Below are 72,089 nucleotides of genomic sequence, written 5' to 3' on the forward strand. Positions count from 1 at the left end.
CTTTTACAACATTTGATCAAATCAAATTACAACCAAAATCTAATCTACACATTCCCATGGTTCAAACAAATTTGAAACGCCTTTCACATAGCTCAATTATATTAGGCTTAGGTTCATAATCACCCTTTAATTAATTAACACTTTAACTAATTAATGAATGCAACATTTTCATTTGGTTTTTGTATCCATAAAATTGATTTAAATGGAGCTAAACAAAATGAAAATCCAATTCTCATTTAAAGAGACAAAACAATTTTGTTCTCATCCTATTTGGGCCATCATGCAATTAACCTCAACTTTTGGGCCATATTGCAATAACAAAAACTTTTGGGGTCACTTTGTATAATACACAAAAGTCACAACTTCATGTAAATACAACAAGAACCCAAACTTTTAATAATGCAAAAACTTCATTAAAGGAACAAAACAATTTGCCCTTTAGCGTTTTTGGACCTAAACGTAAAAACGTAAACTTTTGGGCCAAAGTGCAAATACACAAAAGTATCAAAACTTTATGTAATTGCATAAAAGCCCCAAAAGTACTCCCTTTGAGGGAGTGGCCTGTTTTAGGGAGAGATAAGGTTGGTGTGTGTGTTGATTTGTGAGTTTTGTCAAAAACATGCAAGTGTATGTAAGATAAGATATGTTTTTGAAATAATTCAAACACAATTATTTCAATCATCATTTATACAAATATTTAACACTTTAAATACATAATAAATCATTTAAAAACATATCACATAAACTTTATGAAATAATTCAAAACTTTGAATCAATACACCAAACCTTTTTGTTCTTGGCAAGAACATCAAGAACAATGAAGAACATCCATGAAAAACCCAAATTTTTCCATGAACTTTTTCCACCCAAAAACATTCCAAAAACATTCTTACTTAAGGGAAATAACATCTAACCAAACTAGGGTACTTAGGGGTTCCAAAGAACACATTAAAACACTTTTAACAAGTCAAACAAGAACCCAAAAATTCACCCTTTGATTTTGGCCGAATTTTCCCAAAAGCATGGCACCAAATTTTAGCTCCAATATTCATGCTCATATGAACAACATCTACAACATTTGAGATAGCAAATTTTCCAACAAAATTTACTTTCAAAGAAGCAAGAATAAAGCTTGTAACAATTACAACTTTTAGATCACAAACTTATGAACTACAAAACACAAAAGGATTCACCAACTACTAGACCTAGGCTCTGATACCACTTGAAGGAATTATTTTGTAAAACATGTTCATTTGAGCAACATCATATAGCATGCAATTAACAATTAAAGGCGGAATCATGCTTACATGCACTCAAAAACAAAACATTTACCCATGAAATTCAAAGCCTAGTAGATTGGTGAACCAATAATCAACTCAAAAATAAGTGAGTTGAAATTAATACCTTTGTAGATTCCTCTTTGCATAAGCAAAGGCTAATCACCCAAAGAGATAGGGGCCTTCATTCCTTGCTTCTTAGATCCATGGATTTGTATGGAAGAATAGGTTCTCCAAGTTCCCAAAATTGAGAACCTCTAAGTCTCTACACCAAGGAGAGATTGGATGATGAATGAGTGACCTTGGAGGATTAGATGACTAGCTAATCACCTCCAAGGTGTTGGCCTCTTTAGAGAGAAAATGGAGAGACAATTCTCACCAATTTTCCCCAAAAATAAACCCTTATTTCACTTAATGAATATTTGGCTATAAAATCATTTATATAGTCACTTCTTTAAGTGACCTAAACAACCAAAACCCTAATTCATTTCATCATGGCTGGCCATTTAGGGATTTTTGGGCTTTTGGGCTTTAATGAATCTTTATTCATTAAATTGTCATACAACTTAAGTTAATGGGCTTGACGTTCGAAGCCCATTGGGCCTTAAGGTCCAAAACTATCCCGTAGTCTTTAACGAACTTATTCGTTTGATTAATTAACATATTAATTAATCCTTGCCATAAATAATTAAACCATTCAATTAATCTTACTCATTTCATTTATTTCGTCCATCTCTACCTTACACGGTGTACGATCCATTAGGTTCCTTTTAGCGAGGTAGTGGGCGATTAAAACCATTTTACATCGATTGTGAATTGAAACTATTTTCAATTCTCCCTTTAGTGATTACACACGTTTAGGGCTTCCACAAACCATGAGTGACACCTAGCCGTATGTCATGGTTACCCAAGCTAATCAGAAGAGGTGGAGAACCTATTCAGTCTGGGATTACAAATACAATACGGTCTTTCTCTAATCTAATACTCTTGACCACATTGTTTGGTTTGATAGTTTATTTTCTCATGTCTACTATCCAATGTGTGTCTTGTGCTTATATGATTACCTTGAATGTGATTAGGAACGCATTCCCAAATCTCATTCATACTCTGGCCAGAGATTCAAATCATATCAGAGAGTATTCTCCTTCAAACGGTTTGAAGGTTAGAGATCCCTTGTTGCGCATTCACTTGTCTCCATAGCTAAGCGGCTTGACCCCAACGATGCCGTGGACACCCTCCTGGTGGGATGACTTTGACATAATCAAAGATCAAGGTCTTAACCACAAGACAACTATGATGCCTCAGGTCAAAGGACTACTTTGCATTATCCCAACCATGAGTTCTCATGTGACATGGAATATGAGAACTCTTCGTTGATCGCGTTCAGTGAACTCATTCTCTATTGAGCACCTACCGTACTTGTCTTGATGTCACACACACCAATGACTAGAGACTAATCACTCTCCCTGAGAGAAGACATAGTACGTACCGATCTTGACGGACTGTCAATGCCCAATTGGCAATCCTATGATCAGGAACGTTTAGGATGTGTCTACGAAAGAATGGTCTCAAGAATCTAACTTCATTAGATTACATTCTCCCAATCACATATTCCTTGGACTTTATCGTTTAAGCATATAACATTTATATGAGACGGCTCAAACGATAATGTATGCCCTTTATATGTTAAACTGGATTAGTTTAACATGTGAAATGTCCGTAAAGTATCATCACATGATTGGCTTTAGGGCACATTTCCAACAGTCCTCAGGATAGGTCTCACCTATATGCGAAATAACTGAATAAATGTTATATAAATCACATACAAAAAACTAGGAAATAACTTCTCATACATTGCTAAAATGGAGTATTTGAATATACCACCATGACCTACTCAACCTCAAGAACATCCCCATCTTTTTAGAAAAAATATTTATGACCCCACGCACCGGCCAAGGCACGGCCAGACGCGCAGCTCACGAGCAGGCATGTGCCTAGCACAGGGGACGAAATACTTAACGCCGTTAGGGAATATTCCGTTAAACACTAGAATATGCCCTTAATTATACCTGATGGTGTTAGAATATTCTGTCAACTTTGACGGAATATTCTCCTCCTTCTTCCATGGGTCACCGGAGTCCGGCGTTGGTGCGGCTGCGATTGCCGAAAATTGGAAAATCTTAGAACTTCAATATCTTATTCATTTCTCAACCAAAATTCATGATATTTGTACCAAAATGAAGCTTACAATGAGAAGAACAAAACCTTACCAATTTTAAGCCCTGAAATCCACAGGATTTCGCCAGAGAAACCTCAACATTCTGGCCAAACTTGAAACTTGCCAAACTCAACTTCCTGACATCCAAAACACTTCGTTTTTCTTCTCCGAGCTTCGTGAAGGTATTTTAAGGCTTCCTATAACCTTAAAACTCCTTGAAAACTTCACAATCATGAGTGCATGAATAGTACTCAAGATCGGTGTTCTTGGGTTCTCAGGTTTTTGAGGTTTTCACGTCCAAATAATAGTATCAATGGGTTCATGGGCTCGCAATGAACTTAAAAATGGTCTCCATAGGTTCAATCTGAGGATGGAAGTGAAGGTTCAAGGTTTGTCCATACAATTGTATGGAAATGGTAGAAAATGCGAGAGGGAGGAGAGAGAGAGTCAATGGGATAGGGTGAGGGTATGTGTGTGTGGTCCAGATTGGTCCCTAACCAAAGACAAATAACTTAAAAATATCAAATTGGGTCCAATTAGTTAGGAAATGAACTTAATTGGTCCAAAACCTTAGCTTAATTCACAAACACAACCCAACACTCAGGGGCATTTTAGACTTTTCACACCATCGATAAAAATAATTAGGGACAGGCTGTCACAACCTACCCCCCTTAAAAATTTAATCCTCGAAATTCAAAAAATAATTACAAACCATTAATACTTAAAAAACAACCTTGGATACATATCTCTCATCTGGTCCTCTGTCTCCTAAGTGGCTTCTTCCACCGAGTGATTCCTCCACAAAACTTTCACTAAGCGCATGGTCTTATTTCTCAGAACCTTATCCTTCCAATCCAAAATAGTCACTGGCTCCTCATCATAAGTTAAATCCGGATTAATGTTCAAATGTTGAGGAGGTATCACATGAGAAGGATCTGAGATGTAATGACGAAGCATAAAGACATGAAAAACATCGTGCACTTTTGATAACTCTGGAGGCAACTCAAGCTTGTAAGCAACCTCACCGACTCGTTCTGTGATCATATATGGTACACCTTTCCATGGTGATAGCTTCAGAAATACCTAATCACCTACATTATACACCCTATCAGTGGCATGTCTGTCTGCTAGACTCTTCTATCGATCCTGGGCCGCTTTCAAGTTAGACTTAATCACCTAAACATTCTGCGTAGTCTCATCCACGATCTTAGGGCCCACCAAAATTCTTTCACCAACCTCCAACCAACATAACGGTGTACGACAAGATTTACCATAAAGTGCCTTAAATTGTGACATACCAATACTTGAATGAAAACTGTTGTTATAGGCAAATTCCATTAAACCCAACCGTTTATGCCAAGCGTCACAAAACTGCAACACTGAAGATCTCAGCATGTCTTCCAACGTCTGAATAGTCCTCTCTGATTGTCCATCTGTCTGAGGATAATATGTTGTTCTATAAAGTAATCTCGAACCAAGAGCTTGCTAGAATGCTATCCAGAACTTACAGGTGAATCTAGGATCCCGATCTGAGATAATACTAACTGGAATCCCATGGTACTTCACAATCTTTTATATAAATAATTCAGCTAATCAGCTTAAAGGATATTTCTCCCTCGTGGGAATAAAATGTGCTAACTTAGTAAGTTGATCAACTATCACCCAAATGCCATCATAACCATTTTGTGTACGAGGAAGCTTGTACACAAAATCCATAGTAATATTTTCCCATTTCCACTGTGGAACAGGAAGTGACTGCATCAATCCAAAAAGCTTCTTTCTTTTTGCTTTGACTTGCTGGAAAATGACGCACCTACTCACATATTCAGCAATTTCTCTTTTCATACCCGGCCAATAATAAAATGGTCGAATGGTATGATACATTTTTGTACCTCCTGGATGCATTGCATAAGCTGAAATATGTGCTTCATCAAGAATTTCTTTCTTTAATTCCATATTATTTGGCACATACATCCTACTCTCCTGCATAAGCATGTCATCAGTTTCTCGAATTCTAAAATCTTTCTTCTTCCCCCGATTCCTTGCTTGAATTATTTCCTGGGTCTCTTCATCATCCATCTAGGCTTCAAGTACACGATCAATTAAAATTGGCCTGACTTGAAAATTTGCAAGTAAGGCTTCCTCTTGATCTTCCACTCCTAACTCCACTCCAATGGACCTTAAATCCGCAAGAAGAGGAATATGACAATCATAAATGGCATTAAGTCTAACTAAAGTTTCCTACTAAGTGCATCAGCCACTACATTCGCACGACCAGGGTGATACTCAATAGTGCAATCATAATCACTAAGCAACTCAATCCACCTTCATTGCCAAGGATTAAGATCCCTCTGAGTAAAAAGATACTGAAGACTCTTATGATCTGTGAAGATCTTACATTTCTCACCATAAAGATAATGTCTCTAAATCTTCAAAGCAAAGATGATAGCTGCTAACTCCAGATCATGAGTAGGGTAATTCATCTCATAAGGCTTCAATTGTCGTGAAGCATAAGCAATCACCCTACCATGTTGCATCAACACGTAACCCAGGCCATTCAAAGAAGCATCACTATAAACCTCAAAATTACCACTATCATCTGGGAGTGCCAGAACAGGTGCATGAGTGAGATAATACTTTAACTGCTGAAAACTTTGCTCACAATTATCATCCCACTCAAACTTAACTTCTTTTCTAGTCAACCTCGTTAATGGCAAAGCAATGACTGAAAAATCCTTAACAAACCATCTATAATAGCTTGCCAGGCCAAGAAAACTCCGTACCTCAGTGACGGTTCGTGGTTGTTCCCAATTCTCCACAGCTGCCACTTTCTGATAATCCACTTAAATACCTTGAGCAGAAATGACAAGTCCCAAAAATGCCACTTGATTCAACCAAAATTGGCATTTGCTAAACTTAGCATACAAATGATGTTCCCTTAATTTCTTCAACACCAAAGTAAGATGTCGAACATGTTCTACTTTAGACTTAGAGTATACTAAAATGTCATCAATAAAAACAATAACAAACCTGTCTATATATGGCTGGAATACTCGATTCATCAAATCCATAAAAGTTGTTGGTGCATTTGTTAATCCGAACGGAATCACAAGAAACTCATAATGACCATAACAAGTCTTGAAAGCAGTTTTAAGGACATCCTCACTGCTGATCTTCAATTGGTAATAACCAGACCTCAAATCAATCTTAGAAAATACACAGGCACCTCGAAGTTGATCAAACAAATCATCTATACGCGACAATGGATAACAATTTCTAATTGTTACCCGATTCAATTGCCTGTAATCAATACATAGCCTCAAAGTCCTGTCTTTCTTCCTTACAAACAAAACTGGAGCTCCCTAAGTTGAAGTACTAGGCTGAATAAAACCTTTATCGATTAATTCCTGCAACTGGACTTTCAATTCCCTCAATTCAGCAGGAGCCATTCTATATGGAGTCAAAGATATAGGATCTGGACCTGGAAGCAAATCATTAGTGAACTCCACATCTCTATCTGGCGGCAATCCAGGTAAATCATCAGGGAATACATCAAGAAAATGCTTGACTACTCGAACATCCTCCACACTACTAGAAGCAACATCATTCAGCACTACATGAGCTAAATATCCCTGGCGACCTTTCGATAACAACCTTTTCGCTCTTACAGCAGAAATAACACCATGCCTCACCCCACTACGTTCACCCACAAAAGTAACTTCAGGTAATCCAGGACAATGGAAAGCAACTGTTTTCCCGTAGCAATCTATCTTGGCACGATTATAATGCAACCAATATGTGCCTAAGATTATGTCAAAATCAACAATATCTAACGGGATAAGATTAGCTGGCATAACCACATCCTCTACCATCACTGGACATCCTGGATATACACAATCAACATAACATATCTCCCCTTTAGGCATAGCAAACTCTAAATCATACCATAGAGGTGTAGGATGAGGTTGCGTCACTTGAGCAAATGTATGAGAAATGATAGAATGCGTAGCACTACAATCAATTAAAACTCTAGCAAAGTGACCAAGAATGTTTAACATACCCATGATCAAGTTCGGATGATTCTGAGCATCTTGCAGAGATATATTGTTAATACATCCATGGGCTTGATGTCGTCCCCCACGACCTCTATTAGCTTAATTACCTCACCCCTACACACCTCGCCCCTGACTTGGCTGACCAGATTGCCTTGAAGATCCTGCAATACTAGAAGTAATCTCTACCTGCTGGGGCTGTCCTCCCTGGTACCACTGAGATTCACCAACTGGAATGGGAGGATACTGCGTATACCCTCCAGGATACTGAGAATACACACTCTGGTAATAAGGATCATGCGAATACTGATACTGCCCTGAAACATAAGGAGCGGCATCGTCCTAATAATGGTAAGCACCACCTCGACCCATCTGACTATAACTACTAAACCTTGGAACTTGCTGGATCGGCGCTGGTGGTGGCATAGAAGGCTGTTGGGGCCTCTGCTGACTCTTGGGACAATTTATAGCTCTATGTCCCATCTGCCCATAGTAAAACATCCACTGCTGCCTCTTCTACACTCCCAAAAATGCCTATTATTACATCTGCAGCACAAATGAGCACTTCCTCTTCCATCATCTCCCTACCTCTGGAATCTAGGACCTCCTGAAAATCTACCACCTCTCCTCTGACCAGTGGTACTAAAACCTCCACTAGAAGAGCTGGAACTAGTTCCACTTGTTGGAAATGTGCCCTAAATCCCAATCATATGATGATACTTTACGGACATTTCACATGTTAAACTAATCTAGTTTAACTTTAAAAGGCAAAGATTATTGTTTGAGCCGTCTCATATAAATGTTATATGCTTAAACGATAAAGTCCAAGGAATATGTGATTGGGAGAATGTAATCTAATGAAGTTAGATTCATGAGACCATTCTTTCGTAGACACATCCTAAATGTTCCTGATCATAGGATTGCCAATTGGGCATTGACAGTCCGTCAAGATCGGTACGTGCTATGTCTTCTCTCAGGGAGAGTGACTAGTCTCGAGTCATTGGTGTGTGTGACATCAAGACAAGTACGTAGGTGCTCAGTAGAGAATGAGTTCACTGAACGCGATCAACGAAGAGTTCTCATACTCATGTCACATGAGAACTCATGGTTGGGATAATGCAAAGTAGTCCTTTGACCTGAGGCATCACAGTTGTCTTGTGGTTAAGTCCTTGATCTTTGATTATGTCAAACGTCATTCCATTGAAGTGTCCACGGCATCGTTGGGGTTAAGCCACTTAGTCATGGAGGCAAGTGAATGCGCAACAAGGGATCTCTAACCTTCAAACTGTTTGAGGGAGAATACTCTATGATATGATTAAGAATCTTTGGCCAAAGTATGAATGAGATTTAGGAAAACGTTCCAAATCACATTCAAGGTAATCATATAAGCACACGAATCACATTGGATAGTAGACATGAATAAATAAACTATCAAACCAAACAATGTGGTCAAGAGTATTGTATTAGAGAAAGACCGTATTGCATTTGTAATCCCAAACTGAATAGGTTTTCTCTACCTCTTCTGATTAGCTTGGGTAACCATGATATGCTGCAAGGTGTCACTCATGGTTTGTGGAAGCCCTAAATGTGTGTAATCACTAAAGGGAGAATTGAAAGTAAGTTTCAATTCACAATCGATGTAAAATGGTTTTAATCGCCCACTGCCTCGCTAAAAGGAACCTAATGGATCGCACACCGTGTAAGGAGGAGATTGAAGAAACAATGGAGATGAGTAAGAATGATTAAATGGTTTAATCATTTATTTATGGCAAGGATTAATTAATATGTTAATTAATCAAACGAATAAGTTCGTTAAAGACCTCGGGATAGTTTTGGACCTTAAGGCCCAATGGGCTTCGAACGTCAAGCCCATTAATTTAAGTTGTATGACAACTTAATGAATAATGATTCACAAAGGCCCAAACAACCCAAAAATACCCCAAGGCCGGCCATGATGTTTAGGGTAGTGAACTTGGACTTATTTACAAGTTTGCCACTCAAATGAATAAAGGTATAAATATGACTTTATAGCCAAAATTCATTAGGGTTTGTTTTGGAGAAAATTGGTGAGAACTTGTCTCTCCATTTCTCTCTAAAGAGCCCAGCCACCTTGGGGGTGCATCTTGCAATCCCACTACTCCAAGGTCACTCATTTCTTCTCCAATCTCTCCTTGGTGAAGAGACTTAGAGGTTCTCAATTTTGGGAACTTGGAGAAACCTATTCTTCCATCCAAATCCATAGGTTTTAGATGCAAGGAATGAAGGCCCTCTCTTTGGGTGATTAGCCTTTGCTTATGCAAAGAGGAATCTACAAAGGTATAAATCTCAACTCACTTTGTTTTGAGTTGATTAATGGTTCACCAATCTACTAGGCTTTGAATTTCTTGGTTAATGTTTTGTTTTTGAATGCATGCAAGCATGATTCCGCCTTTTAATTGTTATTAGCATGCTATAGATGTTATTCAAATGAACATGTTTTCGAAAAATATTCCCTTCACCACTCCTCTTAAAGCTCTGAGTCTTGCGAGGTCTTTAAGAAGATTGACATTTACCTTTATCATCTCGCCTCTGATTCCCATTTTTTTCTTCTTCATCTTCACTCTCATTGGGCATATTTTCTGAGTTCTCAATCCTCAACAAAATCTCATAAAACTCCTGGTAAGTAACACAGGGAGTCAAGGTTGCTATAGAATGCCATTTCTTTTTAGTACCCAACCTGAAACGACGGAGCATCTCAACCGGATTAGCAGCAACCTCCGGATGATAGCGAGACAAGTCAGTGAATCTTCTATAATACTCATTTTCCATCATCTTCCCCTGCTTTAATTGAGTAAACTCTTGCTTTTCGCGATCAATATACTCAGGGGTATAAACCTTTTCTGAAACAACTGTTTAAACACTTCCCAGTTAGCTATTTCCTCTACTGACAACTGATAAGACTCTTGTCTCCACCAAGATGCAGGCTCCGGACCCAAAAACCAGGTAGTCGTCTCGACCCACCTATCAGGAGGAAGAATCCCCTGACTTTGCATTACACGGAAAGTCTTCTCAAGATGATTGGTCCATTTCTCCGCTCCTTCTTGTCCTTAATTCCCCATAAAATGATTCAGCTTCAAATTATACACAGTCTCGAGAGTTGTCATTTGGGGAGGACGAAGCGAATACTGAATAGCATTAGTTATAGCTTCCCCTAACTGAGCTATATCAGGGAAACTATGCTCAACAAAAGGGTGTGGATCTCTACAATGTGCATAGTTCTAACAGAAGACATCAAAATAATTAGAAATTTCACAAGATATGCAAGACTGCAAACCTAGGCTCTAATACCAAATTGACACACCCCGACCTAAATCAGCGCATGCTGGCGGTCACGTGAGGGTGACGAAGCCATGTGCATAGTGTGGAAGCAATAGAGATATAAGGGATTACAAATAAACAAAAACCAAATCAACTAGAGTACTAGATAAGATAAGATGTAAGTGCGAGATTAAGTGTGAAATACACAATCAGAGCATAAATAGCCTACGTGCAGTCAAGCAGGACAAGTACTAATTATACAACACCTAAAGGTGATCCTACATTTATGATGTTCTGTCAGAACCACTGTTGAAATCCCCGTGAGCCACCAAGGCACTTCTACCTAAAACCTGGAGCCCGCAAAACAAAAAGTGTGAGTGTGCAAAAACGAAGTTTTTCAAAATCATTTCATTTCTCAATAGTTCTAACCCCTCACCACAAAACAGAGGTGAACATCATGTGAAGGACTGTGCATTAACTCTGGGCGGGAGCACTAACATCGGGGTGCAGGTTTATGAGCTCTCAATACATCACATCATATCTTGCATAACTGAAGCAATCTCATACCTTTAATTTATGAACTTACCTGGCACTTACCCGTGTGTTCGCAGCACCAATCATAAATATATGCAACTACTAATGCATAAATAAAATAGGCAGATACTTTGCATGGCATTTCAAAACGTATAATCATTTAAACACATTTTCTGGGAAAATCTCAAGCATATAGGTCTATATGGAAAACCAAAAGCCCACTCACTAATATGTTGAAGGGTCGTAGCCCCCGAGCCTCGATTGATGGTGCTCGTCCTCAGGATAGGTCTCACCTATATGCGAAATAACTGAATAAACGTTATTTAAAGCACATACACAAAACTAGGAAATAACTTTTCATACATTGCTCAAATGGGGTATTTGAATATACCACCATGACCTACTAAACCTCAGTAACATCCCCATATTTTTAGAAAAAAAATTCATGACCCCACGCGCCCTCACGCACCGGCCAAGGCACGGCCTGACACTCGGCTCACGCACAGGCACGTGCCTAGCATAGGGGACGGAATAGTTAACGCCGTTAGGGAATATTCCGTTAAAAACTAGAATATGCCGTTAATTATACCTGACAGTGTTAGAATATTCCGTCAACTTTGATGGAATATTCTCCTCCTTCTTCCTTGGTTCACCAGAGTCCGGCACTAGTGCCGCTACGATCCTCGAAAATTGGAAAATCTTAGAACTTCAATATCTTCTTCATTTCTCAACCAAAATTCATGAAATTTGTACCAAAATGAAGCTTACAATGAGAAGAACAAAACCTTACCAATTTTAAGCCCTGAAATCATGGGATTTCGCCGGAGAAACCTCGATATTCCGACCAAACTTGAAACTTGCCAAACTCAACTTCTCGACATCCAAAACACTTCGTTTTTCTTCTCCGAGCATCGTGAAGGTGTTTTAAGGCTTCCTATGACCTTAAAACTCCTTGAAAACTTCACAATCATGAGTGCATGAACAATACTCCAAATCGGGGTTCTTGGGTTCTTGGGTTTTCGAGGTTTTCACGTCCAAATAATAGTATCAATGGGTTCCTAGGCTCGCAAGGAACTTAAAAATGGTCTCCATAGGTTTGATATGAGGATGGAAGTGAAGGTTCAAGGTTTGTCCATACAATTGTACGGAAATGGTCGAAAATGCGAGAGGGAGGAGAGAGGGTAAACAGGATAGGGTGAGGGTATGTGTGTGTGGTCCAGATGAAGGGAAAATTATGAGCTTAACACATGGGATTTCTAAATGACTAGCACGCATAAACAAATCAAAATTTATATACATGAGCAACGGAAGCAATTTATCAAATAATATCAAAGTTATAGTCATGCAAATCCCCTTCAAGGTTCATAGGTTTATATATAATGCATCTAAAACATTTAAGTTAAGAATAAAGGGAAGGTATAGATCTATACCTCTTGATCTTGATTTTAGACCAAGAATGGACCACCTCCAAGCCCTTTGCTCCTTGAAGTCCTTGAGCCTAGCCTCCCTCCTTGCCTCCTCCACTTTGTTAGTAAGAGTGCTCCAAGTTTCTCCTTTAGTCTCCAAAGGAGAAGACCTCTAAATATCCACACCCACTAGTGTAGTGAGATGGATGGAGGAATAACCAAAAGGGTGAAAGATTGTTAGTTAATTTACCCTCTAGGTGGCCGGCCTTTGTGGTTTTAGATAGCTATTTTCTTTTGCCTCTTTGTTGTTCAAAAACACACAAAAACCCTAATGAACTTTGTGCTATAAAGTTCCTTATATAGACAAAAAGAAACCTAGTCAACAACTTAACTAAACATCTCTCCCAAACCCATTAAGTGGCCGGCCCTTTAGTGTTTGGTTTGGGCTTTGGGCTTTTATTATTTCAAGTCATCCAATGCTTGAATAAAAGCCCAATGGGTTTAGGCCCAATGGGCCCAATTAAACCTGAACGTTTCTTTAAGCCCAAAACAATCTTTTATCGCTTTTATGATTTCTTTAGACTTTCTAAATTAATCACAACACTTAATTAATCCAATTAATTATTTCCATCATCCATTAATCACTCACTACAAGAGTGTATCGGTGTACAATCATTTTAGGTTCTAATTAGCAAGGCAGTGAGGTGATTGACATCAGTTCATTTGATTATATTTAATCCAATCACTTAGTGAATTAAAACTTCATTTTAATTCACCTTTCTTCTTTGATGACTACATTTAATCATCTAGAAGAACTCACAAGCTATGAGTGACATCTAACCATATGTCATAGCTACCCAAGCTAATGTAGAAGTTGTTCGGAGAACCTATTCAGTTGGAATTACAATGCAATTCGATCCTTCTCTAAAACAATACTCTCAATCACATTATTAGGGTATGGATATATTATGTCAAACCCCTAATGTGATTATTCCTTCTTATATGATTCTATTGAGTCGTATAGGAACACTTTCCTTTATTACGCTCAATACTTCGGCTGAAGATTCCCGAATCATATCTTAGAGTATTCTTCCTCTCTAATCGAGGATTAGAGATTCCTTGTTGCGCATTCACTTGCCTTCATGACTAAGTGGCTTAACCCCAATTATGCCGTGGACATCCGCGAATGGGGTGACTTTGACATAATCAAAGATTAAGTACTTAGCCATAAGACAACGACGATGCCTCAGGTCAAAGGACTACTTACATTATTCCAACCATTAGAGTTACTTGCTTGACATGTGAGTAGACCTCCATGCAAGTACTCTCGTTCGATTGTGTTCAGTGAACTCATTCTCTTAATGAGCACCTATATACTTGTCTTAGTGTCACTACACAAATGGGACGAGACCTTCCATTCTTCCATGTGAAGCGGACACAGTATGTACCGGTCTAAGCATTGTCAGTTTCCCTCCAACAATCCAACAACTAGGAACCTTTTGGACATAATGGTTATGTGAAGAAGGTCTCTGTAGTCTAACATCATTAGATTACTTCTTCAATCGATCCATTGTCCATGGATACACTATTTAGGACATATATCGTTTATTGAGATAGTCCTAATTCGTGTCTTTGCCATTTGATGTATAAGAGTCATCCATACATCGATTCATTTGTCCTGAAAGGTTTCTTCCAAAGATTGACTTTCAGGGCATATTTCCACTTGCACTAAAGTCAATCACTAGTGTATCTTATACATCTTGTTGAGAGAACTTATGCTCGTAGGTTAACTTGGTTATGTATTAATCCCTTTTATTATTTAAAAGGGATTTACTTATCAAATGTTTCCAAAAACTTTTGATGATGTCTCTTTCTTGTGTTCGAATACTTTGATGAGACCTTGATTCCATGGCTTAAGCTATCGCCCCATTACGTCGTAGTACCCTACTAACGACCTTATGGTTTGGATTCAATCATTGGTTCTAAAAGAACCCCTTCCATTCAAAAACACCTTTTGAAGCAGTTTCTAAAACTATATATCGACATATATTTCGTTTGTATACTTTATACAAACTTTGCTCCAACCTTGAGACCATTGTAGTACAATACTAACAATCATTCATATGATTAGTACTTCATCCATTATGAAGTTCCATTTGTTAAAATGGCTTATTTTCACTTTGGTTAACAACCTAAGTGAATGCACGCTTCCAGAGTCCCACTCTGATGTTTCTTTCTTAAAGGCAATAATACTCTTTCAGTTGCTTTGGTTCTGATCCTGGGATATAGTAATATCTTATAGTGACAACCCTTGTGGTTTTTCACTTTCGGATATCTACTTCACAAATCAATACATGTGTCCCTTTTGTGATTTTATGACACATTCATTATAAGGGTTATGAAAGTGATTTCCTATCGCATAGGAAAATGCTTTCTTAAATCTACAACATTTGAGATTTAATTCCCATATAACATTATTGAGATAGCCTTGCTATATCAATAAGTCCAATTTCAAGTCTATACTTCAAAATTGACCGTGTCATGTTTTGTCATTTTTCGAGTAACCTCTATGTTTTATCAAGTCTATCGAATAGACTTTATTCACATCTTGTTGCTCAAATTATGACATCACTCCCACTGGCCTTGTTGTAACTTAGCATTCATTCAAAATTAACAATTATATTTTCTTGATTTGAATGCATATTGCTCCCACTAACTTTAAATGAATCTCACACAAAAGAATTCCTTCTCAAGTAATTCCATTTGAAATGTGTGACTTGTTTCATTAAGTCTATTCATTTAAATTATATGTTGTCATACACCATAATTCAAGTTTTAGTCATACTAAGACCTTTAATGTAGTCATATAAGAATTATCCAAGTCTTTAGTGGAAGCATGGCTCCTACTAAGGATATAGAAACTCAACCATTCCTTCTAGGTGGTTGATATAATTCTTTATTAAAACTACATAGAGCAATATTGTTACATGAGATGTTGAATTTGGTTTGTCTTGTTGTTAAACCATATGTTGTGACTCATTTTGAAACTTATTCCCTTTTGTTTCATCAACTTGTCCATATGCTTGGTTATTTTGCTTGTTCTCATAAAAGAGAATTATGGACAACTCCCAACATATAACCATTTTATGCTAGGTTGACGAAACCAACATTCAAAGACTATTCTTTAGAATGTCACACAACATAGAATTTTAACGTTTTGAAGAGCTTGAGTCTTTTAACAATTAAAATTGCAAACTCTTAATAATAGTCAAATACTATTATTCTTTAGACAACTATAAACCAATCATATTCAAGTTTATATCCACTTTCACACCTCCCACTATTTCTCATGACTTTAATGAGAAATCATTTCATATATTCAAAATGTATGAAAGTGGAGTATATTGGAAGAAGACATTGTGTAGTAGCTTTAAAACATTTCAAGCTTATTTGTTTCAATCTTCACTAAGTTAATGTCTTGTTATTAAGTGACTAAAGTCTTTAAACATTTTATAGATTTAGACACTTCTTTCTTGGTTTAATCACTAACACAATTGACATTTTAAAACCTTTTAAAGAATGCCCAATTAGTTGTTCAAAATTACTAATTGAATCAAGAGTGATCTTGATCATTGTGTTTCAAGTGATAACCATATAAGAAACGTTTTTCTTATTACTTATATCATTATAATGTGATCTTCCTTTTCTTCAAGAAAGGATACTCTAGACTTTTGTCAATTCATATAGAACTCATAGGTAGACAAATGGAACCAAATCTAAAGATTCATTGTATCCTTTTATGTCCTACATGTGAGATCTATCCATAATTGATAAATCTAAAGTTTGGTTATCACATTACAATAAGTGATATAACTCTTGTATCTCAACTAGGATACAACAAGACAATTTTCAATTCATAACACTACTTTAAGGAAATAGTATATTAAAAAGGCATTCTTCACATTACATTAATATGATATTTCAAACATTCATAATGTTTAATACAAAAAGTATTAGCTCTATACATTTAGAGACTAATATAAATACCTTTATACATTTAGGCACTAATAGTGGTCTTCCATCATATGAAGCCACATAATAAGTTCTTAACAAAATAAGAAAGTTTAAAGACAATCTTTAATGCCTAACAAACTTCCTAAGTAGTAAGCAAAAAATATAGTGGCCGAACCCTTCACCACATTTTCCTTGCTTGTTCATCTTCTACTTGGCTTCTCCACCTATATACAATTATACAAGTGATTCGCTCTTTATATCAAATATAAATATTTAGAAAATCTAACATTTAGAATTGAATATAAGAACATAAACCATACCTTGTGGCTTGTCCTTAAGACTTGCAAGGTATAACCTGCAATTCCTCCTCCAATGCCCCTCCTTTCCACAGTGGTGGCAAGTCCCTTTGGGCTCCTTTGCCTTTTTCCTCACTCCTCCTTTCGGCTTAGGAGTGGGTGGCTTCTTCTCCTTCCCTTTGCCTTTGCCTTGCGGCTTGGCCTTGGAAGAGGATGGCTTGTTGTAGACTACTGCAGAAGTCCCTACAACGTTCTCTTTCTTCATAGTCTTCTCGGCAGTTACTAACATATTTAGTAACTCAGAGAGAGTACTATCCATCTTATTCATATTGTAGTTCATTACGAACTGCGCGAATGAATCAGAAAGAGAAGCCAATATGAAGTCCTGGGCCAATTCCCCGTCAAGTGGAGTACCAAGGTTCTCCAATTGTTCAATGAATCCTATCATCTTCAGTACATGTTGATGCACTGGAGCCCCCTTGACCATCTTGGTCTTCACAAGTTCACAAACAGTGCTAAAGCGACGGTTGCGCGTCCCTTCACCATATAACTCCGTAAGATGGAGTATTATGGAAGATGCACTGTCCATGCCCTTGTGCTGTCTCTGTAGCTCCTCATTCATGGAAGCCAACAGATAGCACTTGGCTTGTGTGTCATCCTCAACGTGCTTGTCAAACTTAGCACGTTCATCCTCAGTAGCCCCAAGGCGGAGAGGTATGTGAGGTGGAGCCTTGTCTAGTACATAAACAATCTTCTCCAATGTTAGGAGAATCTTGACATTACGATACCATGATGGGAAATTGTGCCCCTATAGGCAATGTTTGTCGAGTATTTTCGCGAGTGTGCTTCCAACCATATCTAAATACATAAACAATAAAATAATTAGTTTGATTGTTGATTAAGTCAAACGATTCGGGTCTTTAAACCGAATGACACCACACACCATTTTTGGCAAATTCCATATCCCTCAAGATGGAATCCGGGAGTTTTCAAAGAAAGCTCCTAGCGGGTTATGGGAGGCTCACTATTACCAAGCCCACCTCACGATGATACGATGTTGGCTAGCAAAAATAATAATGAGAGGGTACAATTACCCATTCACAACAACTTCTTGTGATTACCCATCTTTTTGGCCTCTAGAGAGTAATGCCTCACGATGATACGATGTTGGCATTATTTCTCTTAGTTAAGTTCTTTCCCACCATGCCGGTTTAGATAGGGGTTCAAGCATGACCTCACGATGATACGATGTTGGCCACACTCGTTGTCTACCTTAACCTCATCAAATGTTTTAAATAAACTCCTCCTGAGTATAAGCATGCACTTTGCACTCCCCCATGATAGGGTGAAGGCGATGTACAAGTCATAAACGATTGGAGCCTACCACGGTGGAAGGCCACGAAAAAGTGTTCAAAGCACTCTTACGCTTTCAACTTAATATTGTATGTTGGTTGAGGGATTTTAAGGTCTCATCAATTTTATTTATTTAATCATATTCAAATAAATAATGTCCTATTACAACTACTAGTCCAACATTAATGAAATTAGTAGCATATAATATCCCCACTATTCGTTTTCATAAAACAAATCAATATCAAAACATTTTTCAAAATATTGGAGATATATATAACTACTAATTGTATTCATTATAGTTTAGTAGCGTATGATACTCCCACTATTTGTTTTAAGAAAAACAAATCAATATCAAAAACTAATTTTTCAAATATTAGAAGTAACTACTACTACTAAGGTTTTTGCATTCCTTTGAAATTGGACTTTATAGTTATCTTAGGCTCTTGGATGACCATGGACTTATTAGGTTATTGCAACAACGAGCCAACATTGTTGAATATAAACTCGGGGAGGTTGTGTCAATTTAATTACGTGTTTTTCAATCCAATTAAAACATTTTCATTGAGCCATTAGAAATGAAAGACAATCATTCATTGCTAATTAGGGCATTGGACCCATTTAATCTTTAATCTCATGTCAAAACCCTCTTTTAGTTATGTCTCCTTACCAATAGTTAAAGAAACTCTAGTCTAGCACTAGAGGGAATCAACTAACTAAAAGAGATTAAGAAATAATAAGAATTACAAACCGATTTGTACAAATTCCTACAAATTACACATACTAAGAGGGAGAGATAGATTAATGTCAAATGTGACAAGGTCCATTAAAAACAGTAATTAAAACACATTCCCAAGGTTCAAACAATTTGATTTTAGCACCTTATCTCATAGCTCAATTATCGTTTAAGGCATAAGTCCATAGTCACCCTTTTCTAACTACTTAATCACATTAAATAATCAAAATGGAATGCAACATGAACATTTAGATTTAGTGCATATGGGCATAATAGAATTATGAGTTTAAATAACTAACAAAATTAAAATCAAATATTTTAACTTTCTAGTTAGTAGGGGCCTAAATGCAAATAAGAAAAAGTTAGGGGTCAAACCGTAAATACTCAAAAGTATAAAATATCTTTTTCCAAATTACAAAAGACCCCCCAAGTGGATAAATCCACTAGGGTGGCCGGCCACATTAAGGGGAGATGGGAAGTCTCACCCATCTTGCTTTAATTCAATGCAAGGTAGAAAAATCCAAATTTGCATGTCACTTGGTTTTGGTTTAAATGACTTTAATGAAAAAGGTGATGGAAATCTCCTAGACAAGTCTAGGGTTTTATAAGTTTTAATATGGTTATGGATGGTAAGAACATCATCCAAAACCATAAAACTATGCATGAAAACCAAATAAAACAATTTTCACCCAAAACCAAACTATGAACACCAAGAACAAAACCATGAACACTTTTTCAAGATTTGTGTATTCTTGGTGATTTTTCAAACCCAAAAACTAAAGTGACAAGGTTTCTACTTTCTAGCTTTAAAATGATGTGTGAGTGTCTTACAATAAAACACAAACACATGCCCAAAATTCCCCAAAACCGTGCCAACCATAAAGAACAAAACCCCAAAATTTTGTTCATGACTTATTCTTCATTCATGCATACAAAACAACTTTTACATGCATATCTTTTCAACTCTTGATTTATATTTTTCAACCATTGAAAAACAAAAGATAAACATACTTTAAATGAAGAAATAATATCTCAAACTAGTTCAAAACTCAATTTTCATTCATGCATACAAAACATCTTTTGCATACATATCTTTCTCAACTATTGACTAACATTTTTCAACTATTGAAAAACAAAAGATAAACATATTTTGAATGAAGCAATAATTATGTCATACATAATATTAATACCCATATGCATAAAATCTTAAAGGACACATTATACATAAACCTTTGGCTCTGATACCACTTGAAGGGAAAATTATGAGCTTAACACATGGGATTTATAAATGACTAGCATGCATATACAAATCAAAATTTATATACATGAGCAACGGAAGCAATTTATCAAATAATATCAAAGCTATAGTCATGCAAATCCCCTTCAAAGTTCATAGGTTTATATATAATGCATCTAAAACATTTAAGTTAAGAATAAAGGGAAGGTATAGATCTATACCTCTTGATCTTGATTTTAGACCAAGGATGGACCACCTCCAAGCCCTTTGCTCCTTGAAGTCCTTGAGCCTAGCCTCCCTCCTTGCCTCCTCCACTTTGTTAGTAAGAGTGCTCCAAGGTTCTCCTTTAGTCTCCAAAGGAGAAGACCTCTAAAGATCCACACCCACTAGTGTAGTGAGATGGATGGAGGAATAACCAAAAGGGTGAAAGATTGTTAGTTAATTTACCATCTAGGTGGCCGGCCCTTGTGGTTTTAGAGAGCTATTTTCTTTTGCCTCTTTGTTGTTCAAAAACACACAAAAACCCTAATGAACTTTGTGCTATAAAGTTCCTTATATAGACAAAAAGAAACCTAGTCAACAACTTGACTAAACATCTCTCCCAAACCCTTTAAGTGGCCGGCCCTTTAGTGTTTGGTTTGGGCTTTGGGCTTTTATTATTTCAAGTCATCCAATGCTTGAATAAAAGCCCAATGGGTTTAGGCCCAATGGGCCCAATTAAACCCGAACGTTTCTTTAAGCCCAAAACGATCTTTTATCGCTTTTATGATTTCTTTAGACTTTCTAAATTAATCACAACACTTAATTAATCCAATTAATTATTTCCATCATCCATTAATCACTCACTACAAGAGTGTATCGGTTTACAATCATTTTAGGTTCTAATTAGCAAGGCAGTGAGGTGATTGACATCAATTCATTTGATTATATTTAATCCAATCACTTAGTGAATTAAAACTTCATTTTAATTCACCTTTCTTCTTTGATGACTACATTTAATCATCTAGAAGAACTCACAAGCTATGAGTGACATCTAACCATATGTCATAGCTACCCAAGCTAATGTAGAAGTTGTTCGGAGAACCTATTCAGTTGGAATTACAATGCAATTCGATCCTTCTCTAAAACAATACTCTCAATCACATTATTAGGGTATGGATATATTATGTCAAACCCCTAATGTGATTATTCCTTCTTATATGATTCTATTGAGTCGTATAGAAACACTTTCCTTTATTACGCTGGATACGTCGGCCGAAGATTCCCGAATCATATCTTAGAGTATTCTTCCTCTCTAATCGAGGATTAGAGATTCCTTGTTGCGCATTCACTTGCCTTCATGACTAAGTGGCTTAACCCCAATTATGCCGTGGACATCCGCGAATGGGGTGACTTTGACATAATCAAAGATTAAGTACTTAGCCACAAGACAACGACGATGCCTCAGGTCAAAGGACTACTTACATTATTCCAACCATTAGAGTTACTTACTTGACATGGGAGTAGACCTCCATGCAAGTACTCTCGTTCGATTGTGTTCAGTGAACTCATTCTCTTAATGAGCACCTACATACTTGTCTTAGTGTCACTACACAAATGGGACGAGACTTTCCATTCTTCCATGTGAAGCGGACACAGTATGTACCGGTCTAAGCATTGTCAGTTTCCCTCCGACAATCCAACGACTAGGAACCTTTTTGACATAATGGTTATGTGAAGAAGGTCTCTGTAGTCTAATATCATTAGATTACTTCTTCAATCGATCCATTGTCCATGGATACACTATTTAGGACATATATCGTTTATTGAGATAGTCCTAATTCGTGTCTTTGCCATTTGATGTATAAGAGTCATCCATACATCGATTCATTTGTCCTGAAAGGTTTTTTCCAAAGATTGACTTTCAGGGCCTATTTCCAACACCAGATTGGTCTCCAACCAAAGACAAATAACTTAAAAAATTCTAATTGGGGCCAATCAGTTAGGAAATGAACTTAATTGGTCCAAAACCTTAGCTTAATTCACAAACACAACCCAACGCTCAAGGGCATTTTAGACTTTTCACACCACCGATAAAAATAATTCAGGACGGGCTGTCACATTTGCACATGGCCTTGTTTTTTACATGTGAGGCTTGTGTTTTGTCATTTTTCATTAAATTTCAGTCCCTTTACATTAAATAAAGTTAGTAGATGATTTTTTATTAAGATGAATTTAGTCCAAACCCGTTTCATTAAAACTCCTATTATTTAAAGGGAAAGCTCTCTTTAAATAATGGCTGATTTCTTAGTTTTCTTCCCAATTTATAAATTCATGCACAACCTGAAAAAAAATTTACATATTCAATCTCTAGTAACCAATTGTCAGTAAAAGAAACCATTTTTGCCCTCCCATATTTTTCTTGGTAGTTTTAACGAAAAGTCCGCGGTACTGTTCACTTTAACGAAAAACCACATTTTTACACTAAAAAGTCAAACCTGATACTATTCACTTTACCCTTTATTTTGTCCTTATCATTAAAACTCAAAGTTTTCAAGCCCTTTTCATTAGTTTTCCTATTTTTCTTTATGCACGTATTTTATATTCTTGAGTTTTTTTTTCTTAATTTATTTAATCTGAAAGTCACAAGTGAGGACAGATAGGGTTAGGGGTTCGTTCAGTTCAGTTTTTAGCCAAAATCGAAAACCAAACCGAAGTTACTGTTCGGTTCTTTCTTTTTTTTTTTTTTTTTTTTTTTATTCGGTTTTGGTTTTTTTCGGTTCGGTTTCGGTCCGGTTCAATTTTTTCCATGTTTTTTTTTTTAATTTGAAGCTTGAAGCACATGCTTCCCTGCCTTGAACATTCTCAGTGAGAAATCAACCTGCAACATCAGTTATTAAAATTAACAAACTTGTAGTCAAATCCATGAAGCATTCCTATAATGAACACATGAATTAACAAACTTGCAACATCAGTTATTAAAAAAAAAAAAGACACACAATTTATGCTTTTTTCCAGTTCACCCAGAAAACCAAAAATTAAACCTTTACCTCCATCTTGCAGATCGAACAAAACAAAATCAAGTGCATACCAGGCAAATCCCATTGCTCACATTTGTAGAGGTCGACCTCTGGGATAATTTCTAGCTCAATGGTGCGACCATTGATGTTTCGATCTAGATGGTAAGCAACAAGCTCTTCATCCGTTGGGTGGAATCTGAATCTAGGGGAAGACTTATGGGTGCCATTGCAGTACTCTCTGAGAGTGTGAGAGAGATGAAGTTAAATAGAATGAGAGAGAGAGAGAGAGAGAGAGAGAGAGAGAGAGAGAGAGAGAAGAGGATGATGAAACATGGGAATTGGGAAAGATGGTTTTTTTCGGCTAGGGTTAAGGAAAGATGAAAGATGTGAATTGGGAAAGATAAAAGATGGGGATTGGATGAAAGATGGGAATTGATAACCTATTAAACAATTATGATTCAACTTGTTTTAAATATGCTACTCGTAATGGTATTGGCAAGAAAAAATTTGCTGTCAAAATGGTTTATCTGGAAGATACTCAGCCAAGTGGGAATCGGTTCGAACCCTTTTAGGAGTAATAATTGTTTTTTTATACTTAAAATATATTGGGTTCGGTTTGACAGTTTCGGTTCGATTTTTTTTTTCGATTCGGTTTTTTTTTACCTCGGTCCGGTTTTTTGAACCCACCCCTAGATCGGGTCATGGGCCTGCTCGGCTGCAAAAGAACTGAAATATTGTGCCGGAGCCTCTTTTTTTATAGTTTCAAAAGGAGCTGTTATTGTTGTTCTAAAAAGAAAGCATTCAGGAAAGAAGGGGTCCTGGCTCTGCTGCAGAAGAACTGAAAACCGTGTCGGAGCCTATTTCTTTATCGGTTCACAAGGCAGCTGTTATTGTCGCTCAAAAAGAAAAAGAAAAGCATTCTGCATGCACTCATTTATTCCTGGTGAAAATAATAGCAAGACAGAGGACATCACTAAGAATAACAAATTGCTTTAATTGAAAAATATCTCTGATGCTTAAATAATTACATTTATTTTTCAAAAATACTTTGACCAAAAAATATGAAAAATCTTTCAAGCATGCCTCCTTATCTTTCAAAATATATATATATATATATATACACACACACACCAAAGAGGAATCCATTATATACAAAAGTGCAAATAAATAATCCACATCTCCCTAACCAAAATGCACAATGAGTCAGAGTACCAGGAACCTTACCTCACTGCTCCAATGGTGAGGGGAAAGGAAAACAAAATGTAAAATGGAATTAAGGTTCGGATCAAATTTTCTCGTCTACGGTCCTTTCTCCCATACCTAATATCCAATGCTGACGTGCTCTTTTTCCTCTTCAAAGATCTTGTTTCGTTGTCGGAATCAAATATGCTGTCATCTATAGAATCTGATTCATTTATTGACGAGTTGTCATCTTCAGAATCCTCAATTTCTGATAGTTCTGTGTTTGAGGAAACTGCTTCTATCTCTGAAAGACTCGCAGAAAAGAAATCACTAGTGGAATCTACATTTTACCTTTCTAGTATTTTAAGTTTCCCTGATTCCCTGGTCTTGTTTGTTGGACTATCCAAGATTGAAATGGGATTTCTGTCATTTGGGTCACCATAAACTGCAAAATGTCCGTAATAGAGCTCCAGTTCCTTCTCAGCAACAGCAATGAAGTGCCGCACTGTCTCGAGGGATTGCTCGTACTTAAACTTTTCCAGTGCCTGTAAACAGGGGAAAACAGACTCAATATTGAGAGATCACCACTCTAGTTTCAAGCTCCATTACAAGACAAGATGTTCGTAAAGCACCATGCCCTCTGCCTGCTTGTCAAAGCGGCTGAACAAACTAATTATCATTTTCAAAGAGAACTTTTTGTTCAAGTACCTTAAATCAAGTTTTCCGGTGAAAAGTTTCATGGTTGGACTGTAAAGTTTCTGCAATCTTGGTTCAAGATAGATCAGAAACTTGATCTGGACAAGGTAATCAACAGGCCAGGCCAGGCAAGACATACCTGCAGGCCGTGAGTCGACAGACCTCTAGCTGGCCTCAAGATATGGTACATTTCCGACAGTCATTAATAACTAAAATTAATGAAGGATATACTGAAATGACCAGAATTAAGTTAATTGATACTTGACAAGTTTTACGTGCTACAATATGGAATATTCCAATGAAAGATCAAAACAAAACAAAACTAAATGAGCAGATAAAAAAGAAAGTAAGAGAGAAATTGATGTGGAAGTGACTGCAATAGGTAACTGTCTGTCGACTATATGAATTAGATACTCCTTTTCAGGTACTTGTATGACAACAAAACAGTTGCGGAACTGGAAGATGTGAAACTGCATTACCTAGTAACAATGGATCACACCTCCTATTTCAAACTAATATGGAAAATGCAACAAATTTGAGTTTAAAATTATATACAGTTATACAAAAGAGAGAAAAGAAACTGAATAGACGAAGCTTGAAAAATCACCTTTTTCTTGGACAAAATATTTATGGTTGACATAACTTTTGGCATGACATAGATCTTTCCTTGGTAGAATACTATGGTGTCATCTCCAACTATTTGAATTGGATTCCCATCACTCAGTCTAGCGATTTCCTGGGCATATTCATGTACTTGGCCAGGTTTGCATGGCTTGCAAATCACCATGACGGTTTCATGTTTTTTCCAATGCATATGCACGTTAAGAATAACACCTCCGAAAATTCCTCGTTTTCCAATTGGTGCATAATTAGACTTCTTTTGAGCCATTTTCTTCATATAAAAACGCTCCTCGCCTGCCATGTCATCTGGTTGTACATCAGGACCCTGGACTTTTGGAATTTCATACCTCTTAAGTCTTTCATTCAGCAAAGCTTCCTTTATTCTAGCCTGAACAGAAAGAAAAAAAAAAGTCACAAAAATTAAAGATTAGGTAGATAAAAAAAAATAAACTTGGCATATATGTGAGAGCATATATTTCAATTTAATAAACTAAGGCATGCAATAGTCAATCGATACGCTTTGTCTTTTCCATATTTTATAAATTCTTTTAGGAACCTGAAAAATACACTCGTTATAGCTTTGACTTTACTAAGAGTTTGTTGCAAGTCCTTGTGCAGAGACAACATTTCTTAAAAAAAGCACTTAGTCTGCAAGGAAGAGAAAGAGCATTGTTTAAGGTTGATATAAAGTTTCCTTAACTCTAAGAATCAAGAAACGCCGCAATATGCATTACACTTTCACTGGAAAGAAAAAATTATATACTTTACCTAACCCTCTCACTCTCAGTTCTTTAGTTCATACTAATTAATATAAATCCAGACATGCTACAAGCGCATAAAGAGCTATATCTGCAAGTCCTCCATACTTTCAAAGCAGAAATTTCAAACTAGAACCATATCTGTACTCAAGCATATGAATGGCCGAATTGGAAACCTACAGTTGACTGTCTATTTTAATTAACACGGCTTTCTGCAAGTCCTCCAAACTTTCAGAAACTGCACAAGGACTAAATCAATAGAATAAAATACCTTCTACTTGCCTATTCAGCTTGCAATGCCCCTTAGGGTTCATTGTATAATGTTGAAGATTAGGAAATTAAGATATGATCTAGGGACTAAATCAATGGCACGATGAATATGTCTCATGGGTGGTAATTGAAGAAACTAGAGAGAGAAGTAAAAAATTATAATTGTGATTCTTATTATCTCCATAAGATTACATGGGTACATATACAAATAGGATATCCTCTGAATAAGACTAACTCTTCTAACTAATTTCAGTTAAGAAACAAATAAGAAAATATCAACTAGGATTTACAATAATACCCTTAATATCCCCCCTCAAACTAAGCTTAGGGACTCTAAGTGAAAGTTTGTCCCGGAAAAGGTGAAACCGAGCCTTTGAGAGAGATTTAGTACAAATATCAGCAATTTGGTCATGACTGCAGATAAAGTGAACTGAGAGAGCTTTAGACAAGACTTGTTCCCGAATGTAGTGATAGTTTATCTCAACATATTTTGTCCGGGCATGAAAGATAGGACTCCGAGCAAGGGAGATAGCTAAGATGTTATCACACCAAAGCTTGGGAGGACATGGCAGGGCAAGACCAACATCAACTAACAGCTTGCAAATCCATGTAATTTTAGTGGCAGCATTGGCCAATGATCTGTACTCCGCTTCAGTAGAGGATCGGGCCACTGTTGGTTGCTTTTTAGCACTCCAACTGATAAGAGAGTTCCCCAAGAATATGCAGAAACCACCTGTTGATCGTCTATCAATGTGACAACCTACCCAATCAGCATTTGAAAAGGCATTCATGCTGAGAGGAAGGGAATGTTTAGGAAACCAGAGACCAAGATCCATAGTTCCTTTAAGGTACCGTAAGATCCGTTTAACAGCTTGAAGATGGGATTGCCGAGGTTGATGCATGAACTGGCATACCAGATTAACTGCAAAGGAAAGATCGGGCCTGGACCAAGTGAGGTATTGTAATCCTCCAACCAAAGATCGATACTCGAAAGGATTTGATAATAATGAAGACTGGTGATCCAGGGCAGAAGTGCTCAGAGGAGTAGCACAAGGTTTGGCACCAAGCATATTTGACTTCTAGAGCAAATCAAGGATGTATTTAGTTTGGGAAATGAAGATCCCTGATGATGACCTTTTGACTTCAATGCCAAGAAAATAGTGAAGAGGACTCAAGTCTTTGATTGGAAAGAGGGTACTGAGTTGGGAGATAGTATCTTTACAAGCTTGAGGATTCGGACCCATCACTAGTATATCATCAACATACACGATGATGAAGACTAAAGCTAAATCCTTTTTAACAAACAGAGAATGATCATTTGTGGAACCAGTGAAGCCCATAGAGAATAGAGCAGTGTGAAGCTTCTCATACCAAGCCCTAGGAGCTTGTTTGAGTCCATACAAGGACTTGTGCAAATGACAGACATAGTTAGGCTTTGTAGAATCTTCAAATCCCAGAGGCTGTACCATAAAAACAAATTCAGATAAGGTGCCATGCAGAAAGGCATTGCTTACATCCAACTGATTTAGAAACCAGTTGAAATGAGCTGCTAGTGTAAGAAGCAATCGAATGGTGACAGGTTTGGCTACTGGACTGAATGTTTCAGTGTAGTCTATACCTTGTTGTTGATGAAAGCCTTTGGTAACAAGCCGGGCTTTAAACCTGTCAATTGTGCCATCTGGTTTTCTCTTGATCCGGAAAACCCATTTACATCCCACCAGATTTTGAGAAGAATGTGGGGGAACAAGTGACCAGGTACCAGTGCTAAGTAAGGCATTAAATTCTTCCTGCATTGCTTGTCTCCAGTGAGGGTGTTTAGAAGCTTGAAGATAGGTAGTGGGAATATAATCTGGAGCAATGTGAGATGGAATAGGATGTTTGGTAGCATTAAGAGCTTTGGGTTTAACAATTCCAGATTTTGATCTGGTTTGCATAGGATTGGTGTTTATTGGTGATAGGGGTTGAAGAGATGTAGAGGAACCAGTGGTAGTTGGTTCACTGTCAAGAGAAGAAGAAACTATAGTTGAGGTTGGGAGAGAGGAAGATGTAGGTGATGGAGAGGAGAGATTAGGTTGAGGAAAGGTTAGGGATGTAGGAATGGCATTGAAGGTAGAACTAGAAGATGGTGGCAGAACTGGAGAATTGGGAATATGATGAAAGGGAAATTGAGTTTCATCAAAGAGCACATGCCTTGAAATATATACCTTCCTGGTTACAAAATCCAAACACTTGTAACCTTTGTGTTGTAAACTGTACCTGAGAAAAACACACGGTTGACTTTTGGGATCAAACTTGTAATTTGTGTATGGCTTGAGCCATGAGAAACACTTGTAGCCAAATACTTTGAGATAGTTGTAATCTGGAGGTTTGTTGAAGAGAGATTCCCAAGGAGAACATTTTTGAGTAGTGGGAAACCTGTTGATAAGATAAACAGCGGTGGCAAAAGCATCAACCCAAAACTGATATGGAACTTTAGAAGCTGCAAGTAAAGTTCTTGATGTTTCCACTAGGTGTCTATGCTTTCTTTCAGCACAGCCGTTTTGCTCTGGAGTATGAGGGTAACTGAGTTGATGAATAATTCCATGAGCCCTTAAGAAAGTTGAAAATTGAGTGCTAAGGAATTCTCCACCAGAATCTGATCTCAATGTAACACTCTTAGTGCATAATAAGTTCTCAACCATGGACTTGAAGTGAATGAAAGTAGAGAAAGCCTCAGATTTGTATTTAAAAGGAAAAAACCAACAATACTTTGTGAAATCATCAACAAAGATTATATAATATCTGAAACCGTGTACATAGATAGTTGGTGAAGGGCCCCATATATCTGTATGCAAGAGCTCTAAGGGCTTAGTTGTAGAACAGGAAACTACAGAGAAAGGCAATTTGGAACATTTGCCCATAGCACAGCTAGAACACAGATACTTATGTATATCACCAGAAACTGAAATACAAGAATGAGAGGCAACTTTATTTAGTATTTTGAAAGAAGGATGGCCAAGCCTTTGATGCCATGTATCCTGAGATGCTTTTGAAGCTGCTGCAAAAGCATGTTGTTGTTGTCCAGCAAGGGAAGGTATGGTGTGAAATGGATAAAAGTCATCTTGGACAAGGCCTTTAAAAAGCACCTTATCCGAAGAAAGATCCTTCACAATAAAGTGGGAAGGATATAGATGGACTGAGCATTGATTATCAAGAATAAATTTGTTTGCAGATAGCAAATCTTGTTTTAATGCAGGGACATGTAACACATGTTTAAGATCAAAACAATGAGTAGTAGTAGGTACACTAGAAGAACCAAGATGAAGAATGGGCAAACCTTTGCCATCTCCAATGTAAACCTGCTTAGGTCCAGTGTAGGATTCTGGATTTGTCAAATTTGCATAGGAATTTGTCATGTGTGATGATGCACCATAGTCAAGTAACTAAGTGTGTTGAGGAGCAGAAGCATTGACGCAGAAAGCAGATTGGGAAGGAGTGCCAAAATGAGGATTTAGACGCTGAGGGCACTCAATAGCTTCATGATCAAATTGCTTACAGATTTGACAAATGGTTCTTCTGCCAGAGTTGTTGAATCTGGATCCACGATTGTTAGTATACCTCTGATTGTTGGACCGATTGAAATTGTTCCTCTGAGTATTGTTTCTGAAATTTCCTCGATTTGACGAATTTCTAGGGTTTGAGAAATTGCGATCGGAACCACGACCTTGATAGGAATTTGAGTTGGAGAAGTTGTGAGCAGTGTAGGCCTGAGAAATTGGAGGAGCAGAAGGTAGAGGCAGAATTCCAGCAGAGGTATTGAATGCCTGAATTGGTGTAGGTGTAGTCTTCTTGCGATTTTCAATCTAGATTTCCTTGCTCAGTAAGAGACCATGGAGCTCATCAATGGTAGTAGATCCAATTCGAAATTGAATTGCATCAACAAAAGAGTCGAACTCAGGAGGTAAACCATGAAGAGTTACAGAGATCAATTCAGAATCATCGATCGGAGCACCGACACTGGCCAAGGCATCAGCAATTTCTTCAATTCTTTGAAGATATGAAGCAGCAGATGAATCACCTTTTGTTATAGATCTAAGTCTGGATCGAAGTTCATGAATGTGAGACTGGGAAGCCGTCGCTAGTCTCGATTCGAGTTTAGACCAGAGTTCTCGAGAGGAATTCACACCAACAGTGTAAGGGATCACTGAATCAGAGAGAGTGGAATTGATCCAGATAAGAATATTCTGATCAGTTTCATACCAGGTGATGAATGTCGGATTCGGAGAAGAATTTCTAGATGAATCAGAGAGATACTGGGGCGGAGCAACTTGAGAGCCATCGATGATTCTGGTGAGATTATACCTCCTGAAAATCGGAGCAAAAAGAGCGCTCTAGGTGAGATAATTGGTGGTGGTGAGCTTGATCGGCACCATAGAACCAATGTTCTGAATCGTAATGGAGGAGGTTGAAGAGTTGGAAGGATTAGGGCACAGAGATGAGGTGGGAGACGCGCCATTAGCAGAAGGAGACGAAGATGCTGCCATTGATGACGGTGAGAATTAGGGTTTTGAGCACAGAGGCGGTGCAGAAAGGCGGTGCAACAAGTGCCAGAGAGAGGTGGTGCAGAAGCGAGTAGGATCGGGAGGTCGTTAGACAAAAGGCGATGAAACCATGAAGAAACTAGAGAGAGAAGTAAAAAATTATAATTGTGATTCTTATTATCTCCATAAGATTACATGGGTATATATAAAAATAGGATATCCTATGAATAAGACTAACTCTTCTAACTAATTTCAGTTAAGAAACAAATAAGAAAATATCAATTGGGATTTACAATACTACCCTTAATAGTAATTCATCCAGAAACTCTTTTAGGTGTCAAATCAAGTCATTAACGTCATCCTGTAAATAATTGTGCGCAGGCGGTTGACAGGAACCGAATACACTCTTTAGCCAAAACAAGTACCATCACTCCAATTCATAACATCTTTTATAAACTTCCCATTGAACAAATATGATTTATACTTGCTCGGTCAGAGGTGAAGTGGAACTGCACTTATGTTTGCAAGCCTTTAATATAATATTCGTAGTCTAAACACAAAAGCATGGTCATTATCCGTACCATGTCTGTTTGCATCATGATCAGAAGACGAAGGAAGCGATTACATCCATAGGAAAGACATCACAACTAGAAGAGTTCAATTCATCTCACCATTTCAAGCTTGTATTTGATTCTCTCCTCAGCATTTGCAAACTTCAGCCTTTTCTTCTTCCAAACTCCGAGCCGACGTGGGTCCTTCCTATTGGCGGCTTTTCTCTCCTGCTTCTCTCTCACTCTCTGCTGCTTCAACCTCTTCTTGGTCAGCCACTTCTTCTTTTTTGGTGGATCGATTTCGTGCATCTCGAACTTGGGTTTCCCATGTGATATCACCAAATTCACCCACCCGTGGCTCAAATTTCTGAGAACCCATGATGGGTTTGGCAGAGGCAAGTGTTTTGTTGCAATGAAAATTGGTTCTTGGGTTGGAAAACCTGACCTGGAAGATAGAAAATGTGGCAGGAAAGTGGTGAAAACATATGAATTTTTTCCACAATCCAAAAACATTATCTTCAAGAATTTACATTTTTTTTAACCCATTAACTTTTTCTCATAATTCAATTAACGGGTTTAGTGGGTTGTGTTTGGATGCAGAGAAAACTGGTTGTAAGGATAGCAGCAACAACCAAACGACTATATATGTGTTGTAGAGAGAGAGAGAGAGAGAGACAGACAGACATACTACCATAGAAAGATAGGTTGGGAAGGCGACGATTTGAGAACCAAAGCAGCTCTGCAAACAGCGGCAGAAACCACAGCTCTTGCCATTTTACTGACAAATTTCCAGAGAGAGAGAGAGAGCGCACAGTACGATCTAAACTGAACCGGGTTCAAACCTCCTGGGACCGGGCGGTTTATGATACGGCTGCAATTCTGCAGGCCAAAGTCCACCCAATAAACCACGTGTCAATACTAGAGCAGATTAAGGCTAAATGTTGACTTTTTATATCTTTCTCTTTCCAATCCGCTTTTGACACATCATATCAAATTGAGCCCCCATACTTACAACCTGAACCCTCTCTCCTTCCTCCTCTCTCTCTCTGTCTGGCGTCGAGACTCGAAACCAAAGCGTTTCCATGTCCTTCCCGATCGACTAACAAAAGTGTGTTCGCGAATTTACAGTAATTCTCTTCTTCTTGTTTTTTTTTTTGTAATTTAATTTGATCTTAAAAATTGTGAATTTTTTTCCTTTTTTTATGAGATTATTCTAGGGTTTTTGTTTAAAAATTTTTGTTTAGTTTTCTGTTTGGTTGCTGGGAAAATGTGTGACTATGAATGGTAGTGAAAAAAGATTTTAGATTCTGGATTGTTTTTCCTTCTGAATTAATTATTTATGGATATTTGTAAGTGAGAGTAAACACATGGATATTTAGGAAATTTAGAGCACTGACTTTGTTTGATAAGTGAGGGATTGTGGGAAGAGAGGAGAAGAAGATTAATTTTCTTATCTCTTAATCAATGGCTTGGACCTTTTGATTAAATTTATCTTGTTTTGTTTGATTGTTAATCGGTTCAGTTGATTTCATGTTGCTTTTAGGTAGCCTAATTGGCATTTAAAAGAGACTGGAATATTACTTTATTTTTCTCTTTTTTCGTTCTTTCAGAAATCAACCAAAGAATTGGGGTTTATCTCAGATGAATTTTCGATATACGGGAACCTAATATCGACAGAGTGGATAAATTTATCTTAATAGTATCGGTAATTAGGAGCTCTTAATTTTTGGAGGTTTTTTTCTTGTCCTTATACTCACTGTTGGGTTAGCTCAAACCAGATCTCTACCTTTAGTTTGTACTTTGCGGAATCGCTCATGGTGAACCTTCCACAAATTTGAAATTGCAGTCTGATTGGTCCCCAAATTTAATCTGCCCAAGTCTCATACAGTTATTGTGTTGTTTTCTGAAGTTATTGTTGTTATCTGAACAGAAGATTATGAACTTTCTTCAGATTTTCTTGTTATATCTTGTAATCAATAAGTCTCTTCAAATGTGTGTCTGCTGACCGTCGTTTTTATGCTGACCATCATTTGAGTGTGGGGCAACTTATAAAAATTCTTCTTCTTTTTGCAGTGGAATTTGCACTTGATGGTGATGTTGATGGCGAGGTGGTGGGAAGTTCTGCTGAGATGGAACTTAGTAGAGCAGGTGATGAAAATGAAACAGGCGGTAGTTCTGTTGAAGGGGCATTCCAACTGGGTCTGGATGATAAAATAAATCTAGATTCTCCTCGAGGGGATATAATTCCAGAAGCAGTTCCTGTAGTATCGGTAGTGCCAGCAGATGAGCCATATGTGGGTCAAGAGTTTGAAACAGAAGCAGCTGCTCATGCATTTTATAATGCATATGCCACACGTGTGGGATTCATAATTCGTGTAAGCAAACTCTCTCGATCAAGGCGTGATGGATCTGCCATTGGTCGTGCACTTGTTTGTAATAAAGAGGGTTATAGAATGCCTGACAAACGTGAAAAAGTTGTAAGGCAAAGAGCCGAGACCAGGGTTGGTTGTAGAGCAATGATTTTGGTGAGGAAAGTAAGTTCTGGGAAATGGGTTGTCACAAAATTTGTAAAGGAGCACACTCATCCTTTGACACCTGGAAAAGGTCGAAGGGATTGCATTTATGATCAATATCCGGTTAGTTCTTTTTCTTCTTTTTTGACCATTATTGTTTGCCTTTTGTACATTGTCTAAATTTTCTTATCCCTTGCAAAGTTCTGAAGTCTGTTAATATGTAGAAAAGGCCAATTCCGATCATTAGTATCTAAGACAATTTTTTTATGAACTTTATGATAATCGATATGATCCAGGAGACCCATATGAAGTGTGAGTATTCATGTATAAAAGAAGTTATAGAACACCATTGTGTATGAGTGCTTTTATTCTATATAGTTTCTTTCCCCTGAGTCCCTGACCTGGATCCTTATATTGGGAACTTTTCCTCGTCAGCAAGACCTGCAGTGGAGAAGAAACCCCTTATCTGTTCGAAAAAGAATTTTGATTTTTCTTTTGACATTTATGGCATAAGGCTTGGACTTTTGGTGATCTCTTGAGATTTAAATGAAGGGGTCAATTCACTTCATCTAAATATGAAAGGTTTGTTTTTATAATTTGAAGTTTGTACAATGGGCTTAGGTTTTTTTTTTTTTTTTTAAATTAATTTTTTTTAAATTTTTTTTTAAAATTTATTTATTTATTTATTTTTTTCAGTAGTTGCACATAGGTCTTTTACAAATAATGGGTGGTATATCACAGTCTGTAGTCATGAATATCTTCTTTTCTATTACCATTGGAGTTACTTAACAATTATCGACCAGTAAAGAACGTAAGTAGAATCAATAATTCTACTGTAGATGTCTATCACTATGTTTGGGCTTTGAAATGGAGTAAATAGTGTAATCATAATCGGCATCCGGTCAGGTTTATTTTAGCAACTTAAGATAAAAAAATATAAAAGAAAATCAGAACTTAAACTATACTGGACATCCTCACACATGTTATGCATGTGACAAATGCAATTTTTGAGGAGGAGAAAGAGATAAAGAGAGAGTGGTGATCGTTATTGCACAGGAAGAGAGAGTAGTGAGAACTTTATGGAGAATTTTATTTTCTTAAAATAAAATTTAATTGCTCCTTTTAGACAGTAAATAAATTTTTAATTGCTTGTTTACCCTGATTATGTTTGTTTTTTTCAATTCTTTTAATAAGGGTTAATGTTGGTAAAACAGGGACATAGGAGGTATTATATCAAGGTTGACAATGGCTTTTCTCATAATAATAATCTCTCTAAATATAGGTCTAAACAAATAAATTTTTGTATCTAAATGTTGGCAGCATAAGCAACCCATATTTACTTAGTAGATTTGCAGCCATCTGTACTGTAAGCTATCGGGTGCTACGTAATGAAGCTATAAATAATGATTAAATTTTACAAATATGGAGGCTACAATGACTAGAAGGTGGCCAGAAGTAATATGATTGGGAGATGTCTAAAACAAAGGCAGGAATTATGAATTTTTTGGAATAGATCAGAATCAAATTTTGTCAACTCTGGCTTTTTTGTTTAATGTTCGTCCGGAACCGGATTAAGCTCCCTTCTTTTTTTGACGAAATGTTTATTCACAATAGTATTTAATGTTGCGCCAGAGACAATGTAATTCTGTTTCTATTCAGGATTCTTTTGACATGCTGCAGCGAGTGTCTATCTACACTATAGTCGCCTAAAATCGGACGTGGTGGTAGAATTTTTTGAATATAGTTCTTTAGTTCTTAATATTTTTGGATGAGTTTGTAATAGAACACATGCCCTCAAACTCTTAGAAGACAAACAGTTGTTCTGGGTCCTTGCTACTGATAGCATCTTGTTTTATATTTGAAGTATTAAATTCTATTTTATAATAGCTTGTTTTATATCTGAAGTATAATAGACTACTAGTCTGTCAGCTTGACCAGTTGTCTCCTGTGTTGTAATTTGTCTAGTAATAAAATCTCGATTTCTTATAAAAGAACGAAAAAAAAAGAAACTATTATTGTATAAGGCCGGCCTACGAAAAATACTCATCATCTCTTCACTTAGTCAGGTAGTGTGCAAAGGCCCAAGATGATGATTTTGTTTCTCCAACATGCCATTAGATCCTTGCATGTGTAAATGCCGTCGAGTCCTTAGCTCATAGTTGTCCTTTTCCGCAATGAGTTCTCGAGATGATTTGCACTTGCTTTCTAGGATGTTTAGTTATGTTATATCGTTGTTTTTGTCGGCTATGCTTGTGTATAGGTTGTCTTTTGGTTTTCACTTTTCGTCATATTGCTTTCTCTATTCCTGATTTGGTGAACACCATGCAGTTTCTATTAGTTTTTGTTTTCTGAACATCATGCAGTTTCTATTTGTGAGTATGGTTTCCAGCTAAGATCATTAAAAGAAGGTTCTAGCCTATTAAGTATACAGTTGAAATTGAAACATTTCCTAGTTGGATGGATTTATGCATCCAAAATATGGAATATTTCAGTATGCCTTTTAATACATAACATGTGGGAGTTGTGTTATTTCTCCTCTCCAATTGACTTCTTTGTCGCTAAATCATTACGTTGAAATGGACCGATGCTGAAAATCATGATGAGAAAGTGAGGTGTTATTTTTGTGAAAATTATAAAATGGGTTTGAATTCTTGAATGCTGGATATTCTTTTTGGAAGATGCAGATGATAGTATTCTTAGTGCCATGATTTAATTCCTTGTACTGTGGTGACGCATGCTCAAATCCAGCTATCAACTTGAATTTTTAAGAATCATTATAATATGGCTTGTTATGTATTTTAATTTGCCTTTTGTTTTCTCCTTCAGAATGAGCATGACAAGATTCGGGAATTATCTCAGCAGTTGGCCATAGAGAAAAAACGTGCTGCGACATATAAAAGACATCTCGACCTAATATTTGAGCACATTGAAGAACACAATGAGAGCCTATCAAAAAAGATCCAACACATAGTAGAGAGTGTGAAGGAGATTGAAGGCAAAGAACAGCAAGGATACAGATAAGGATTGCTGCAACTTACGCACTTTTTGGTTTTGGTAAAACATAGAATCAAGCAATGTCGTGGACAATACTACAGGATGAATCGGTCAGTCATTGTTTTGATTTTAGTTTTGGTTTACACAACCTTGTGGTTTGCCCGAGTTTTAGGTATGCAGTTAGTTTCTATAGCTTTGGGATGTTTTAGTCACTGGCATTCATTCGACTGGTATGGGTAAATTTCTTGTATGTAGCAAATGGTCAGTAGGGAATTTGATTGAGTCCATGTACAGTTTTACCTGAGCCATCCATGTGAATTGTGCTTAACAATGCAATAACTTAAAGCAGATTATAGGACGTTCGGAGGAAGTTGGAACGGGACCATCGCATTACACGGGATATCTGATATGAGGTCTGTTTTCTGTAGCTTCAGAATACTGTATTCAATCCTCCTTTTAAATACAACTCTTGAGAATTTCCCTTTACTGATGGTTTTGGTTTTAGTACTCGCTGGAGAGGGCATTTTCCAAAAATTTGTAACCACTTGTAACGACCTTGTTTACAAGTTTCAGTTATTTATGGGGAGGCGTTGGTTACTACTGAAGTGAATCAAATTCTTGATCCAATCTTTTCACTAACAATACGGTCTAGTGGTATTTTCTAAGTGGAGTTTTCATATTTTTTCTCGTATTTTTCAGCTTACTTGGATTACTAGTTTCAATACAATTTTTTGGCCAGAGTTCTATACATAATTATGCGGCTCAAAACTTTGGTGTGATGTGATTTGTGTTTATTTGGGAGTGTGGATGTGTAAACTTAAATATGAATCTCAATAGGATTTGGAAATCAAATCCATAGACTTTGTATTACTTGTAAGGCAAGAAAGTCCATCATGATTAATATAAGGTTTAAGGCAAGGGGTGAAATAACAATTCTCACTTACCCATGAGCCCTTCTCTTCTTGTTGTCCCGCGCTCTCACTCACTTTTAGAATTTGTTTCACAACACGTTATTAGCGCAAAATCTCACAACATGTTATGCCGGCATTGAAACCTAGCCCCCACCATGTTTTTAGGTGGATAACCATGTCTTGTGACCCATGCTGGCGTCGACTTCCCTCTGTGCCTAATTAGGGTTCCATTGAGAACCCATGGCTTGTACCATGAGTGCAACCGCCTCCTTTGACTCAATCAAGTATGCTAGTGAGGTTGGAGCTTTTGGCTCGACCACAGAAACCCCAAACGTCGCTTGGTACGGCAAGCCTGGTTATTCCAGCAAGAAAGACACACACCTTGTGATTCGGCTAGTGTTCGTCGAACGGTATATACCTGGCTTTGGCTGGAGTCTACCGAAAGACCGACTCAACTTTGTATGGGATCTCCGAATAACTTGTCCCGCTTCAGCTGGGATGTACCGAGAAACACCCAATTTCGATTGGGATGTACTCAATCTGCCAACTAAGTTCGGCTTTAGAATCCTGAATAGACCCCAATTTTGGCTGGGACCTACCAAACCCAAGTTTGGGTTTGTCCCTAGGTTTTTAAAAGGGGCTTAAGGGCCGCACATACACATGTCCCAATACGGCTGAGGCTCAAACATACTCGATGTCGAGTCTGGAAGGCATCCCACAATAAGGATTATGAAGTCATCTACTTTAATTGTTTTCATATACCATTGCGATGTTATATCTGTTTTGTGTTTTATATTGCATATGTATATATATCTATTATTGTATGGATGTTATGAACACATTTTCAGTGCACATGGGGTTCATTCCAATCTCGAATCCGGAGTTTCGAGCATGGCAATTGAAAAACTTATGGGTTTTTCTGAGTAAGCGCACCGCTTATGTTGAGATCTTTTAATCTCCATAATGTAAATCTGTTGACCAAACTATGTCCTTAGAATTTTAAGTTTTATATGATGGTTGTGAATTTCATTCTAGGCGCTAAATCATGTTTTCTTCATACACAAAGTGTCAAACATTGCTAAGCTTAATTTCATCGTTTTTGAGGTTTATGAAAGAATTACCTGAAGTGGATACAAGATGTTAAGCTCCATCTAAATGCAAAGGGTACAAGAACAACTATCGAAATTGGGAACGAAGCAAGTGAAACTAAGAAGGTAACCACTATGATCTTTATCCGCCACCACATCCATAACGCATTACATACTGAATATCTGTAGGATGAAGATACCTAAACTCTCTAGCAAGCATTAGCCGATTGTTTTGGTCACCAGAAGTTGATCACATTGCCTAATGCTAGGCACAATTAGATAATCCGAGATTTTAGGACTATAAGTCCGTGAATGCTATAACTCATAAGTATGTTGAATCCAATCACTACCCAAGTATAGTGAAGTTGAGTAAACTAAAGAAGATCTTTGGAAAAAGACATGCTCAACCTTCCTACGAAAATTGTCTTGCAACAACAACATCGAGCACAAAAATTTACTAAATTTGTAGATCTTATATCTGTTTTGTTGGTTGTGTTGATTGTTGTGACGATCCTGTGAACACGAAAATTTCCTGAAAGGAAAGAGACAAGAACAACGTGCACAAAATAATATTTGTATTTGATGATTTTGGGTTAACATCTCTCTTAAATTTGATCATCTGATTCGATCTCCGTAAGGTGTTGATTTGTGGATGTGCGATTAATCCAAAGGATCGTTGGGCTTGATCTAAGGATGAACGTTCTTCAAGGGCCGTGGGCTTGATCTTGAAGGTGGATTTGAGCGGATCTTCAAGGAGTCGTTGGGGCTTGATCTTGAGGGTGAGCATTTCTTCAAGGGCCGTTGAGGCTTGATCTTGAATAACGGTGATGAACGGATCCTCAAGAGGCTTTTGGGCTTGATCTTTGAAGAACAGTGATGAACGGATCTTCAAGGGCTTTTGGGGTTTGATCTTAAATTGGTGGAAGTTCTTCAAGGGCCTTTAGGGCTTGATCTTGAATTGGTGGAAGTTCTTCAAAGGGCCGTCGGGGCTTGATCTTGAAGGTGGATGATTGTTGATCCAAGGGCCGTCGGGGCTTGATCTTGGAAGAACGATGAACGAAGAACGAAGAACGAAGAACGAAGAACGAAGAACGAAGAATGAAGAACGAAGAACGAAGAAGGCTTTCTTGATTCTTCGGGATGAACGGATGATGAACGATGAACACTTTCTTCAAGGGCCGTCGGGGTTTGATCTTGAATTGGTGGAAGTTCTTCAAGGGCCTTTGGGGCTTGATCTTGAATTGGTGGAAGTTCTTCAAAGAGGCCGTCAGGCTTGATCTTGGAGGAACGATGAACGAAGAACGAAGAAGACTTTCTTGATTCTTCGGGATTTGGATGCTTGAGAGCTTCGGAGTTTCAGAGCTTCAGAGCTTCAAGGTGTAATATGAATTGGTCCCCTGAAATGAATGAAATTGGCTTCTATTTATAGAAGTTTCCAATGCCTAATTTTGAATATAATATCCCAGATGAAATAAGTCGTTTCTGCCAGGTGTTGACACGTGTCCTGTTTGATGACTTTTCCTACTTATTTTGATTTTTTGTTTAGACACACGCTACGTGTAAAATTTATGTAATACATGAGCGTTGAAACTTTGATTTATCGGTCAACATATATTTACCGAAATTTCGATGTCTACAAATGTCCATCCTTTGTCATCGTCAGTAAGTGCATCTTGGTTGCTTGCCCCCAGTGACGGTGGTGCAGAAGGTGCCGTGTGGTTTGAGTATTGCCGAGCATGGTCAGGCATTTCTTGAAGAGGCACGGGACCAAAGGATCCGAACACGACCGTAGTGGTGTGTGTTGCAGCTGTGTCTTCTAGGTCGAGCTCAATCCGCCCTTGTTGTGCCAACTTCATGATGAGTTCTTTTAGGATGAAACACTTGCCCACATGATGACCCACGATACGATGGTACTTGCAGTACTTGGGATCATTGATGCGATTCATCTCTTCAGGGCGTTTGCATTCGGGTAACTCAATCACCTTTTTCTCCAGCAGGTCATCCAGCATTGCGTCCATGTCAGAGTCCGGAAAAGGGTATACCTTCTGCTCCAGTTCCCTCAAGGTGTTTTTGTACCTATCTTGGGTGTGGGAAGGCTCACTTCTTTTTATCTCCTTTGCTTTGTTATTGAAGGAGATTTTGACGGGTGCGGACAAGGTCTTGATAGGGGTGGTATTGGTGGTAAAAGCTTCCTTGGTGGGCTTTTTCCCATGATTGTCTGCTCTTGAAGTAAACACTTTATCCCTTTTGAAATCAGTGATTGGCTCATTCTTTCCATGGTGGGCGATGCTCAGCTCCATGTCATGGGCACAGGTGGCTAATTCTTCAAAAGTCCGTGGTTTGATACCTTGAAGGATGTATTGTAAACCCCATTGCATGCCCTGGATGCACATCTCGATTGAAGAAATCTCGGAGAGCCTGTCTTTACAGTCGAGACTTAGATTACGCCATCGGTTGATGTAGTCCATGACTGGTTCTTCCTTCCATTGCTTCATGCTCGTCAGCTCTAGCATGCTCATAGTGCGACGGGTACTGTAGAAGCGGTTGAGGAATTCCCTTTCCAACTGTTCCCAGCTGTTGATGGACTCGGGCTCCAGGTCCGTGTACCACTCAAAGGCGTTTCCTTTTAACGAGGGCACAAACTGCTTGGCGAGGTAATCTCCCTCCGTCCCTGCATTGTTACAGGTTTCTACGAAATGTGCAACATGTTGCTTCGGGTTTCCCTTTCCGTCAAATTACATGAACTTCGGTGGTTGATAGCCCCTCGACATCCTTAAGGCGTCGATATTCCTGGAGTAAGGCTTCGAGTACAACGTGGAGGCATGAGAGCTCCCTTCGTACTGTGCCTTGATGGTGTTGGTGATCATCTCTTGCAGCTGCTAGATAGAAAGAGATCCCATGAGTGCCGTTGCTTGGTCTGGCTCCAGCTTCACATCGATTTTCTTCACCGGAGGCTCCTCTTCTCTGCCAGCTCCTCCCTTTAGTAGATCATCCTCTGGGTTGGGTTTCTCACCGTCCTGCGCCTCTAGTCGTTTGACTAGTGCTGTAATTTGCAAGTCTTTTTCTTCCACAGTTCGGGTTAGCCTTGTGATTGCTTCATTCATTTGAGCCAGCTGCTCATCGATTGAAGTTGCTTTAGTGGTCATGACTTGCATGGCTGAACTGCTGCTTGAATCGGCATCAGAGAGCATGGATTCGGAGTATTTCCTTGGGCTTTCCCCCCTTGGTGGCCTTAGTGAAGCTAAGTTGATCACAGGCTCGTGCTTTGGGTGCTCTTGTTCCCTTGGCAGAGTTGATGCAGAGGTGAAAGAGGCGGCAGAAGTAGTTCTTGTCTTGCTTCGAGTCGTAATGCCCAAAGTGACACCACTTGTGACGAGGATGCTCTTGTTCTTTGCGCCGGTTGCGGGAACAGTTTGAGCCTTCCTTGATGCCATTAATTTTGGAAGTGTGCTTAAATTTCTTGAACGAAGAAAGAGATGAGAGGTAAAGATGGTCCCACTGGGCGTGCCAAATTTGTGAACACGAAAATTTCCTGAAAGGAAAGAGACAAGAACAACGTGCACAAAATAATATTTGTATTTGATGATTTTGAGTTACAATCTCTCTTAAATTTGATCCTCTGATTCGATCTCCGTAAGGTGTTGATTTGTGGATGTGCGATTGATCCAAAGGGTCGTTGGGATTGATCTAAGGATGAACGTTCTTCAAGGGCCGTGGGCTTGATCTTGAAGGTGGATTTGAGCGGATCTTCAAGGAGCCGTTGTGGCTTGATCTTGAGGATGAGCGTTTCTTCAAGGGCCGTTGAGGCTTGATCTTGAATAACGGTGATGAACGGATCTTCAAGGGGTTTTTGGGCTTGATCTTTGAAAAACAGTGATGAACGGATCTTCAAGGGCTTTTGGGGTTTGATCTTAAATTGGTGGAAGTTCTTCAAGGGCCGTCGGGGCTTGATCTTGAATTGGTGGAAGTTCTTCAAAGGGCCGTCGGGGCTTGATCTTGGAAGAACGATGAACGAAGAACGAAGAACAAAGAACGAAGAAGGCTTTCTTTATTCTTCGGGATGAATGGATGATGAACGATGAACACTTTCTTCAAGGGCCGTCGGGGCTTGATCTTTGAATTGGTCGAAGTTCTTCAAAGACCTTTGGGGCTTGATCTTGAATTGGTGGAAATTCTTCAAAGGGGCCGTCGGGGCTTAATCTTGAAGGTGGATGATTGTTGATCCAAGGGCCGTCGGGGCTTGATCTTGGAGGAACGATGAACGAAGAACGAAGAAGACTTTCTTGATTATTCGGGATTTGGATGCTTGAGAGCTTCGGAGTTTCAGAGCTTCAGAGTTTCAAGGTGTAATATGAATTGGTCCCCTGAAATGAATGAAATTGGCTTCTATTTATAGAATTTTCCAATGCCTAATTTTGAATATAATATCCCAGATGAAATAAGTCGTTTTTGCCAGGTGTTAACACGTGTCCTGTTTGATGACTTTTCCAACTTATTTTGATTTTTTGTTTAGACACACGCTACGTGTAAAATTTATGTAATACATGAGCGTTGAAATTTTGATTTATCGGTCAACATTTATTTACCGAAATTTCGATGTCTACAGATCCGTTCCTAAATGTGTTGTAATTTCTACCTTGAATTTGTAGATTTACCAAAGAAGCCCATGGTGGGCTATAAGTAGAGGCTTATGTGTACTTTTGAGCTCATTTCATATTTTATCTCCTTTCTTACTATATCCTTGTAGTATTCGTTACCAAGGGCACACTGTACAAGAATAGGACTTGTAACGAAGAGGTACCGCTCGTTTTAAGTTCGAGGGAAAAATATAATTTTATTTCACATAGGTTTGACTGAATTTCTCTAGAATTTGGAGTCTGCACGTGAACTCCGGTTATTGTTTCTTATTTAGGAAAATATCTAAATTGTCATTTTGTTAGGTGTTATCCTATTTGTAGTAACCCTATTTTTGTAGAGAAATATCCACCGGCAAACACTCTTCTCTAAAATCAACACAACTGTACCTTTCAAACTCCCAAACTCCCAGAGAAAGCCGAGGGCCCTAAACCCAGTTGAGTTCAACTTTCCGACGAGCCCCGCCGTTTTTCCGATGAAGGTAAGACTCCTAACGACCTCAGATCGTTTAATCTCATTGAGTAGTACAAGATTCGTGTTCTAGATGTTGAAGTTGGTGAGCTTTTGACACATGTAGCAAAGGAAGAAGCTCTCTGCAGAACTCTGGCGAAAGCTGCAGAGAAACCCGACGAGTTTCCGACTTGTTCTTGTCGATTTTGGACGGGATCTTGACCACCAGATAACTTTCCAACGTCCCTAGGCTCAGTTTCGAGCAAACTCATGCTCAAATCTAAGGGGGTACGAGACTTCCAAATTTGAGCGGAGATTTCCCAACCTTGTCGAGATTTTTAACCACTTTTTGGCCTAACTAAGGTAATATTTGGATTCTACGCCCTCAAATTAGGCTAGGTTGTGAATTTCGTGAATTTTAGATGAGTTTTTGGAGTTCATCGATTTTTGGAATTTTTTCGACCAAATTTCCTAGAATCTGGCGAGCCAGACAGCGGACGACGATGACGTTGGGACAAACTCCCCAAAGAAAAAGATAGCATATTCCATCAATCTGATGAATATTCCTAATGGCATCAGGTATTCTGATACTTATTCCATTAACATTGACTGAATATTCTGCCCGGCTTGTGCAGGCTCGTGATTGTGTACGACCAGCTCGTGACCGCACGCGGCGATGCGTGACAGCTCCAGCCGTCACGTGGCAAATCAGGCCGGTGTGTGGCAGTGCGTGAGCCTTGTTTTAACACTTTCAACCGCCGATTTGAGCAAAGAGATTTTCAAGTCTTTTCCTTTGTATTTATGAACTTTGGGTAGTTTAATAATTAGTATAATAATTTTCAATATAGGAGAAACTTACCTTGAGGATTATAGAGGCTAAGCAAGTCAAGACAAGTATGACATGATTACATTGGGTTTTATTTTCAAGCACTTATATATACATACACACGAAGCCTTTAAGGGAAGGGATCCCATTTTTCAAAAAAAATGGGAACATTCTTTTGATCATTAGATCTGACTTTAATGAAATTATGTGGTTGAGATTCTGTGGCCTGTAATTTAATCTTAACAACAAAATTTCATTAAAGTCAAATCTAATGGTCAAGAGGGTGTTCTCATTTTTCTTGAAAAATGGGGATCTCTTTCCTTAAAGGGCCTGTGTGTGTGTGTGTGTGTGTGTGTGTATAACCCTCTTTGTGAAAAGACTATTTAGTCTTCTATCACAACAAAAAAGTTAAGGGTAGTAACGTAATTTTACAAAATAAAATTTTGTTTTTTTGTTTAAGCCTCACCTATAAGTGATTCTAACATTTCTAATTTTAAAAAATTAAAAATAAATGTCATCCCTCTTTTCCTACTCTCATGTTCTCTCTCTCTTCCTCACTCTTTCAATTTTAAAAACAAAAATAAAAAATTTCACATACTTTGTGTGGGCATTTACTACACACACACACACACACACACAAACTCTTTTAAGGAGAGGGATCCCCATTTCAGCCAAAAAAATGAGGATGATGTGGGCTGCCGTCCAATCTCTTTGAATGGGATTGTGCAGGTGGGACTTAACCATGCTTTATTGCTTTCTTTTCCATTCCCTTTTTTTTATGAGGAAATTGTAGCAATGATCTCTCAACTTTAACTCAATTGGAGTAATGATCTCTCAACTAAAAATTCATGACCATTGGTCTCTTAACTCATCAAAACGTGTAGTTTTGGTCATTTTCGTCAACTCTGTTAAAACTTATGTCAAAATGAGTCACGTGTCATGCACTTGAGGCTGAATCAAGAGGCAAATTTAGAAAATTAGATGAAAAAAAAATAATAGCAATGATCCCTCAACTTTAACCAAATTATAGCAATGGTCCCTCAATTTTAACCTAATTATAGCAATGATCCCTCAACTTTAACTCAATTGTAGCAATGGTTCTTCCAACATGAGTCATTTTGACGGAATTCTGATGGAGTTAACAAAAAGAACTATAGCTACATAATTTGGTGAGTTAAGAGACTAATTGTCATGAATTTTTAATTGAAGAACCATTACTTGATGTGGTAGAAACTAATACACAAATTAAATCCTATAAATTATGCAATTGTAGTATGAGTAAGTATGGATCGTTCTATTCCGAGGATTAGAAGGGATGCTAATCAACACAAATTAAACTTATAAAACTAAAAACTAAGTTAAACTAACATCAAAACAATGAAGAGGAAGATTTTGGACGAATTTAATTAAAATTAAAGTAAATGGCAGCAAATAAATTAAGTTGTGAATGAAATATGGGTGAGATGATAGCTAGAAGATTCTTCTCCACACATGAAACATATGTTTACAAATCGATTTCCAGTTATTCTTCCTATAAACCATGAATGACAATGCCCCAAATTAATTGTGAATAACACTAATTAACTCTTAGATTTTCCTAAGTTCATTGAATTGGACTTAGCGACGCAACCAAATTATTCTTCTGGAGTTCCGTAACTATGAAAAGCATGATAGAGATACATCTCAAAGATCATTAAGTTCTGTGAAAATCATAAGTATTGACAAAGCATTTGTAACTACGAAAAGCATGATACTCTTGCCAGGAATTTACTTAACTCAGTCATGACTAGTGACTTTTACTACTTACAAATATAAGTTCATAACGATTAGATGAAATTCCCTTATATTCTAGCATCAAATCCCTGCATGCAAACTAAGTATGCATCCTTAACAAACATACAAGAATAAGTTCTCTATAAAGCAGATAAGTAAATCACATTCATATTTTATGAAACAATAACTGGATGTAATAAATTTATATAAAACATATAATCATGGCTTCGAATTTACCTCTAGCTAAAAATAAACTTAGTTACACATGTTCATCATAATTGAAAAGCAATCTAAAAAAAACATTGAAACTAAATAAGAGTAGAAAGAACTCTGAAAACTCCAATGGTTGAATGACAATATGCGGCACAATCTCTCTCTGGATGTAGGCTGCGGCACAATCTCTCTCTCCCTTCCTTCCTGATATTTGCGGCAACAATGTGTATATATATAGGGCGAAGGGCGTGGCTAAACCCTAGGGAGAAAAGGATTAGGCTATTTGAATTATTTTAGGACTTCTAGAATCAGATAGGAAGTGTTGGAATGTGATAAGGACTCCTCTTTGCAGCTAGAGATAAGGTAAGGTAAGACTGGATAAAATAGGATAAGATAAGATTATATAAGATAAGGTTCCTCTCCAACTAGGATTCCTCTTTCTTGTGTAATTCCTTGTCTTCCAAGTCTCAACTTTAATTCCTCCATATTTTAGCACATATCTGTGGATGCAAATTTCTTCCTCCTCGATCTTGGGACGATTTTGCACCTACAAAACAATTAACACCTTAGGTTAAGGCCAAGAGCCTCACGCGCCCACAATGAATGGGGGGGGGGGCTTTGGCCGAAGAGCCTCCGATGCCAAAGTTAGAATTTAGAGAGAAAAAGTGTTTAGAGAATTTTGGGATTTTTGCCAAAGTGTTGGAATTGGATTTTTAGTGAGAATGGGAGTATATTTATAGGGATAGGAGGTGGCTAGGGTTTTTAGGTTTAATTTAGGTTTAATTAGCCAATTTATTATGATAAATTTGCTAATTAAACATAAAGGGAATAAATGGATGGTTATAGAATCAATTAGCTAGCTTAATTGGGGTAGTAAAGTGGGAAAAGATAGGGAAGGTAGAAAGCTTAAGGGGATGGTCGGCCATGTGATGTTTTAGGGTTGAATTGGTTGTATTTTGTGGTTATTTGGATATAATGGATGGTTTAATTGAGAATTAATGGGTTAATTAGGCAATAAACCCATTAATTAGCCAATTAACATAATTTAAAAGGAATGTGTTTGGGAATTACCTTGTAGAAAGGATTTGATGAGATGGACTTTGAATTGTTACCTATTTTGGGCACTTCTGTCTTGGTTGAAAGAGGGTTGCCAGCTGCTTGCGCGTAGGAACCTCGTTGTACTGCAAGGGTATTTTTTTCCTTTTTGTCCAAAAAACCCACGTGTCGCCTTGTGAATATTTTTGGCTCCACAAATGCCCCCACACCTGTTGGGCTGCTCGCAGAAAAGGGCGGCAGGTGTAGAGATTTTCTTGCTTTAGGAAACTTAGGACAGCTTCCTATTTTGATGTAGATTCTCTCTTTAATAGGAAATTAGATCCTTCTAGGAAAGGGAAATAAATTTCTCTCAAAGCCTATTTAAGTCCACCTTAAGTGGGTTATTAAATCAACTTTGGAGAGCGACTTATTCTACCCTACAAGAGAGAGATAGCTTAGAGGATATTTGTTCCCCCTCCTCTAGCAATCTTCTACATCTTGCCCGTGCAAAGGACCGTCTTTCGTTGCTTTCTTCGTCTTCTTTGTGCCGCACCAATGTAAGAAAAATTTAATTTTTCTTGCCTTATTCTTAGATAGTGCTATTGCGGGGTAGCCGTCGGGGTGGTGCGGTACGTCGGCTGGCAGGGGCCAGGAGCTGGCTCGGCATGAGCTGAGGAGATGTCGTGGCAGGGACCACTGCTTGGGCAGCTTGGCTTGGCTTGAGCCAAGGGCAGCTTGTGCAGCTGGGGTCGAGGATTGTGGCGCTAGGGCACAGTGTTAGGCGAGCCGCATGGCTCATGTCCTTTGGGCTTTTGGACCTGACTCGGGCCAGGCTGGCGATTGAGAGAAATAAGGAGATTGCGGGTCTCATGGGCTGCTGGAATGTTGGGCATGTAGGCCTTCTGCCTGCTGGAATGCTGGGTTGAGCTCCCCTGTTGAGTACCATGAATGTCGTTGGCTGCTTAGTCTTCTTTGCTGAAAGAAAGGTGGGCTGCTCCAGAAATAGGAGGTAAAGGGGATCAAGGCGGATGCATTGGCTCGTCTGATCGCTATCGTGGAGCTTATTATGAATGAAGATGGAAAGAAGAGATCTTCCCCGCCTGCTCATGAGATGCCAGTTAAGAAAAAACTAAAGACTTATTCTGCTGCTCATAAGGGTCCGCTTGCTACCGAGAGGTATGTGATTGACATGACTTCTTCCAATGGGAAGAAAAATAAGGCTGCTAAATCTGAGCATGTGGCGTCTTCCATGTTGAGAATGGCTAGTACAATTATGGATAAGATTGCTCAGCGTAAAGGTTTTATCATGCCCCCAGTGCCGAAGTCTGCACCAGGACGTTCTTTGGGAGCCAAGTCCGGTTCACCTTTGTAGAGACTTGCTATTATGAAGAGTGGTAAGGTGGACTCTGCTGCTAAAGTGGCGCCAAAGCCTGCTCCCTTTGCTGCTAAGATTGATTCGCCTCAGATTCAAGATCTTAAGCTTGCAATTTCTGAGCTTCGTTTTGCTGCTTATGCTAAGAAGGGAGTGGATGAGCTTCTCTATTTCTCCAGAAGACTTGCTTGCTTTTATTTTTAAGGCTTCCATTGGTGAAGTAGTTGGAGAAGTTAGTGCCCAGACTGAGGCAGCCGGGGGTGAAGCGCCGGATGATGCCGCTGCTAAGAACGTTACGACTATTGAAGGTGTGGCGACCGAGTAGTCGTGGGATGTCCAAGCTGTTATAGTGTAGTATTTTAGGTAGCCTTTAGGATTTTCTTTGTTTTTCCTTGTAGCTCTAGTTTTGCTTGAACTCCTTCGGCCATTGCTAGTTGTTTATAAACATGTTTTCTTTCGTTTTTCTTCATCTTCACTTCTTTTGTTCATGCCCTAACCTTTAGACTTGATAGACCAGTGGCAGGCATGCTACTTTTTTATAAGCAGACAAGCTCGCGTAGCCTATGCAGCCGTAGGTGTTGGTGTAGAACTTTGCAAAGTTGTTAGCCATAGGGTTGGCAGCCGGATGCCTTACTTACAGAAGCAGACAAGTCCGCGTAACCACTAGGTTGTTAACCTTGACTTTCTTCAATCCGTAGGTTGCGTAGCAAGTATCACAACACTTTAGGACTTGGTGTAGGTTGTTCCGCGCTTGGCAGAGGTGAAGCTTATCGATTATGTAGCATGTCGGCAGTGGATAAAACTTCGTATATGCGCGCTAGCTTGTTTAACCTTTCACAAGAATGTGCGGTTGCATAAGTCTAGCGCGGATTTACTGCTCGAAGGGCAAGCCGTAGGCAGTCTTCCGGAATCCGTAGGCCACCTTAGTGCACTCGGTAGCACGTTTAGGATTCCAGGGCAGCCGTCCATCGGATGTACTGCGTAATGTGCCCTCTCCGTCTCTAGGGCCCGGTTCCCCACGGATTAGGCCAAGAGACCCAAAATCCTTCAGTTAGCTAAGCCTTGAAAAAGACCATTGCGGCTACTTCTAGGAATCCCGGCGCAAGCCATCGTGCATCTAGTTATACTAGGGCAGCCAGGCTCATCCACGTCTGGATATTCGGAGTGTAAAGTTTATCCTCCCGTCTTGGAGAGCTGACCCATATGGGTGTCGGGGAATTGGTTTACCCTCTCGCACTGGAGAGCAATTAGTTTACCCTCTCGCACTGGAGAGCATGGTTGGTCCATCGGGGGGCGCAATTCCTGCGATGGGTCCCTAAGAAGGGCACAGTCTTCTTTTGAAGTGCTGGAGTGATCACTTGTTGTAAGCATGCAGCCGAGCCAAGTTGTGATTACTTCTGAATTCCTCATTGAAAAACGAGTGAAACGAACGAGAACTTAGCTGTAAGGTAGGAACTGCATAACAACTAGATAATCCTCGACTTGTGAGGTGGTGCCCGTCGAGCTTCTTAAGTCTTCGGGCTTTGATGTAGTCGGAGGTCACACATGGTACTTCTTCAGATTGTAGGCGCTCCACTACTTTTCGATCTTTTTATCGTTTCATGGTAGCGGGGGTATAATTACTCTTACCGCCTATTCTGCTGAGCTTGTACGGACCTTCCCAGATGAGATCCATCTTTTTGGATGTTTCGGCCTGTCTATTGCCTTGAGGATATCTCGGCATGGACATATGCTGCTTGATGCCATATTTTTTGAAGAACTTCGCCAAATCTTTGCCCACGAATTGCAGGCCGTTGTTGGTGACGATGGATTAAGGGATGCCAAATCGGTAAATGATGTTCCTCCATATGAAGCACTCTATGTCCGTCTGAATCGTGGTCGCCATGGGATCTGCTTCCACCTATTTGGTGAAGTAGTCGGTTGCCACGAACCACGGCTGCTCGCAAGCCTTTGTAGTTGGATGCGTCGTTGACATGCGAATGCTAGAAATCTCCATTAAGGGAATATGTGCAGCTAAAGTGTGCTCGACTGCCTTCGGGGCATCGTTGGGCCGAGTTGTTGCGTTCATCAGAAAACTTTGCATCTGCCAGGGTCTACGCCTTTATCGTCGCCGGTTTGGATTCGACGGAATAGTGCGTCATGATGATGACTGCAGGTAAACTGTAGAATACAGGTAGTCGGGCCCCCAGCTCTTCTCGCATGATGGTAGAGCTTATTGCTATTTTAGATACCGTCAAACATGCGAATAAGTCATCCGCTGCTTCTAGGGAGGTGATGTCGGGTACTTCTTCAAGTCCTTGAATGTGCATTGGCGAGCCTCATCCCAAAGTGCATGCTTCTCTGCTAAAGCAAAAGAGTCTGCCAGAGTTAGATGATCAATTTTCCGAATAGCGGATGGTCTGCTGGAAGTCCTTTTTGGAAGGCTGCTCTAGCTATCGAGTCGTTGCATCCGACTATTTTTGCCTTCTCTACTTTGAACCTCTTCACATAGTCGCGAAGCGACTCTTTTGGGTTCTTCTTGACGTCGAACAAATGGTCAGACTTCTTTTTGATCGAGCGATAGGATGAATATTCTTTGGTGAAAACCAAAGAAAGTTCGTAGAAATTTCGGATGGATTGTGGCGGCAGGGTGTAGAACCAATCTTGCGCCTCGTCTTGTAGAGTGGTGGCGAATATCTTGCACATGAGATCATCGTTGTTTCGATAAAGGATCATTGCACTTTGGTAACGTTTTAAGTGTCTCTCTGGGTCTTCATCCCCTTTGAAAGATGTGAAATGTGGCATGCTGAACTCGCGTGGAGGCTCTGCCTGCTCAATCTCCTCCGTGAAGGGTGACCTGCTTATGTTGGTTATGTTCCGTCGTAGTGCATCGTCGGTGACCTCGTTGCGTTGGAAATCATGTAATCGCTTGGTCAAGAGTCTCTATACTTCTTCCTGAATTTGCCTTTGTTGGGGTAGTGGAGCTCTCGGCTGCCCCCAGTCATGACTTGCTGGTCTAGGCTGCTCTTCCATGTGTTTGGCTCGTCTATGCTGCGGATGTAGTGCATGTGATGCGTTCCTAGTAGGCGAGCGAGTTCTTCGCATGCTGCTGGTTGAACTTGAGCTGGATTGAGTGACTGCTTCTCTCCGTCCGTCGTGCTGCCTACTCTGATGTGAGGTGGAGGACGCTTCTTGTGGGCTTAGCTGCGAATAGACACTTTGCCTAGAAGGTTGCTCATGTTGACTATCGGACTATGACCCCAACCGTGAATGTATGCTCATCCGTGGGCTTAGTCGAGAGTGCATGCTCCCTCGCGCTCTAAGACGGGAATGTACACTGCCCAAACGTTCGGCTCGTGGCTGGTCGAGTGGCTGCTTACCGGGACGCTGCTGGAAATGTTCGTCTGCCCTTGTCCTACTTCGGGATACCTCGTCCGGGGCACGTTGGATCCCGATACGTTGCAAAAGTTGATTCACCAAGGTTTTCTGTTCTGCAAGGGCGCTCGTCAACTCTATGACTTGTCGAGACAAGTGTTGTTCGCCATTTGGATTGGAAGAGCTTGGAAGGAATGAGCCTCATTGGGCAGTGGAAAGGTGGTAGACTCCGGGCGCGAGATTTGAGTTGGGAAATGTCAAATCCGTGAAAAAATGTGGTGAGAATGCCCCCGGCTCGATGGTAGGTCCGGATGGTTGAGATAGTCTTGGGTCGACTTGGGCTGCTTGGAAAGCCACGGGAACAGGCTGGGCCGTGAGAGTGGGCTGCTCGAAAGAAGCAGGCTGGACCATGGGAGTGGGTTGCTCGTCGGGAACAGGCTGGGTCACAAGAGCAGGCTGCTTGGCAGGAACAGGCTGGGCCACGGGAGTGGGCTGCTTGGCAGGAGTAGGCTGGGCCACCGGAGTGGGCTGCTCGACGAAAGCAGGCTGGGCCACGGGAGTGGGTTGCTCGTTGGGAGCAGGCTGCTTGGCAGGAGCAGGCTGCTTGGCAGGAACAGGCTGGGCCACGGGAGTGGGCTGCTTGGCAGGAGTAGGCTGGGCCACCGGAGTGGGCTGCTCGACGAAAGCAGGCTGGGCCACGGGAGTGGGCTGCTCGTCGGGAGCAGGCTGGGTCACGAGAGCAGGCTGCTCGGCAGGAGCAGGCTGGGTCACGAGAGCAGGCTGCTCGGCAGGAGCAGGTTGGGCCGTGAGAGTGGGTTGCTTGACGGAAGCAGGCTGCTCAATGCGCGGTGCATGTGAATGCGAGGCTTGGGCTTGGGTCCACGTAAACTTGGATGGCACGGCTTGGATTGTGGTCTTGGTACCGTGAGCCTTGGATGGCACGGCTCGGGCCGTGGTGAAGGCTCCATGGACCTCGCCACGAGTGGCTACCGAAGTAGCCACCGCGGTGGTTCCCATGGTGGCCGTGGTGAAGGCACCATGGACCTCGCCGTGGGTGGCTACCGAGGTAGCCACCGCGGTGGTTCCCATGGTGGAAACTCGTGGTGGTGATGCCGCTCCCCTTATTGTCGCATTTTGCCTCACGGATCTTTTTGTGCGAGAGTCTTCTACGAGTATGGATTTCAACTCTCAATGAAAGCACCAATTTGTGGATGCAAATTTCTTCCTCCTCGATCTTGGACGATTTTGCACCTACAAAACAATTAACACCTTAGGTTAAGGCCAAGAGCCTCACGCGCCCACAATGAATTGGGGGGGGGGCTTTGGCCGAAGAACCTCCGATGCCAAAGTTTGAATTTAGAGAGAAAAAGTGTTTAGAGAATTTTGGGATTTTTGCCAAAGTGTTGGAATTGGCTTTTTGGTGAGAATGGGAGTATATTTATAGGGATAGGAGGTGGCTAGGGTTTTTAGGTTTAATTTAGGTTTAATTAGCCAATTTATTATGATAAATTTGCTAATTAAACATAAAGGGAATAAATGGATGGTTATAGAATCAATTAGCTAGCTTAATTGGGGTAGTAAAGTGGGAAAAGATAGGGAAGGTAGAAAGCTTAAGGGGATGGCCGGCCATGTGATGTTTTAGGGTTGAATTGGTTGTATTTTGTGGTTATTTGGATATAATGGATGGTTTAATTGAGAATTAATGGGTTAATTAGGCAATAAACCCATTAATTAGCCAATTAACATAATTTAAAAGGAATGTGTTTGGGAATTACCTTGTAGAAAGGATTTGATGAGATGGATTTTGAATTGTTACCTATTTTGGGCACTTCTGTCTTGGTTGAAAGAGGGTTGCCCGCTGCTTGCGCGTAGGAACCTCGTTGTACTGCAAGGGTATTTTTTTCCTTTTTGTCCAAAAAACCCACGTGTCGCCTTGTGAATATTTTTGGCTCCACAATATCTAGCACCATTTAAACACAAAAAACGTCCATCCCATAAACTATCCATGCATGCTATCCAATCCAAGTCCAAAACTGCTCCAAATTGCTCCATTTTGCCATTTATTGCCATCTTTACCAATTGGACCTACAATAATACGAAAATAACATAAATTATCAAAAGAAATGGAAATAAACGAAGTAAATGCAAATAAATAAGATAATAAAGTCGCATAAATATGCTCCTATCATTGCTCCAATTGGGTTCAAATTAAAGGATCACTGCTATAATTTTCTCTTTTTTTTTTCGCCCCTTTCTCTGCCTCTCTCAAAGGAGACGCGTAGCAAAGCCATTGAGAGAGGTTCAATCGAACCCCAATCCTCTCATCATTTTGATGATTCTAGACAATCTGGAGAATGAGTTTAAGAATTTGGGTTTTTATTTTCAAGCAGTACTTTTCTGGAGCATGGATTTACTGATTTGTGAATACTCATTGGTTCAAATTGTAAATCTCAATTTCTAGATTTTTTTTTTCCTCCGGTTGTATTTAGATAAGATAATCAACATCTTTTTCATGATGTAGAGACCCCAAATCCTTTAACCCATACTGAACTCGCAAGAAAACCTCAAATCTTTTGTCTCTTTTTTTCTTTTAACATTCGTGTTCAAGGATTTGAGGGTTTTGTATTTTTTTATTCAAGATACTTTTCTGGAAAATGGGTTTTGTGATTTGGGTCTCCACGTACTTGATTAAAATATAGGTATAGGTCTATTGGAATAAGTCAACATTTAGGAGAAAAGGAATGTAAATATTTTGTAATTATTAGAGTCATGTTTTAGGAAAAATGTTGACACACCCCGACCTGAATCAAGGCATGCTGGCCGTCACATGAGGGTGACGTAACCATGTGCACAGTACGGAAGCAATAGAGAGATAAGGAATTACGAATAAATAAAAACCAAATCAACTAGAGTACTAGATAAGATAAGGTGCAAGTGCGAGATTAAGTGTGAAATACACAATCACAGCATAACTTGCCTAAGTGCAGTCCGACTGGATAAGTACTAATTACACAACACCTAAAGGTGATCCTACATTTGAGATGTTCTGTCAGAACCATCGTCGAATTCCCTGTGAGCCACCAAAACACTTATACCTAAAACCTGGAGGGGTGCAAAATAGAAAGTGTGAGTGGGCAAAAACAAAGTTTTTCAAAATCATTTCATTTCTCAAAAGTTCCCTCGCCGTAAAACCTGTATAATTTCCCAGAAAAAAAAAAATAATAATAATAATAATATGATGAATCAGAAATCATACTCAAGATGAAAATCCATTGAAGTATACGATGCCAAAGTATCTCAATGCAATGCCATAAGTAATCCAGACAAAATATATCAATGCTAGATATCGCATCAGCCGAATCCCTCTAACTCAATCTGTACGGCTGAGTCTATAGCTCATAACCAATCTCAACTATATCAAATCCTGTACACAAGTTGGAACCACCTAAAGTGGTCTGTACGACAAGACTAGGTGTAAAATAAATATGCTCTAGTGCTACGATCACGTGAAGACTGTGCGAATGATCGTGGGTCACCTACGAGTCGAAACCACCTATAGTGGTCTGTACGACAAGCCTGTGCACCTAACTTGGATCCAAGGTGAGCATATGGTGCGGGAGGTGAACATCACGTGAAGGACCGTGCCCTAACTCTTGGCGGGAGCACTAACACCGGGTGCAAGTTTATGAGCTCTCAATACATCACATCATATCTTGCATAATTGAAGTAATCTCATATCTTTAATTTATGAACTTACTTGACACTTACATGTGCGTCCGCATCACCAATCATAAATATATGCAACTAATAATGCATAAATAAAATAGGCAGATACTTTGCATGGCATTTCAAAACGTATAATCATTCAAATTCATTTGCTGGGAAAAATCTCAAGTATATAGGTATATACGGAAAACCAAAAGCCCACTCACTGATATGTCGAAGGGTCGTAGCCCCCGAGCCTTGATTGATGGTGCTCGTCTTCAGGATAGGTCTCACCTATATGCGAAATAACTGAATCAACATTATTTAAAGCATATATACAAAACTAGGAAATAACTTCTCATACAATGCTCAAATGGGGTATTTGAATATACCACCATGACCTACTCAACCTCAGGAACATCCTTAAATTTTTAGAAAAAAAATTCATGACCCCACGCGCCCTCACGCGCCGGCCAAGGCACGGCCAGACGCGCGGCCCACACGCAGGCACATGCCTGACACACCAAACGAATTCCCTAACGGCGTTAGGGAATATTCTGTTAAAAATCAGAATATGCCGTTATGTTTAGCTGACGGCGTCAGAATATTCCATCAACTTTGACGAAATATTCTCCTCTTTCTTCCTTGGTTTGCCAGAGTCTAGTGCCGGTCATCGCTGTGATCGTCGGAAACTGGAAAAATTTTAAAACTTCATATCTTCTTCGATTTTCAACCAAAATTCATGAATTTTGTACCAAAATGAAGCTTAAGATGAGAAGAACATATTCAAACAACTTTGGGGACCTAAAACCAATGGAAAGTTGCCTGAAAAACCTTCGATATTCCGGCCAAACCTGCAACTCGCTAAACCTGGGCTTCCCGACGTCCAAATCACTTCAAAATTACTCCCCGAGCTTCGTGAAGATGTTATAAGGCTCTCTATAACCTTAAAACTCCTTGAAAACTTCTTGATTACGAGTGCATGAATAGTACTCAAAATCTGAGGTTCTGGGTTCTCGGGTTTTACGAGTTCTCACGTCGAACTAAAGGTATGAATGTGTTCTTGAGCTCACAAGGAACACAAAAACAACCTCCTCGACGTCGATCCGTGGTTTGAGAGCTACGTTCAAAGAGTGACCGTACAACTTGTACGGACAATGGATGGAAGTCGAGAGCAGGAGAGAGAGAGAGAGAGAGAGTCAACGGGATAGGTATGGGTGTGTGAGTGTGTGTGGTCCAGTTTGCAGCCAACCAAAAACAAAAGAAAATAAAACCTAAATCCTAAATAGTTCCAAAAGTCTAGGAAAATTAGGAATTGGACCACAACCAAAAACATATCATACATAAAACATCTCAACGTCCAAGGGTATTCTAGACAATTCACACCATCGAAAAATTTATTTCATGACGGGTTGTGACAAATGTTGTGTCCTTTATTTTTGTTTCCTTTTGTAACAAAGATTGTCATAAGGATTCGACGTGATCATGGAGTGCCGGCTGTCGACTACCTGACGCCCTCCCCCTCCTCCTTTAAGGGGTAGAGGAAGACCTAGGAAAACTTTGGAAGAGACTCTAAGAAAAGACTTAGAGTACTTGGATCTAACGAAGGACATGACACAGGATCGAGCACAATGGCGTTCTAAGATTCATATAGCCGATCCCACTCAGTGACTTGGATTTTCCAAGTCTCCAACCGAGAAGTTTTCCTCACTCGGGAAATTAAGGGAACACTACCCCAACCTACATGCTCCACTCAGAAAGCTTCAACATACAAGCTTTAACAAAAGAAAATTCAAAGAACTTAGCGAAGAAGGCTTTGGTGTATTTAACACAATACGTTGAAATGAAGGAAAGCTTATTTATTGATATCCCCGATAAGCTACAAATATGTACATATACATGAGTCAAAATAAGCACACAAGAGGGAGCCTTCACAAAGGTTGCTTAGGAGAAGTCTCAGCAGTCGGTAGAGCCCCAGAAAGAGAAGGCACCGGAGGGGGATCATTTGGAGCCTCAGTACTGGACAGAACCCTAGAAGGAGGAGGCATCAGAGGTTGATCATTTGGAGCTTCATTACGCGGTACAGCCCCAGAAGACGAAGGCAATAAATGCCTTTGGAACAAACCCACAAATCTCTGATGATCAAGTAAAACCTGACCATCAGTTTCCTTCATCTGGTCAAGCTTCCTCTTCATGTTTGTAGCATAGTCATGTGCGAGCCGGTGCAACTGTTTATTCTCATGCTTGAGCCCTCTAATCTCCTGTTTGAGACTCATCACTTCAGCCGCCAATGATTCAACTTGGCGGGTTCGAGCAAATAGGCGTTGGGCCATATTAGACACAGAACCTGCACACTGAACACTGAAAGCCAGCGAATCCTTAACAGCTAACTCATCAGACCGTTTGGAAAGTAGTCTGTTATCTTTGGGAGTGAGAAGGTTCCTGGCCACCACCGCAGCGGTCATATCATTCTTCATCACGGAATCCCCAACGGTAAGAGGACCAGTAGGGGAGACGAAGGATGGGCGCCATATGTTGTCTGGAGAAGGCGGGGCTGCCTCTTCAACAAGGTTCAAGTCAAAACGACGGTCGGAGGGGCCAGACATTTTCAAAGGTGTTGAAGAGAGAAGAGGTCGGACAAATCAAGATCTTAGAAGTGCAAGAATGAAGCTTCTACTGGTGGAGATTCAAGTGTGCTTTGGAACTTAATGCCAGCCCCTATAAAAATCTGCACTCGACGAAGCTTCAGAAATCAAAGAGGCGCCTGCTCAGAAATCGAAGAGGCGTTTGCTTTCTCAAAAGCTGGGCTGCTTAGAGATCACGAGGGTTGATCTCAGAAATCGAAGAGGCGTTTGCTTTCTCAAAAGTTGGGCTGCTCAAAGACCACGAAGGCCGATCTCAAAAATCGAAGAGGCGCTCGCTTTCTCAAAAGCTGGGCTCCCCAGAGACCACGAGGGCCGATCTCAGAAATCGAAGAGGCACCTACTTTTCCAGCCTTTTCCAGCCTTGTCAGCACCTGTCACACGCACACTCAGTTTTGCGGAAATTATGGGCATTCTGTCAAAGACTTCTGGGGAAGTAGAAAACACATGAATCTTACTGTTCAATCACCCACTTCCCACACGCAACAATAGCTCATGGGTACCACAGATAACTTTGCCAAAGTTCTCTGCCAAAGTTGAGCACGTGAAGCTTGCAGCTCCCACTACATCGCTCTGACCAAGAAGGGTAAAAGAATAGCAAAGAAACAGCACTAACAAAGTTTAGACCCATAAATTTTGAAGGTCTAGCTACCATATTATTACCCACAAGGGTAAAGGAACAGTACAACTGCTGGATAATTGGAAAGTCCCTGTGTGTCAACCTCTGTGCTTCGTGGCAAGGTAGACTAGCAAACATGCCCAACCTTTACTCACATTCGAGAAAACACTCCCAATAAGATTGCTTGCTCCAAAATCGAAGAGGCACCGTCCTCCGAATCTCGAGAGCCAGACTCCCAACATGACTACTTTCTTAAAAATCGAAGAGAGGGTAAAGGAACAGTACCATTGCTGGATAATTGGAAAGTCCCTGTGTGTCAACCTCTGTGCTTCGTGGCAAGGTAGACTAGCAAACATGCCCAACCTTTACTCACATTCGAGAAAACACTCCCAACAAGATTGCTTGCTCCAAAATCGAAGAGGCACCGCCCTCCGAATCTCGAGAGCCAGACTCCCAACATGATTACTTTCTCAAAAATCGAAGAGACACTGCTCCCCGAATCTCGAGAGCCAGACCCCCAGCATGATTGCTTTCTCAAAAATCGATGAGGCATCGTTCTCCGAATCAATCGAAGAGGCGCTCGCTTTCTCAAGAGCTGGGCTGCTCAGAGACCACGAGGGCCGATCTCAGAAATCGAAGAGGCACCTACTTTTCTAGCCTTGTCAGCACCTGTCACACGCACACTCAGCTTTGCAGAAATTATGGGCATTCTGTCGAAGACTTCTGGTGAAGTAGAAAGCACATGAATCTTACTATTCAATCACCCACTTCCCACACGCAACAATAGCTCATGGGTACCACAAATAACTTTGCCAAAGTTCTCTGCCAAAGTTGAGCACGTGAAGCTTGCAACTCCCACTACATCGCTCTGACCAAGAAAGGTAAAAGAATAGCAAAGAAACAGCACTAACAAAAGTTTAGACACATAAATTTTGAAGGTCTAGCTACCATATTATTACCCACAACTGTAAAGGAACAGTACCACTGCTGGATAATTGGAAAGTCCCTGTGTGTCAACCTCTGTGCTTCGTGGCAAGGTAGACTAGCAAACATGCCCAACCTTTACTCACATTCGAGAAAACACTCCCAATAAGATTGCTTGCTCCAAAATCGAAGAGGCACCGTCCTCCGAATCTCGAGAGCCAGACTCCCAACATGACTACTTTCTCAAAATCGAAGAGAGGGTAAAGGAACAATACCATTGCTGGATAATTGGAAAGTCCCTGTGTGTCAACCTTTGTGCTTCGTGGCAAGGTAGACTAGCAAACATGCCCAACCTTTACTCACATTCGAGACAACACTCCCAACAAGATTGCTTGCTCCAAAATCGAAGAGGCACCGCCCTCCGAATCTCGAGAGCCAGACTCCCAACATGATTACTTCCTTAAAAATCGAAGAGACACTGCTCTCCGAATCTCGAGAGTCATACCCCCAGCATGATTGCTTTCTCAAAAATCGAAGAGGCATCATTCTCCGAATCTCGAGAGCCAGATACCACAGACCACTTTTTCAAAGTGCTCTGACAGAGTTAAAACATGTGAAACTGGCAGCTCCCACTACCGTGCTATGACCAAGCAGGGTAAAGGAATAGCATTACTACTTGTTGTTAGGGAGACTCCTATATATGTCGACCTCCATCCCCAACGGACAGGCAGACCTGCAAAAATGCTCAACCCTTCATCATATTTGAGAGGGCACTCCCAACGAAGCCTTTCGAAATATTCAGCTTTCTTTCCCCCCGATAATACCTCTGCAAACAAGCTATACTAGAGCAAGAATATCTCATATCATCAGGGTTAAAAGCAAGAGTATCCCATATCATGCTTTTTCCCTGTCTTTTCTTTTGGCCTTGTTTTTACCTGCAAGACAAGGAGAAAGAGAGCAATCAATCAGCACTTGGAATCAAGCTTCCAGCCAGGAACTGACTGCCTGGAACCCCTTACCTGATTACTTACCTGGCATTGCTCTCGAGTACTCATCTTCAACATCTTATGTTTCCAGGGAAGATTCCGCATCTGCTTGAGGAACAGATAGGGCAAGTGCGAAGGATACAAGGAAGCATGTGGAGACAAGCGTAACAGCACACGTGCCGATACATTCATTAGTTTGTCAAAAGCAAAAGTATCCCATATCAGCAGGGTGGAACGTACTCTAGATTTGATGGACTTGTTTTGACCCTCAAATTCTTCAGTCGGCCTTATACTCTGGAGGAAACCAGAAAACCCTCCAGCTCAGTTCAAGAATAAGCCTGTGGAAAGTTACTTCTTCAAAAGCAAAAGTATCTCATATCATCTCTTCTCATTTTTCTTCTCTTTATCCTTCATGCTGCTGCAAGATGGGGAGAAGGTGAACAATCAGTCGGAGCTCTGATTGCTTACCTTGTCTGTCACCTCTTTCAGCAGACCCCCTAGCTCGGCGACTTGGGGGACACCTACTACATGGTTTGTATCGCGCTTGACCAAGCCTGAAACTACAAGTAAGCTTCAAGTGAAATTGATACATTACCTTGTGCATCTCCACCAGTTAAAGATACCACCCCTGGATGGAGGAAGAGTACTTCCAGAGAAGATGCCACATCTACCTATGAGACAGATAAGGCAAGTCAAGACGACACCACACTCCGATACTTAGAAGTTTCGTGATTACGAGATCATTCTCCCACAATATTTCCTAATGTCATTTGTACTAAATCATTCACTTGTACTCACTAAATGAGAGCTTGAACCTATGTACTTGTGTAAACCCTTCACAATTAATGAGAACTCTTCTATTCCGTGGACGTAGCCAATCTGGGTGAACCACGTACATCTTGTGTTTGCTTTCCTATCTCTATCCATTTATATACTTATCCACACTAATGACCGGAGCAATCTAGCGAAGATCACAAAAAGCGATCGTTTTCGCTACCTAGGATCTATCTTGCAAGAGAACGGAGAATTAGATGGAGATCTCAACCATAGAATACGAGCTGGATGGAAAGAGTGCATCCGGCGTGTTGTGTGACCGTCGTAGGCCACTGAAGCTCAAGGGAAAATTTTATAGGACGGCAATAAGGCTAGCGATGTTGTATGGCACAGAATGTTGGGTGGTGAAGCATCAACACGTACACAAAATGGGTGTAGCGGAGATGAGGATGCTTCGTGGGATGTGTGGGCACACGAGAAAGGATAAGATTGGGAATGAGGATATCCGAGGTAAAGTAGGAGTAGCCGAAATTGTAGGAAATATGAGAGAAAATCGGCTCCGGTGATTTTGAACATGTGCAAAGAAGGCCGACTGACGCTCCGGTTCGAAGATGTGACTACGGGACAGAGGTTCAGGGCCGAAGGGGTAGAGGAAGACCTAGGACAACTTTGGAAGAGACTCTAAGAAAAGACTTAGAGTACTTGGATCTAACGGAGGACATGACACAAAACCGAGCGCAATGGCGTTCTAGGATTCATATAGCCGACCCCACTTAGTGGGAAAAGGCTTTGTTGTTGTTGTTGTTGTTGTAACAAAGATTGTATGTACCGTTTATTCAGAATTATGGAATACAGGAAAATTAAGTAGTAAAATTCTATTTGGCATCAAAGCCAAGTTTGTCGTAACCTTAGAAACTGTAAAACAATATTTTCTTCCGCTGCTGTGTTCGGTCGACTTTTTCCTGCGTTGCTTGTTGCAGAAATCAATCAGGCCGTGTATATTGGATTTGCAGCAGTGTGATCTTGCTGCTGCCGTGTGTAGTGTTGTGCTTCTGCAATTGTGCACTATGTATAATTCTACTGGTGGTGCCGTGAATTGATCTTTGTCGTGCAATGGGTATTGCTGGTCTTGTTGGATTGCAGCATATGGGTGGTTTTTGTTTTTTTTTTTGCATATGAGATTTTCTTTTGGACTGCTAATTGTTGCTAGATTGTCCTTTGGTGGAGTTAGTTTTGTTGTGCCATGTGTATTACCTACCATTGCTACTGCTAATTATCGTAAAAGTTGACTAAAATTGTTGTTCTACAAGTGTCGTGGATTGTTGTTCTTATTAGTGGATTGTTGCTGTTGCGGTAATAAAAAATTAAAAAACTAAAAAAAAAGAAAGAGAAATGGGTGCTGCTTGCTTGTTCTTCCAGCTTGTGGTTCCGTAATTAGTGGGTTGTTGTGATTGCCATGTACCTGTGATTGTCCTTTTTTGCTTGTTATTACAACGACCAATACCAGTTGGATTTTAGATTTCGGTGTAACGGATCATATGACGTATGATAGAACTTTGTTTCAGTCGATGAAAGATCCTTATAGAAAGTGTGTGGCAACTGGCAATGGTACTACTGATGTTGTTGTTGGAGCGGGAATAGTGTATCTTACACCTCTCTTCCCTTACATAATTGTTTATTGGTTCCGTTATTGTCCTATCACTTATTGTCTATACCTCAAGTCATTGAACAATTGGATTGTGTTGTATTAATGTATCCTTCATTTTGCTTGCTTCAGGATATTCAGACAAAGGAGATCATTGGGCGTGGCACTAAGAGAGAGGGGCTATATTATGTGGATGACGTAGTTCCTGGAAGAGCTAATTTGGTTCATGCGTCACGTAATAGTAATCTGCAGAAGGTGTTGTTATTGCATCGTCGTTTAGGGCATGCATCATTTGGTTATTTGAAACATATATTACCTGATTTGTTCAGTGGTATTGAAAACTCGGAATTGAAATGTAAGGTATGTATTTTAGCCAAAAGTCATCGTGCTTCATTCCCTCCAAGTATGAATAGAAGATCTTCTCCGTTTGCGCTAGTACACTCTGATATGTGGGGGCCTTCCCCTGTTAGTACTACTTCAGAAATTAGGTGGTTTGTTACTTTAATGGATGATTGCACTCGTATGACGTGGTTGTATGTGTTGAAAAATCAAAGTGAGGTTTGTGATGTGTTTCGTCTATTTCAACAGATGATTAAAACTCAATATTCCTCTGATATTAAAGTTTTACGTTCTGACAATGGTTGAGAGTACATAAATTCAGAGTTATCCCGGTTTCTACAAGATCGTGGAATTATTCATCAAACTACATGTCCGCATACTCCGCAACAAAATGGGGTTGATGAAAGAAAAAATCATCATATCTTGGAAACTGCTCGTGCCTTGCTTATTGGTGCGTCCGTGCCTAAACAATTTTGGCCTGAAGCCGTTACCTATGTCATGTATGTGATTAACTGTATGCCATCCCAGGTTGTGGACTTTCGTACACCTCTCCAAGTGTTGACAGAATTTGTTCTCATAGTGTCCATTAATACTTTCACTCGTCGTGTGTTTGGATGTGTAGCCTATGTTCATATTCACAAGATTCATCGTAGTAAATTAGATCCATGTGCTCTCCGGTGTGTCTTTCATAAAAAGGGTATAAGAGCTACCACCCTGAAACTTGCCACATGTATGTGACCATGGATGTTACTTTCTTAGAATCTGAGTATTTTTATGCTTCAATTCCATCACCTTCCGATCACTAGGGGGAGAATACTAGTGGTGATCTTGGGTGGTTGGAGATACCAGACAATGTAATATGTAGCTCAGGGGGAGTGTGTGTTGAAAACAAAAATTGTGAAGGCTCTCGGCAAGACACTGCTGAGAATGAAGACAGTAAGGGTTCTCTGCAACAGCCTGCCAAAAATTGGACTAGTGTTCAGCTGCTCAACACCGAAACAATTGATGATTCTTGCTAACAATCTACCGAGTAATAGTGCCACCCAATGTGTCTTCTCTGAATATTCCTGAGGTAAGTACAACTGATGCTCATGTAACTAATCCGGATAATATTATGAGTATGTATAAGTTGTTGTCAAGGAAAAATCATGGTGTTCCTCCTAACAGGTTTTCTCCTAAAGGAAAAATGAAGTATCCAATAGCTAATTATGTGTTATGCTCGAACCTTGCACTAGAACATCAAGCCTGGGTAAATAATGTGGAAGCAATCCAAGCACCAACCTGAGTTGAGGAGGCCTTAAAGGATCCTAAATGGGTTGCTGCAATGGATGAGGAAATGATGGCACTACATAAGAATGATACATGGGAGGTAACAGAGCTACCTAAAGGAAAGAAACCGGTTGGGTGTAGATGGGTCTTTACGATTAAATACAAGGCAGATGGATCGGTAGACAGGTATAAAGCGAGGTTAGTAGCAAAGGGTTATACTCAAACTTAGGGTGTTGATTATCAGGAGACTTTTTCTCCAGTAGTGAAGATGAATACAGTATGAGTTTTGATTTCTTTAGCTGCAAATTTGAATTGGCCACTGAAACAGTTTGGTGTGAAAAATGCTTTTCTTCATGGGCACTTGGAAGAAGAAGTATATATGGATTTTCCTCCAGGGTACAATGCCGGAGGGAAAACAGGAGTATGCAGGTTGCGAAAGTCAGTCTACAAACTTAAGCAATCACCTCGTGCATGGTTTGGTAGATTTACTCAAGTTATGAGGAGGATTGGGTATTATCAAAGTCACTCGGATCATACATTATTTGTGAAATGGGGAAGTGGTAAAGTGACAACCTTAATTATTTATGTGGATGACTTGATAATAACAGGTGATGATACAGAAGAGATGATGAAGCTAGAACAAAACCTTGTCGCTGAGTTCAAGATGAAGAATTTTGGAGATGTGAAATATTTTCTTGGCATGGAAGTCGCTCGATCATCTAAATGTATTTTCTTGTCTTAATGTAAATATGTTATGGATTTATTAAAGGAAACATGCATGTTGGAAGTAAGCCTGTGGACACTTCTATCGTAGAGAAACATTATTTGGGGATTTATCCAGATTAGGAACCGGTTGACAGAGGTAGATATCAAAGACTAGTGGGGAGGTTGATTTATGTGTTTCACACTCGTCCAAATATTGCCTATGCCGTAAGTGTGGTTAGTCAGTTTATGCACACTCACCAAGTATGGATCATATGGCGGTAGTAATGAGAATCTTGGCATATTTGAAGTCTGCTCCAGGTAAAGGAATTTTGTATGAATGTCATGGACATATGAGGATTGAGGGATTTACTGATGCTGATTGGGTAGGTGATGTGACTGATAGAACATCTACATCTGGGTATTTTACATTTGTTGGAGGTAATTTGGTTACGTGGCGGAGCAAGAAGCAGAATGTGGTATCACAGTCTTCTGTCGAAGCTGAGTATAGGGGTATGGCACATGGTGTGTGTGAGATTCTTTGGCTACGAAAGTTACTTTGGAGTCTTGGTTTTAAACAGAAGGAGGCAATGAAATTGTATTGTGATAATAAGTTTTCTAGAGAAATAGCCAAAAATCCAGTACATCATGACAAGACTAAGCATCTTGAGGTTGATAAACATTTTATCAAAGAAAAGCTAGAGAAGAAGATGAAGGAATAATTTGTGAAAATGAGTTCATTTTAGCATCTATGCATGCAATTAACAATTAAAGGCGGAATAATGCTTGTATGCACTTAAAAACGAAACTTTACCCATGAAATTCAATGGCTAGTAGTTGTGGTGAACCAAGACTCAACTCAAATCTTAAAGAAAAGAGTTGAGAAACTTTTATACCTTTGAAGCACCTCTTTGCTTGGCAAAGGATATTCACTTATGTGAGGGCCTTCTTTCCTTAGTCTCCTTGCTCCTTGGCTCCAGGGATGTGGATGGAGGAACTTTACTTCTTGGGTTCATGACTTCTTGGATATGATGAAGGAATGGATTCTCCAAGTTCCCAAGAAAGGGAACCTCTAAGTTTCCACACCAAGGAGAGCATTGAGAAAGAAATGAGTGACCTAAGAAGAAATGGATGCTAGTCCATTCTTCCTAGGGTGGTCGGCCTCCTAAGAAAAGAGGGAGCCTTTTTGTGTTTTTCTCTTTTCTCTCTAGAAAACCCTTATGAGGGAATGAGTTATAATTTCCTTTCTATAGCCACTTACATTGAGTGGCATAATTGAAATTAAAACCAATTCTCCCTCACACTCTCTGTGCCAGGCCATGTGGGTTCATTGGGCTTTCATGCCCTTTGTGTTTTTAAGTTGTCATACAACTTGAGTTATTGGACTTGACATTCGAAGCTCATTGGGCCTTGAGGCCCAAAACTAACTGGATGTCTAAAACAAACTTATTCGTTTGATTAATTAACATATTAATTAATCATAGCCATAAATAATTAAACCATTTAATTACCCTTACTCATCTCCGTTGTTTCTTCAATCTCTACCTTAGTGCACGATCCATTAGGTTCCTTTTAGCGAGGCAGTGGGTGATTAGAACTCTTCAAATCGATTGTGAATTGAACCTTACTTTTCAATTCCCCCTTTAGTGATTATTCACCTTTAGGGCTTCCACAAACCATGAGTGACACATAGCAGTATGTCATGGCTACCCAACCTACTAAAAAGAGGTGGATAACCTATTCAGTTTGGGATTACAATGCAATACGGTCTTTCTCTAATACAATACTCTTGACCACATTGTTTGATTTGATAGTTTATTCATGTCTATTATCCAATGAGATTCTCTTATTTATATGATTACCTTGAATGTGATTTGAAACGAATTTTTAAATCTCATTCATACTTTGACCAGAGATTCTTAATCATATCATAGAGTATTCTCCCTCAAACGGTTTGAAAGTTAGAGATCCCTTGTTGTGCATTCACTTGCCTCCATGGCTAAGTGGCTTAACCCCAACTATGTCGTGGACACCCTTTGACAGAGTGACTTTGACATAGTCAAAGATCAAGGATCTAACCATAAGACAACTATGATGCCTCAGGTCAAATGACTACTTTGCATAATCCCAACCATGAATTTTCATGTGACATGAGTATAAGAACTCCTTGTTGATCGCGTTCAGTGGACTCATTCTCTATTAAGCACCTACATGCTTGTCTTGGTGTCAGTCACACCAATGACTTGAGACCAGCCACTCTCTCTAAGATTAGGAACGTTTAGGATATGTATACGAAAGATGGTGGTCTCATGAATCTAACTTCTTTAGATCACATTCTCCCAATTACATATTCCTTGGACTTATCGTTTAAGCATATAACATTTATATGAGACAACTTTAAACAATAATCTTTGCCCCTTATATTAAAATATATTAGTTTAACATGTGAAATGCCTGTAAAGTATCATCCTATGATTGACTTTATGGCACATTTCCAATAGAAGATTGTGTCAATACCGTTTGTGAATTCAAAAGAACAACTTGTAGATATCCTTACCTATGCCGTGTGTAGTAGAAGATTCAGTGATTCACTTATCCAGTTAGGCATGAGTAATATCTATGCTCCAACATGAGGGGGAGTATTGGAATAAGTCAATATTTAGGAGAAAAGGAATGTAAATACTTTGTAATTATTAGTCATGTTTTAGGAAGGATATTGTGTCCTTTATTTTTGTTTCCTTTTGTAACAAGGATTGTATGTACCTTTTATTCAGAATTATGTAATTAGGAAAATTAAGCCTTAAAATTCTATTAGGTCACTACTACACTCAGCTAGATTCAGACCCCAATTTTCTTTCTAGAAAGATTCAGACCCCAATTTTCTTTTCTAGAAAGATTCATACCCCAAATATTTTTTTAAAGATTTAGACCCCCATTGGTTTCTACCTTTCAAATTTGCAAAGAATACAAAAAAGGATCTCTGATATTTTATGCTCATATTGGGTCTACTGACGTCTGAAACTATGGTCGTAATGGAGAAATGGTGCTTCAACATGAAGCTTTGTTTGTATTTGATGCGAAAATTATCTTAACACACAAATTTAACCCTCTTTTATCAATTGTAGTAAAGAATGTAAGTAGGGATCGTTCTGGACTGGGGATTAGGAGGGCTTGCTAATAACCTCTAAACTGACTCAAAAACATAAAACTAAACTTAAAAACACTTAACAAGACTCACTAGACTCAAAGCAAATTTAAAATACTCAAAACAGCTTAAAACAACTCAATAAACTTAAACTAGACACTAGGAATGACTTTGGACGAAAATTGACTTTTACTTGAATCAAAACATTTAAAAACACAAATTAAAACAAATTCTAACTAATTAGACACACTAAAGTAAAGGGGGATTGAGTTTTGGACGAAGTTGAAACAAACAAACAAGTATGAAAAACTAGACAAATTGTAAAACAAATTTGAGAAATAAGATGATGGATGGGATAGCTAGAGGCTTTTTCTCCACACATGATATGTATGCAAACAACTTGATTTCCAGTTACTACTTCATTGAATTATGAACGACAATGCTCCAAATTAACCATGACATCACTAGTTAACTCTCAGATTTTCCTTGTTTTATTGGATTGGATGACATCATTCGACAACCCAAAACATTCTTCTAAAGTTCCCTACATGACATCATAATAGAGATACAATCAAAGATCATTACGTTTAATGAAAATCATAAGCATTGACAAAGCACTTGCAACTATGACATCATGTCACTCATGCTAGGAATTGAACTTAATGCAATCGTTTATAAGCGACCTTCACTACATGTGAATATAAGTTTGTAACGATTATGTGAAACTTCCTTATATTCTAACAACGGATTTATGCATGCCAATTAAGTGTCGACCCTTAATTAACAAATACAAATAAGTTATCAATCAAATAGTTAAGCCAATTGCATTCACGATTCAAGAGTTCATAACTGGAATTTATCAAATTATATTGCACACATAATCATGGCTTTGAAATCACCCCTAGCCAAGAGGGGTTTAGCCACTCATATTTACAACAAAACGAAAGGAAATGAATTTAAACATTAGAAACAAAAGAAAGAAAACACCTAAACGCTCAAACGATCCAAGTTGGACAGCTAGCACGTCCAAGCACTTTCCTTCCATTCCTTTTCTACGGCACAAGGTGTTGGTGAGTGTTTGAAGGTTTGTTTGTATGGAGGAATGGATGTGAAGATGAATGGATGTGTTTGGATGAAGGTTGTGTTGAATGCGGCAAAGAGTGGAGAATTGTGTAGATGATGTGTGTGTGTGTTTTGGATTCATGTCTCCCCCATGATGAAGGGTGGATGGATGTATTTATAGGCTAGGGAGATGTAGTGGGGATGCGATCATACCAACTCACATGCACCGGATCCCATCAGAACTTCGAAGTTAAGCGAGTTTGGGCGAGAGTAGTACTAGGATGGGTGACCTCCTAGGAAGTCCTCGTGTTGCATCCCCCCACCTTGGATCTAATGGAGGACATGACACAAAACTGAGCGTAATGGCGTTCTAGGATTCATATAGCCGACCCCACTTAGTGGGAAAAGGCTTTGTTGTTGTTGTTGTTGTTGTTGCGGAGATGATGTAGTGGGTGGTGGTAATGAGTGGATGTAGTGGTAGGTGAATGTTTTGGGTGGGGAAATGAGTGGATGTAGTGGTAGGTGAATGTGTTGGGTGGTTGTAATGAGTGGATGTGTTGGGTGAAATGAGTGGATGCAGTGGTAGGTGAATGTGTTGGGTGAAATGAGTGGATGTAGTGGTAGGTGAACGTGTTGGGTGGTTGTAATGAGTGGATGTGTTGGGTGAAATGAGTGGATGTAGTGGTAGGTGAATGTGTTGGGTGAAATAAGTGTGCTAAAATGGTTATTTATAGGGAGAGGATGATGCACAAACTTCAAATTTCGTCCATTCCTTTTGCTCCAAGCATATGCTATCCATTCCATGCCCAAAAAAGCTCCAAAATGCACTTCTTTGCCACATTAACCCTTTGGACCTACAAACACACGAAAATAGCTTAAAATACTAAAATAACTACGAACTAACAACATAAATGCCAAGAAACAAGCTAACTAAGTTGCATAAATATGCTCCTATCAGTATTTAGATAAGGTAGCAGAGAGGGAAACAAAAGAGAAATAGGGAAACAAAGGAGAAAAAGAAAAGTTCAGTCTCAGTTGCAAGATCTCATTAAAAGAAACCGAACGACAACCTGCATCATCCCTATTTTTTGGTTGAAAT

At 39.5% G+C, this 72,089-nt stretch overlaps 1 protein-coding gene, 1 long non-coding RNA gene, 1 other non-coding gene and 1 pseudogene across 5 annotated transcripts; 3 read left to right on the plus strand and 1 right to left on the minus strand.

Annotated features, from left to right (window-relative positions):
* Nucleotides 1-7,664: 7,664 nt before the first annotated feature.
* Nucleotides 7,665-32,820, minus strand: LOC126595449 (uncharacterized; annotated as a pseudogene).
* Nucleotides 32,618-38,007, plus strand: LOC126596593 (protein FAR1-RELATED SEQUENCE 5-like). 3 transcript variants are annotated; one of them, XR_007613999.1, is made up of 4 exons: nt 32,618-33,141; nt 34,088-34,650; nt 37,354-37,631; nt 37,871-38,007. XR_007613999.1 is itself a non-coding variant. In XM_050263225.1 (3 exons), coding segments are annotated over exons 1-3 (759 nt in total). In that variant the 5' UTR covers nt 32,618-33,140; the 3' UTR covers nt 37,549-38,007. The 3 variants fall into 3 exon arrangements, 2 of the variants coding, with proteins under 2 accessions (XP_050119182.1, XP_050119184.1); XM_050263225.1 differs by having other exon boundaries at nt 37,354-38,007; XM_050263227.1 differs by having other exon boundaries at nt 32,618-33,122; nt 37,354-38,007.
* A 6,373-nt stretch (nt 38,008-44,380) lies between these two features.
* LOC126596594 (uncharacterized) lies at nt 44,381-46,493 on the plus strand. Its single transcript, XR_007614000.1, has 3 exons — nt 44,381-44,636; nt 44,733-44,968; nt 45,081-46,493. It is a non-coding gene; the product is annotated as an uncharacterized LOC126596594 (long non-coding RNA).
* A 24,696-nt stretch (nt 46,494-71,189) lies between these two features.
* Nucleotides 71,190-71,308, plus strand: LOC126597813 (5S ribosomal RNA). Its single transcript, XR_007614331.1, has one exon. It is a non-coding gene; the product is annotated as a 5S ribosomal RNA (ribosomal RNA).
* The last annotated feature ends 781 nt before the right edge of the window (nt 71,309-72,089 follow it).

This window comes from Malus sylvestris, chromosome 13 (genome assembly GCF_916048215.2).
Source record: "Malus sylvestris chromosome 13, drMalSylv7.2, whole genome shotgun sequence".
Taxonomy (NCBI): domain Eukaryota; kingdom Viridiplantae; phylum Streptophyta; class Magnoliopsida; order Rosales; family Rosaceae; genus Malus; species Malus sylvestris.

Coding starts and splice junctions, on each gene's coding strand:
- LOC126596593 (XM_050263225.1), top strand. Junction 34,651..37,353: donor GCATTTATGATCAATATCCG/GTTAGTTCTTTT, acceptor TTTCTCCTTCAG/AATGAGCATGACAAGATTCG.